We start from the raw sequence: 72,089 nt of genomic DNA on the forward strand, positions 1-72,089 counted from the left end.
TCCGATATCAGATCGGATAATGTGAAAACGCACTAAGGTTTTAACTAGCGGGGTAACGTTCTATAATAAAATAGAATGGGCTAAAATTATACGAAACTTTGACAAAAAAGTTGTACTAAAACGTTTGAGCCCTATAGGGAGACTTACAAGGTAATACATTTTTTTTCAATTGATTTTCTTATGTTTTTTTTTATTTAGTCTTATAAATATTAGACGCGCTCATTTCCTACATCTTTTAAGACACTTCTCAAGCTTCACATTTTATCTGATCAATGATACCTTGATAGACTCATGTCCCCTATACCTGGCATGTATTTGTTATAATACCTATATATATATACGTATTTGTATGTTTATGTATTGTATTTTATTTTTATGTGTGTAGTATATTGTTTTGCGTAGTATAGTTTGGGCTAAATTTCCTCTAAGTCTACATTTAGTACACCTACTTTAGGGTGTTTCATTTTTCCAAAATTTTGATTTATCTTTGACTTCGCTTTTCTTCTTGTTTCTACACCTATACAGAGCCCATATACCAAAAATCAGGGAAATCGGACAATATTTAGAGGTCGCACACTGTGGCAACTTTTGTCTGAAGAAGTTAGTATGGGCGCAGGAAAGGCTAGAAACAAAACTTAATATGTAACTTTTTGTAGTAGGTGGTTTAAAAGTGATTTTAATGAAAAGTTTTTATATTGAAGCAAGTTCTTTTAATTACTACTTAAAAATTACTAGTTGACGTGGCATTTAGTTTCTAGGCAAGGTTCCTTATGGTATTTTTTTGGACGCTCGACTTCCTTCTAAGGGACACGTTTTTTTGGTTTTTTGTCATGAAGCAGTGGTCTCTCGGCCCTCTCGGGGCACTGATAACAGGATAGGTGGATGATATCAAGCGGCACATTGGCTATCGCCAGGTCCGCCATGGACCGGCTCGGCAAAATATGGAGAATCTTCATCACAAATGCCACTAAAATGCGACTTGTCAGGGCATTAGTATCTCCCAATTTTCCCATATTTCTTTACGGTGCTGAGACGTGGACTTCAAGGGAAAAGAAGATAGATTTCCTAGAAATGTGGTGCTGCAGAAGAAAGCTAAGAGTATCCTGGACAAGGTTCAGACGCGATGGACCAGCCAAGTCAAGGCTGCACTTAGTGGCCCACTCTACGAATGCGTAAGGAATATCGATGCATTGTTAAGCTTGCTACCACCCCTGATGTGACGACCACGACCACTCTGCCAAGAGTGTGACGACAAAGAAGAAAACAAGATCGTTCTTTGACTTAAGTATATTGACCGGGATATAGACCCTACTTACCTTTTTGATTTTTGTCTTCGAACTATTTAATGTCCAGGATGTTAGCGATTATTGTAGCCCTAACACCAGACTTGGTCGATAGTCTAACAATAGTCTATCATACCGCAAAGAAGAGTAAGTATACCTTATTATAGTAAGTATATATTTAATAATAAAAATTAACGCTCCAGTCAAAGATGAAGAGCAAAACGGTTCTCGCTGAAAGTCGTCGAACATCACAGAAAATGCGTTACTACTTGCGAGCAAAAGATAAGGTTGCGGCTTACACATGTAAGCTAAATGATGATGATGACTTATTTTATCAAGAATGGATGTTACAACTGTTGTATTTTAAGTTTAATAAGTTTACTTTTACTTTCAAATAAGTTACAACTACTCTATTGTTTTATTTGAAAATAAAATTGAGTAACATTACTTTTTAGCGACTTTTGTTTCAAACTGTTCATCCAGTGCGACCTCTAAACAACGTCCAAATCACTTGAAATTTGGTATATAGGCGTTTAAAATAAGCTAGAACCGAAAGCCGAGCGAAGTCAGAAAAAATATCACAATTTTATTTTTCCCATACAAATATGAAACACCCTAACCTACTTACAAGGTTATATTTATTATTCTCCGCTACCTAGGTTATTTGGAAGAGATCGCTCTTTAGCGATAAGACCGCCTCTTGTTTTACCTCTTAAGTTGTTGTTTATACTTACTATGTTGTTTCCTGTATTGAGATGTGCAATAAAGAGTATTTGTATTGTATTGTATCCAAAATTCTGAATATCTCATAATTACCCCCACTGACCCTATTAACTATTATTATACTTTTTTGCACATAAATATGTTTAGGTGATTATTACATCAATATTTTGATCAGCCTCATTCTGTAAATACAAGCATAACGTTTTGGAAACAAAGTTATTAGTAAAGATTATGAATGAATTCATTGATAAATTCACCATGCACTTTTGCAGCTGATAGTACATACATTATTTGGCCGTAAAATACTATTAATAAGTTGTTTGTATTCGTTACTGCGAATTAGTAAATAAACTGAGAACCTTGGACATCAATTTGTGACATACTTTTTATGATATAAAATACTGTATACCTGTGAACCTATTTATGCCATACGATTAAATAAATAAATAAACTATGCGCTCATTTCATGAGCCATTATTATTAATAACAAAGTATCAAAACTCTCCGAGTGAGTATGTTGATTAATAATTCAAGAATGGCATTCCTATTCCGAGTAACCAAACGAATAATTGAAGAGCGAATGAATAACTAGTGGTTTCAATTTAATTATGTACTTGCGCTTTAATTGTATCTATAAAAAAAATCTACTCGTCGACTTTAATCTGTCAATTAGGACACCACAGTTTGACACTTGTCAAGTATAAAATTTCATTACCATTGTCCGTCCATTGATGATGAAGATATGACTTATAGAAAAAGTATTGGTTTACAATAGTGATATAATTAAGCTTTTCACTCTCGTACCGTATGTACTATTAGGCCACTCAGTAAGCTACGTGGCCTAAACAGTAGGTACCATGTTTAGGCCACAACTGAAAAGCTCTGTATTATAACACGTTTTTATCAAATATATAATAATCAATAGACTTTCAAAACGAAGTTCAGTATATACAGATATATTTATAAACTACATGATAGGCGTAACCCATAATAACTAAGGTTGCCATCATCGAAATTGATGAGGACTATATTTATAATTACTGATAACAAAAATACCAAATAGTGTATGAAAGTAAGTGAAGCGAAAGTCGTTTTTCAGGATTGTAGAAAATATAAATCCGCGATAACTGCGAGCAACATGCAATAAGTGCATTTTATATGCTCTAATTAATAAACATTTAAATTCAGGCAAATACACAGTGTAACATAACGAAACCGAATCATTTTAACAGCGTATTCCTCATCGTATTACATTAGATGAGTAAAAGGTTATATAAACTTTTATGGATTTCGCCTACTTTCAGAGTTATAAGTATTTAAAAGAACAACAATTACTTATTATTTCTTAGAGCAAAACGCTGTTTTGATATAACTATCCTGGTTGATAAATGTCAAAAAGTAACATTGCAAGAACGTATTTTTTTAGAAAAAAATGAAATTATTTTATGAATAACTTCTACTTTTAATGTGAAAACACATAAAAAAAAAATTACACAATTTTTTTTGCCGAAATTTGTTTGACCTCATATAACATAATTTTATAATTAAACGAGACTTAATCGCGTAAACACTTACATTTATATTTGTCTCGATTGATTTTAAAATTATAAGTGCAAATCGTGTTCGTTTAAATCACTACCTATATCTCATATAACATCTTATTTTTATTTTGCCCTCAAAAATGCGTAGTTAAAATCTTTCGGTTTTCTCATGTTACACCGTGTATGTAAAAAAATAACCCTCTCCTCCCATATTACGCACTCAACAGTGTTAGAAATACATTTTAGTTGGCTGCGTTAATTCTGGAATATTCGAAATTATGTGTAACTATAATAATAATAATGGCTCCCGCTGCCGGTGGTGTAGTGCGTCGCATGACATGGACTCGAGAAATAAACGAGAATGTCATGCGCGCCTATTACGGGGCCACAGAGGGGGGAACCCGGCTATCCGCGTACCGTTCTAGAATGCTGCCTCTGTTTCAGGCACTCGAGCCATCCACCACCGTATCGGAGCAGCGTCTATCGGATCAGGTGCGCGTCATTCAACGGTCAAAGCGGTTGGATGACGCCACACTTGATCGGCTTCGCCAGGAGGCTCTCGCTGCTCGCGCGGACCCCGCCTCGGGGCGGGATTTGCCCGCCATGTCGCCGGACCCGGTGCCCGAACCCGACCTAGCACCGGAGGCGCCGCGGGTTGATTCCGGTAACGACGGCGGGGACTTCGCGAGTCAGAGCGTGAGTGAGCCTGCTAATGAGCAACTGAGGAGGTCTTTGGAAGAGGCGATTACGCAGTATCGCTCCACAAACAATCCTAGGCCACGATTACCACGTCTGCCTATGAATAGACGCAATCTAGCGTTAATGGGAGCCTTAAACGCTTTACTAGAGCCATTTATACGGACTAGTAAAGATCTAGATGATACACACTCGATCATGTACTGCGGAGCCATCGCGGCGTGCCGTGTTGCTCGAGTCAAGTTTCCGGACGCTGACCGTGCAACTAGGACCGTCGGAGGTGTCCCTGCATGGCAAGTACGGATCGAGCGTCGTATCAACTCGTTTAGGACTCTCATTGCAAAGCTGATCTGCTTCAGAGGGGGTAATAATCGCCCCCGAGTAATGCGCTTTGTGAACCAGGCGTTCGCGGGGACGGACATCAGGCCCCGCGACTATTTAGCCAATGTCACAGAGCGCATCGACTTCCTGAAGCAGAAAGTCTATGCATGGGCAAGCCGTATTCGCCGCTACAGAAAGCGTGTGGACCGATTCCAGCAGAATCGTCTTTTTCAAAGCGACCAAAGGAAAGTATACCGAAGGTGGGAGGAAACCGACCCTCGTGTGTCTGACGTGCGGCTGCCGGATGCTACTGCCATGTCTAATTTCTGGCGTAGCATCTGGTCGGTGCCCGTCGAACACACGGAGGGTGAGTGGATGACCGTTGTCGAACGCGAGTGCGAGAACATCGAACCTATGGAGGCTATCACCATCAGCCCCGACGACGTAAGTTGTGCTACCCGTACGGCCCAGAACTGGAAAAGTCCTGGACCGGACGGATTGCACAACTTCTGGCTAAAATGGTTTCGATGCTCGCACTCGCGTTTGGCAACGCAATTTCAACAAATCCTCGATCTTGGTTCTCTCCCACCTTCCCTAACAACTGGTGTTACTTTCCTGCTCTATAAGTCCGGTAGTACCACGGAAGCAAAAAACTACAGACCCATTACGTGCTTGCCTACACTTTACAAGCTCCTTACATCCATTTTGAGAACAAAAATTAACGCGCATATTGTCGCTAACAACATTCTGGCTCCCGCTCAAAATGGATGTAGGGTTGGGTCCCGTGGTACTAAAGAGCTCCTCCTCATAGACATGACCATCTGCCAACAAGTTCGGCGGAACAGGGGGCCATCTCGGCCGCTTGGATTGACTATAAGAAGGCCTATGATTCGGTGCCTCATTCATGGCTGAGAAGGGTATTGGAGCTGTATAAACTTGATGCAGCTTTAATATCCTTCCTGGCTGCATGTATGAGGCAGTGGACCACAGTCCTTCGTCAACCAGGAGGCAGGGATGACCCCCTGGCCCGCAGGACTTCATAAGGATTGAGCGAGGAATATTCCAGGGTGACAGTTTGAGTCCATTATGGTTCTGCCTAGCTCTGAATCCCCTCAGCACGCTGCTGAAGGATTCTGGGCTAGGTTGCCGGCTTCGGAGAGAGGGTGAAGTCATCTCTCACCTTCTGTACATGGACGATCTCAAACTATTTGCACCGAACACCCAAGACCTGATGGTGCTATTGAAAACCACAGAAGTTTTCAGTACCGCCATCAGAATGGAGTTTGGTGTCGATAAGTGTTCGGTCATGCATGTACAGCGGGGGAGGTTGTAAATTCAGAAAATTTACAACTTTCTGAGACGATGTCGTTCAGATCTATCTCTGAATCAGAAACCTATAAGTACCTTGGTATGTCACAGTCGTTGGGTATTGAGGATGTTGGCATTAGACGGTCGGTGAAGGAGCGCTTTTTCAGTCGGCTCACAAAAGTCCTTAACAGTCTTTTGTCAGGAGGCAACAAAGTGCGCGCCTTTAACGCCTGGGTAATGCCTCTACTCACATACTCCTTTGGCATACTAAGGTGGACCCAGACTGAACTGGACGCCCTGGATCGGAGGGTCCGCTCACTGCTTACCACACACCGTATGTTACACCCGCGCTCGTCTGTTATGAGATTGTACATCCCACGGAAGTGCGGAGGTCGAGGCTTCCTAAACGCCAAAGATCTTCACAACCGTGAGGTGTACAATCTCAGGAATTACTTCCTTAACAACGAGTGTGGGATGCATCGTGATGTGGTGGCAGTGGACGGAAACCTCACGCCGCTCTCCTTGGCGAAACAGAACTGGCGCAAACCTGTGGTACTAAGTACTGCGGACCGCAAGGCGGTATGGGAGAACAAGCAGCTACACGGGCGGTTCTACAAGGCCCTCACGGGACCCGATGTAGATCTGCTCGCATCGGTGAACTGGTTACGATTCGGGGACCTCTTCGGAGAAACCGAGGGTTTTGCCTGTGCAATTGCGGACGAAGTTATAATGACGAACAACTACCGGAAATATATCCTGAAGGACGGTACGGTCGACATTTGTCGGGCATGCCGCCGTCCCGGAGAGTCACTCAGGCATATCATTTCCGGTTGTTCTCATCTAGCTAACGGCGAGTACTTGCACAGACATAATCTCGTAGCCAGGATCATTCACCAGCAACTTGCTCTTCAATACGGCCTTGTGGACCGCGAAGTACCGTACTACAAGTACTTACCTGCGCCAGTTCTCGAAAATGGTCGTGCCACGCTCTATTGGGATCGATCTATTATCACTGACAGGACTATTGTAGCCAATAAGCCTGACATTGTGATAATAGATCGACTGCAACGCCGGGCAGTGCTCGTTGACATCACCATCCCCCATGATGAGAATCTCGTGAAAGCCGAGAAGGACAAGTCCAGTAAGTACCTAGACTTGGCTCACGAGATAACCGCCATGTGGGATGTTGAATCAACGATCATTGTTCCGATAGTCGTTTCAGCGAACGGTCTCATAGCGAAGAGTCTCGACCAACATCTTAAGAGACTCTCGCTAGGTGGCTGGATCAAGGGCCAGATGCAGAAGGCGGTGATCTTGGACACAGCGCGGATAGTCCGACGGTTCCTCTCTCTGCAGCCCTAACCACCGGCAGCTTGGGCCCTGCCCCGCTGCTGGCGGCACCCTAGGTTAGGTTTTTTATAATGTGTTTATATATTTTGTATTGTTTTGTATGTGGTTTTGTATTTTACTTTTATAATCATATTATAAAACCTAGCCTAAGAATTAAAATGAATAAAGTTAATAATAATAATAATTTATTGTCTTGAAACCTAATACAATGAAAACTAAACTTATACTAAGTTACATTACTTGTTATTACTGTTATTAGGTTTGTATCAGCTTTACTACTTAGGAGTCTCTGTTTCCTGAACTAGGTCTAAGCCTGTGACTCAGGATGCAGTGAATCCCCCGAGGAAAGTGAAAGAAAAAAAAAAAAAAAAACACAGAGTATATCTTATTAGGTATGGATAAAGAATGATGAGAAAAAAATAAATATGTGATACTATATGTATGAACAAAAGGAAAAAACAGAAAATAAAAACGTATTTAGATAAATGCCAAGTGAAATGATCCGAATCAGAAACGCGCAAGCGTGTGTGACTCGTGAATGAATGCGAGTGTGTGTGTGTGTGTGTGTGTGTGTGTGTGTGTGTGTGTGTGTGTGTGTGTGTGTGTGTGTGTGTGTGTGTGTGTGTGTGTGTGTGTGTGTGTGTGTGTGTGTGTGTGTGTGTGTGTGTGTGTGAGTGTGTTTGGAGAAACTTTCGGAGCTAAAGGAAAAGGAGAAGGGATACATTTAACAACTAACACTATGCCACAACAATGAGGTCGGGGCTGAACCCAATCATGTGCCAATATTGCAGGTAAACTGTGGGTATTTGTGTGGAACACATAGAGGGCTACCATAGATCACTATTTAGATGGTAATTCAGGTTTCAGGTTTAAGATCATTTAATCTCATAAGAATTACATACAATTCACTTAACGAGATTAGTATACAACAATATATAAATTTAGTTTAGAGCGCACAAAGAAACTTAATGACTTAATTTAACTTAACTAAAAGAGGTAGTTATACAAAATAATGCTTATTCTAACAGGCCGCGCGCAAAGCGGGCGGCGCCGGTGATGAGTCGATAACGCGCAAGTCGCTATGCAAAACCAGTTTACAATTTGGTTCACGGAAAGGCTACTACTAGATGCGGCATGCGTACGCTGAGGGTCTCTATTGGTTCCCATAATTTTTTTAGTCCGATTTTTACAATCCATAACGTTGTTAGTCATAATTTTTAATAGTTATATTATCATTAGTCATAAAGTTGAATGTCAGAAATTGGAGGTCAGATTTTTGCAAGTCATCATTATTGTTAGTCATAAACATTGTTTGGCATAATAATCAAATTGCATTTTGTATTATGGACATAATGTTGAAAGCAATAAACATGTTTGTCATAATTGTCGTAAAGTATATTTTCGCAAGTAATAATGATTACTGTCCACATTAACTTTAATCATAACATTCAATGGGATCTATATTATTTTTCATTATAAGGAACACAAGGTAACTAACGAACCTACCCGAGAAATGAAAATTTTCTCGTTGGGCTCACTGATTTTCCCGCCATTTCGTCTTTTACATGTTATGTGTTTAATTTTTTCATGTTGCTTTTAAGAATATTAGGCCCGGCCAGCGATTCGACGGAGCCCCGCTATGCGGGGCTCCTATTTCTGCTCTGAATGACACAAGGTAAAATTTTCTCGTTGGGCTCACTGATTTTCCCGCCATTTCGTCTTTTACATGTTATGTGTTTTATTTTTTCATGTTGCTTTTAAAAGTATTAGGCCCCGCCAGCGATTCGACGAGCCTCGCTATGCGGGGCTCCTATTTTTGCTCTGAATGACACAAGGTAACTAGCGAACCTAGCTGAGAAATGAGGATTAAAATACTCAATGAGCTCACTGATTTTCCCGCCATTTCTTCCTTTGCATGCTGATTTTTGTAGTATTCGGCTTCGTCAACGAGTAGAAGGGGGGCAGGGGTCCTATTTCCGTTCTAATGGACGCGAGGTAAATGCGGACTACCAATAAAGTAGATATTCAATTTCTCGTCTTGTTATATTTCTTGCACCTATTAGCTCTTATTGATCTCTGTTTGGCCCAAAGGTTAGCTGGTAGAGAATGCCTTTTGGTATTAAGTTCGCCTTTTGTACATTTTTTTTTACTGTGCAATAAAGTTTAAATAAATAAATAAATAAATAAAGTCATAAGGTATAATGTATTGATTGTCCACATTTTCGTTAGTCATAATTTGGTTTTTCTCAAAAACGCGTAACTTTTCAGGATTGCCATAAAACAAACCTAACCTAACCTATCTATAGGTGACCCTAATGAAACCGTTTCAGAATTATGACTAATGATAATCTGGCTAACAAAGGGATCCGTTTTAAATGTTATATTCATCAACTTTCTTGATTCTAAGATTATAGTATTCTATAATATGGGTTGTTAACGTTAGAACTATTAAACGTTATTCGTAACAAAGATTATGACATGAGGTTTATGCCTTAAAACTGTATGCAGAACAATCAGTAGGGCTTCAAAAATTATGCCTAGTAATATTTCTGGATAATTATTGTTATGCCTTTCAATTTTATACTCATCAACTTTATGACTTTTAAGGTTATGGCATCCAATATTATGGGTTGTTAATGTTAGTACCATTAAGCATTATTCGTAACAAAAATTATGACTAGTGATGTTTATGACCACAAAATATATGAATAACAACTTATGACTAACGAAATTCTGACCAAAAAGTTTATGGGAAAGAAGGGGTCCCGTACGCTGAGCGTAGTTGGATTTTATATTCATATATTAAGAACAATATTGTTTAAATCATATTTTTGAGTAGCAGTATAGGTATTTTAATTGTGTTAATTACGTTAAAGGCACGTATTAAATATTTTTACGTAAACGGTATTATAATTATATAAACTAACCATCTAGACATGTTTTAAAATATGAATTTTAAGTAAGGATTTGAAATGTGGCATTGATTTTGCTTCTTTAATATTTTTTGGCAGTTTATTGAATTTACTTTCGATAAATATATTGGACTACAATATAAGATTTTGAAATTCCGTAACATTTTGAACTATTTTTAGGGTTCCGTATCTCGAAAGAAAAGAACGGAACCCTTATAGGATCACTTTTTGTCTTTTCATTCTTCTACCTGTCTGTAAAAATCCTTTTTCTCAGGAACGCGTGGAGGAGCGCTCAGGCCTATTGTATTTACAGTAAGCTACAGAGAGAAGTATACCCCCCTACATAGAAATTTGTATGCAAGGGGGAATCCTTTACTCTGCAGCTGACTTTGGAGTAGTAGCCGTGAAAAAAAATCAAACTTCTAATGCAACGCTACGCGCGTTAGCATGACACGGCCTGAATCACAGAACTTAATTTAGATAGAAGAAACAAATTCATATATTTGTATAGGGGCCGAGCGTGTCAAATTTTGTACTGAAGTTGATTCTTGCCTGTAATTTTAAATATGTCTCAGGCTCTTGATTGTTCATAATTTTTGTGTTGTTGCAATTGAATATCACGTAACGAGGCATTTTTTATGTTTTGGTTGACTTCAACTTACAAAAATTGACGCCCGAAAGCTGCAAGCTGCGAGTAAAGACGGACAACTCAGTGGATTTCACTGAGTTCATTTGACACGCTAAGTAGATACGTTTGCTTGATCTATGGTATATATGACATCTGTGGCCTGAATATAAACTTATGTAGGTAGTTGTAAACGCGCATTGAACGCTTGTCATCTGAACCTGCCCTAAGTTTTTAGTTACATACAACGTGTCTCACAACGTAACGATAAGCCGGCACCAGAGGATGGAGCTGCTTATGATTGAAAATAAGAAAAAGAAATATATCTTTTTAGATAATTTTATTTTACACTGGATATGCTCCCAGCGTCTTCAGTACTATGCCACAGGGGCCGATTTTAGATTTATTTCGTTTTATTTTTATTTTACATTTATTTCGTTTAATTTTGTTGTAGAAAACATTTTTCAACAACAAAATTCCTTTTCTCAAACATGCAATGAAATATTGTCTTTACGTTCCTTAAAATGGGCTGGGAAGTATCGCTTTTTGGGCGCAACTACTCGAGAGGACTGTAAAGGGATTTCATATTATTTTTCAGGCCTAGGCCTGCAAAGTAACTTTTTTTTTATAAAATATTGTCCTTTAGAGCATTTTTTTTTTATTTCATTGTATGTTTGAGAAAAGCACTATACATGCCTCGGCGTGAAAACGGATTCCCGGCCTCGTCTCCCTATCCGGCCTCGCTCGCACGCTCGCTCGGCCGTATATACCCACTTGGCCGGAAATCCTCATTTTCCCGGCCTCTGATGTAATGTACTATTTTTGTTAGATTCTTGTTTTAAAAATTCATTGATTTTTGTTGTTGTGAAAGGTTCCTATAAGTACTATTTTGAAATCTTGGTTAGTTGCGTCAACTTTTCAAACAAAAAAAAAAACAAAATATATTTGAATATTTGTAGACATGGTCGTTAAAAATAGGGACGTCGATTTTTTAACTTCATTTTTTTCTTCAATTTCTAAAATAATTGAGATATTTTTTTTTAATTCTATTGTTATAAAAAGTTTTAAAAATATTTATTCTTCATTTCGCTGAGTCTAAAGGACATGATCTACAAGGACTACAAGCTTCAAATAATGGACGCTTAGGTCGCTTAGTTATTTGTATGCTGAATATGACCACCGATAAATAGGGTTGTGTACATTTTAATGGCTTATTTCATTAACCGACGATTTAGGTAATTCACTACATCATCATCATCATTTCAGCCATTAATCGGCCACTGCTGAGCATAGGCCTCCCTTCGTGTACGCCACTTATCCTGGGCTAATCTTAAGTAGGCCTCGGTCTCTTTAAACGTAGAGTGAATAGGCTATTACTGAATCGGTGAGCTCCATCTTAGACTCTGTCTTCACTTCCCATCAGGTGTGATTAAGGTCAATCGCCGATCAGTCCATAATAAAAAAAAAACTATTTATACAGTTGAATTTACAGAACATAGTTGATCTTTGGCAATAAAACAATAGGAATCCCAGTAAGAAGAGCATTCATTTCTTGAGGAGCACAGACATTTGTTCCAGAGTGGGTGTTTTCTGTGTATATACCTATGTATTTGGATATTATCTTTGAGTTTATCGTCGGATTTAGTCAAACTTGTGAAAGAATTGCCCTGTAAGAATATTTATAGGTATTTATCATATTGATTTGTTTAATTTAATTCTTTGGAATTTCCTTTTAAGTTTCAGTTTATTTTTCTAACAAGAAGATTGACTAGGTACATACCTACTAGGTATGTGAAAAATATAATAAGAAGGTTTTCTCTTTTCTTCCAGTGGGTGCCGTAGGTATCGTGTGCGGCTGGCGCAACGTTTGGAAATGAAAGCGTACATTTTACGTGTCTATCTATACACCGTGTTTTTTTGTTTTCTGTTAAATTCGACACGCAGTTAGGTTCATCATCAGGAACCTGACCACCCTGCATATCACTTTTTGTTAAATTCGAAAAAAAACATTTTTTTTCGTTTCCATAAATGAATAAATTAGTGTGAATGGACCTTAATCATAACATTAAAGTCATTGTCAAGTGTTTGACGGCAAATGTCAAAACAAATAATATTAGAAAGTGGTAAGGGATGCCACACACGTGTTCAGTATTTTTTTTTTAATAATTCGATAACCGTAAGAGTTAAGAGGCTAGTTTCTTAGAGAAATTGATTGGATTTTAACTAAAGAATCTTCCCTTAAAGTTAACGGAATTCAATAAAAACAGTGTGTATGTAGGTTTTGAAAATCGTACGTTGCGGAACCGGGTTTCGTAGAACACCCGTGAAATAAAACCGTGTCATATAAAGCTTAAACGCATGTTAATTATTTGGAATTAATAGGCTACTTGACCCTTTTTTAAAGTTTGTCTTATAATTATTACTTACTATCCAAACCCAAAAAAAAAAAATATCACCATATTTTATTATGACTTAGCACCGCAAAAAATATTTTTAAAGAATACTTTTAGGTAATCAGGCAAAAACAACATCAACCATGTCATCTATAGATTTTCTTCGAATGAAGTCATTCAGCGCGAAAACAACACTTTCTGACACTTTAAGTACGAGGCATAAAGGTCATTATGTCAGTGATTTATTTGACATGAATTCTATGACGTCACTACACGGCCGACAGCGCTTTGGCGGCCAAAATTAAAAAAAATACTCACATTTTTTAATTTTTTTTTATATACGTAGTTATCGTACACATTTAATACCCAAAACCATTAAATATTGGTTTTTTATGTCAAATATTACAGAATACAATCATTTATTGTGCCAAATTAGACAGTAGCCTATTACATTCCGTAAACACATGTGATGGTATGTGAAATTCTGTAAGGAATGTTAATTAATTATTTGAAATATTTGTAAATACAAAAACTCTGAATACAGTTGTCTGAATACAACGGAAATTTTCGATATGTATATATTTTATAGACTTATATTGACCGGGATATAGACCGTGATTACCTTTTTGATTTTTGTTGAGCTCCCGATATTTCGACGCAGTTGCATGCATCATGATCACGGTTTTCCGTGATAAGGGCGTCGAAATATCGGGATCTCGACAAAAATCAAAAAGGTAATCACGGTCTATATCCCGGTCAATATAAGTCTAATGAAAATAACCGTGAATCATTCAAAACTCTTATATTTTATAGAGAAAAAAATGTGTGTGTGTGTGAAATTTAAGCTTCATTGTTCATGTTTTTCCTTTAACTGTAAAATGTGAAGTAATATTATAAATATACATTGTCATGCTTTGTTCCCGTTCTTGGAACCTGATGCCATTATTTCCATTTGCTATCGATTAAGTAATTACAAAGCCCGAAATAAATCATGTAGGAAAATGTGAAGTACAATAAACTACAGACACTGGTGTTTGCTTCGTTAATTATTTAACTTGCTTATAATTGTTTCCTCCGATCCTCAGGTAAAGGTTAATTTGCAGAATATTGGTTTAGTATCTGTGATAGTGATAGAATTTTAGGGTGGAATATTCTCGTAATATTATACGGTCAGTTGTCCCACGTTGAACTAATTGGACACGATGAGACTTTGCGATATCTCGGAAACAGGGGCTTCCCAGAAACTGCCGACTATAAAGGAAGTACAAGGTCAGGGAACCCTCGGCTCCCCAAGACACGATCCCGTCTCGGAGAAGGACGAGTAAATTGATGCGAGCATTATTGTGAATTCGTAGGGCAAATATTAGTTTTTTTTTTATTAACGTTCCGTGATTTTTAAAATAATCAAAACATACCTTTAAAAATACCACACATAGGAAATTTGGGTGTTTCATTGTTCGACAATGTGTGATTTACTCGTATTGTATACATGTCACCGTAAAATTGTAAAAACCGTTAGTTTATAATTTCACTAGCGAGATCATGAACTAACGAAATATTGTGAACCGTAACGTACAGTAAAGTTCACAATTTGACGGATTATTTTTACGTTAGATTATAATCTAACGAAGCGAAACCGTGAAATTGTAAACTGTCATGGCGTCGGAACGAAGCTAGCGCTCTGATTGGTAGGTTTTATAGTAGATCGTTCTGTGGCCATAGAGTGACTGACACAAATAGACACTACAATCACAGATGTCAATCAAAAACCTCATTAAACTTTTATCATCAAAATTCGATATATTGTTTAAGGAAACGGTCGAAGTTGCCAGAGAAACAAAATTGACAGTTACTTTGCTTGTTATGTGGCGGCTTAATTCGTATATTTCTTGTGATTTAATATTCAGTTTTCGAAAAAAAACCCGTTCCGACGCCATGACAGTTTACAATTTGACGGTTTCGCTTCGTTAGATTATAATCTAACGTAAAAATAATCCGTCAAATTGTGAACTGTACGTTACAGTTCAAAATATTTCGTTAGTTCATAATTATATTTTTTCTCAGTCTTACATCAATGTCAAGTCATTACATCAATGAGCGAAATGGTTTATTTTGCACATTCATTTGTAAATAACATGTGTTAATTATATGCTTTTTCCGTATACGTATATTACGTAGTGTGTATAAACTGTGCAGATAAAGTTTTCAGTGTTTTATTTACCGTTGGCGGCCCGATCACCTACACACGGTAAGCTCAAAAATATACACACATTTATATGCAGCAGTCTAGATCTTACACTCCGTGAAACTCGGGAATCGAATAGGAAACCCTAGCGACATTTTTTATTTCTGTCTACATAAAACAGCGGTCTACAGTACTTTTTGTACAGCGGAATTAACATAGCAGTTCACATATTTCTGTGCCGTACATGCGAGGAATTCGGCCATACTGAAGTTTCATTCCAATAGAATATGGAGCTTGCCCGTTCTTAAATTAAATATTTATATGCACTAAATAAAGCAATAATCATAAGAAAAACATAAACTGTGGTTATTTCTTAATCCAATTTCTATTTAGTAAGTCGGAGTAAACGAATTGACCGTGACGTCACTCAATTAGATTTTATATTAATTCCTTATTAGCAAATATTTAAAATTGTTTTGACAGTTCTTATAAAGAACCTTATTTGCCTAGAAGCCGAGTAGCTTATAAGTAGTTGCTACTAAGTTAGTGTTAAAACAACGCATTGGTACATTTTGACGGTCCACCTGAATGTCTCAACAATTACAAGACTATTATAACCTGTACTAAACTTTTAGGTATTAAAAAGAACCGTTTTTAGGGTTCCGTAGTCAACTAGGAACCCTTATAGTTTCGCCATGTCTGTCTGTCTGTCCGTCCGTCCGTCCGTCCGTCCGTCCGTCCGTCCGTCCGTCCGTCCGTCCGTCCGTCCGTCCGTCCGTCCGTCTATATCGATACCTTTGGGTTCAATTGGCGTAAAGGACAAAATGCAGGTTTTCAGGAGAAGCAAAAAACAACTTTTTTTTTAGAAAAATGTTTATATCTTTTTTGTTTTTTGACCTATATTTGTGACGTATATAGAAAAATATGTAGATTTTTAGTATCCTTAACCTAGTGTAGCAACCGTAGTGATAATCTAAACGGTTTAGAAGTTAGATGGTTGTAAAGGACACGTCAAAATGCTATGAACGTCCTTTACACCCACGATTTTTTTGAACAATTAGAGTTGATAGGGTCGTAAATGACGGTCTTAGATGATTTTTATACAAATTCGGGGCGTAAATGTAACCGGAATGGTACAAATGGCAACTGTTTTTAGCTTAGTTTACAATTGAGAAACTTGAAAAATGTATCAAAACGTAGTTAATATGGCATAGAATAGCCACAATAGTGTTACAGTGTATATTTATCTAAATATTTAGCAAAGACAAAGAAAAAGACTATTTTATATCCAGTTTTGCAATAAAGAAACAACATTTGCTTAAAAACTATCTAATATTTTGGAAAGTTATTATTTTAGTACTCGCCGCTGTCTCAATAAGTTACGCATTCAGTATTTAATTCTAGCAGGGAAACGCTTTCGTAGTTTAAGTAAATATAAAAACACTAATGGTAATCACGTAAACTTTAATCAGCAACTGTGAACAGTAGACTATATTAATACGACAGTAATTTTAAGTCTAAAGTAGAAAGAAGTTCTAAGAATAACTAAAGAGTTAAGTACCTATTTATAAACGCAAGTTAGGACGCGTATACAAACTGTGACCAACTAATAAATAATAGTAACTGTAGTCAAGACTACCTACTATGTTGATTCATATTTTTGATAATTTTAAAACAGAAGATTGTTATTTAGTCTAAAACCTGTTAAATAAGAATAATCTTAATTATGAGTTCAATCCTAGAAATATTATAGTCAATGCTTTAAGTACCTGGGTACATAGCCAAGTCACCAAACGCTAACGCTCATTCGCTAGCGAAACGCACCTGTTATTGTCGCACTAAATGTTAGTATAGTCTACTGTTAAAGTTTACTGCCGGCGTAGCTGAATGGCAATCGTCGACGCCAGACGCCGACAAAAATGCAGTCTGGTGCAATACGCAAGAGCGATAAAGATATATAGCTACGAAATAGATATTATCGTGAGCGTTTGTGCATTTGGGTATGTACCCTGATTACCATAGTGTTTTTTTTATTACCTACATCTCGCCGCAGTATAATAATACTACGAAAGCGTTTCCCTGCTAGAATTAAAGGCTGAATGCGTAACCTACTGACTATTCAGACAATGGCGAATACTAAAAAAATTACTTTAAATTTGTTGCCAAAGTACCTATTAGATAGTTTTTAAGCAAATATTGTTTCTTTATTACAAAACTGGATATAAAATAGTCTTGTTCTTTTTTGTTGCTAAGATAGCTTAGATAAATAATACACTGCATTAAACTAATGTAGCTATTCTATGCCATATTAAGTACGTTTTGATACATTTTTCCAGTTTTTAATTTTAAACTTAGCACAACATTTGTAGTACCATTTCGGTTACAATTACGCCCCGACTTTGTATAAAAATCATCTAAGACTGTCATTTACGACCCTATCAAATCATGGATGTAAAGGACGTTATAGCATTTTGACGTGTCCTTTACAACCATCTATCTTCTAAATCGTTTAGTTTATCACTACGGTTGCTACACTAGGTTAAAGATACTCGTAATCTGCATATTTTTCTTATACACGTCACAAATATAGGTCAAAAAACAAAGCAAGTGGGTTTATCTTTCTCTTGGAAACCTGCATTATATGTCCTTTACGACAATTGAACCCAAAGATATCGATTACAGTTGCGGATAAAATATTTTTAGTGCTGGTCGTAAAGGACGAAGAACAAAAAAACTTGTCCTTTACGCCCAACTTTACCACACTACTATAGAAAGTGATCCTTAAAAAGTAAGGGCTTAAAGGGCAACAATATATATCAAGGTGACTTACGACTATATTTTTATTTGTAGATTTCCTTTACGACACAAATAATAATTTATAATTAATGACTTGATATTTACGCCCCTTCAGAAAAGCTATTTTTGCAAGTCCATAGTAGAAAATCTTGGTCGTAAAGGCAACTTTTTAAGAGATATCGAAATTTTAACTACACAGATCGATAGCGCTTGAAATTCTGAACAAAACTGTATATATAACTCATTTTCGCCAAAATGTCCTTTACGCCAATTGAACCCAGAGGTATCGATATAAAAAAAATCACAGATAAATGAGACATATGAAGACGCCGCTTACCTACGCTTCGGTAAGCTAAAAGCTTGCGTACGCAAGAGCGATTTCTCATACATTTCCACCTTTAGGGATCTACAATTTGTACAATACTGACTGTCTAATTTAAATGTGAGGGTAAAAATTAAAGACTGGTTTGATTGCGAAGTCGACTCTTCCATTTTCAAGCAAGAAATATGAATTCCCGGCCTGTATGAAGTCACGCGATTTGCAATTAGTACTTGTTTTCTGCCTGTGCATTGGGTCGGTCGACGCGATTGTAAGGAAGTCTTGAAAAAACGTCGGCCAATTAAAATCAGTTGATATGAACAGGAAAGTAATTATTTTCCTTTACGAAGTGTTAAAGCAATTATCCATACTAATATTATAAATGGGAAAATGTGCGTGTCTGTTTGTTTGTCCGTCTTTCACGGCAAAACGGAGCGACGAATTGTCGTGATTTTTTAAGTGGAGATACTTGAAGGGACGGAGAGTGACATAGGCTACTTTTTGTCTCTTTCTAACGCGAGCAAAGCCGCGAGCAAAAGCTAGAATTATAAATGGGAAAGTGTGTGTGTCTGTTTGTTTGTCCGTCTGTCACGGCAAAACGGAGCGACGAATTGACGTGATTTTTTAATTAAAGATAGTTGAAGGGATGGAGAGTGACATAGGCTACTTTTCGTCTCTTTCTAACGCGAGCGAAGCCACGGGCAAAAATTAGTAAGGAATAATTCACGTGGCGCATTAGTAGTAATAAATAAATAGTATAGAACATTTTTACATATTCAGTTTATACAGGGTGTAAAACTAATACGGGTGAATCTCTTAGCGGTGGTGAGTACAGGACATAAGAAATGCAATTAGATAACTACTACTTAAAATTGAAATATTTTTTATCCGTACAAAATATTTCGGCCCGCAATGTAATGTAAACCGACTCGCGCCAAACGTTCGTCATCGCAACCACGTTTACAGTACATTGCTGCGGGGAAAATTTACAAAAAATCGTTATGGGGTGAAAATTAAGAGTACAAACGCCTCTAAATTAATTATAGCACTAATACATTCTATGTTGGTTTCATTTATCGCCCATATTAAGTCTATACGATGTATCTCTTCTTCTTCTTTGTCGTATCCTCATGGCTGAGGGACGTGACGAATGTGGACACTCTTCACCAGTTGTCTCCACGCCACTCGATCCTGGGCCCGGTGCATGCTAGCCTGCAAAGTGGTCTTTATCACAGACGTTATTCTGTCTGCCCAACGTGTGCTCATGCTTCCACTTCTTCGCTTCCTTGCCATGCGCCCCGTGATTGTGAGATTTTCTAGACTATCTGGTGCGGTCCTGCTCAGATGGCCGAAAAAACCCAGCACACGTTGTGTGCAAAACGTTTTGATGCCGAGTTCCTCAAGAATAGAGACGTTTGTACGGCGTTCAGTCCATGAGATCCGGAGCATTCTTCGCCAGCACCACATCTCGAACGCATCTATTCTGCGGCGAGTTGTTGCTTTAATGGTCCAGGTTTTGGACGCGTATAAAAAGATCGAGAAAACTAAACGATGACCACATATCTATACGATGTATAGATATGTTTAAATGTGTGACCCAGTTGTAGCCGCTGAAGATAATATTATACCAATTCACACTCGTACATACACTTTGCTAGTAAAAGAAGACTGCAGCTTTGCAATGACTTTTTTTTAATACTACATCGGTGGCAAACAAGTATACGGGCCGCCTGAAACGAAAAATGCCTACACTATTTTTTTCCATTTCATCTTAATTTTAAAGCGATATGGATTGCTCCTAATTCGGTTCAGATTAGCCTTCGGCTTTTTGAAGATACTTTACCGAACCTAACCCGCCTATATAAATTATAGACTGAAATAGATACCATACACTAAAGAAAAAGCGATCAAGCCCACTGGTGGCGAAGCCGGGAATCGAACCCGGGTCTCCACTGTCTCCAGCTAACGCGGCTGACGTGTTCGACCGCTACACCACCCCGACCGCCGAGGTACCCGTCGAAATTTCTCTAGTGTATGTTATCTCTGAGCAATTTGTGCTTGCACCTCCTATATGAATCCTTTTGCATCTCTCTCGCTATATCGTAATCCTGCAAAAGGATTTATATATAGGAGGTGCAAGCACAAATATTCTATTTCTATTTCAGACTTCTCGACAATTATTATTCGGAACAATAGTGAAAAGATGAATAAAATCGGTTAATGGCACTATAAGTCGAAGAATTGAGTGGGTTTGAGTGCCACTCAAGAGAGAAATTTTCAGAGAAATTCATAAAAATACACCTAGAGTCATTACACCTTGTTGTTAGTTCAAGAACTCTCTTGACTTTATAAATGGGTAGGTAATTTAGAAAAAAATATTGTAACATGCACCGGGACAATTTCGGCTGGCTTGCTCCGAATGTAGGTATTAAAATTAAATTTATATTTTGGATGAAAAAATATCTATAAATAGAATTTCCTCATTTGTTCGCTAGGAATTTTCTTTATAAATATATTTAATTGACTAGTAACAATTTAAGTCGACAGTGCAATTTTTCAATCGCACTTTTCACTATTCCTTCTAAACATTCTTTGTAAAAAAATCTTCAATTCAATTAATGCCAAGCGTAGTTACTACCTAATACTTTTCTTTCTCCAAGTATTTTTCTAAATAAATGTATTTTCTTCTCAATCAGTTCTTGCAATTTTAATCATCCCTTGCAATTTCCGGTCAACTTTGAATTAACTTATGCTCACTGTCCATCGCAACATTTTTGCTATTACAGTATGATGACATTTTAATGACATTCTGTACTCGAAATGCCAGTGACTTAAACATAGATGTCAGGTTGTAGGTACATATACTAAAGAAGGAGTGACGACACTGTAGTACCTACTCGAAACAAATACCCGAGTACATAAATAATAATAGATACACTTAGGACTTGTGAGTTACCTACTAGCAAGAGGGCTTTAAGGGAGCGTAATCTAACATAGGTACAGTGGAGCAAATCTCGACGAAAAGTATCATAATTATTTTTCCATTTTTCCTTTAATTTAAAAACCGGCCAAGAGCGTGTCGGGCCACGCTCAGTGTAGGGTTCCGTAGTTTTCCGTATTTTTCTCAATAACTACTGAACCTATCAAGTTCAAAACAATTTTCCTAGAAAGTGTTTATAAAGTTCTACTTTTGTGATTTTTTTCATATTTTTTAAACATATGGTTCAAAAGTTAGAGGGGGGGGGACGCACTTTTTTTTCCTTTAGGAGCGATTATTTCCGAAAATATTAATATTATCAAAAAACGATCTTAGTAAACCCTTATTCATTTTTTAATACCTATCCGACAATATATCACACGTTGGGGTTAGAATGAAATATCAGCCCCCACTTTACATGTAGGGGGGGTACCCTAATAAAACATTTTTTTCCATTTTTTATTTTTGCACTTGGCGTGATTGATATACATATTAGTACCAAATTTCAGCTTTCTAGCGCTTATGGTTACTGAGATTATCCGCGGACGGACGGACGGACGGACGGACGGACGGACGGACGGACGGACGGACGGACGGACGGACGGACGGACGGACGGACGGACGGACGGACGGACGGACAGACATGGCGAAACTATAAGGGTTCCTAGTTGACTACGGAACCCTAAAAATGACCGTGATAAAAGTTATTTCCAAATTCTATTTACTCCAACCAAAGGTATTTCGAATAATATTAACTTTTGTTTTCTTATTTTAGTGAGGTGCTGAAGCCGAAGGTAATAGTAGCAGTAGCATGCAACTAATTTGTCCCCCGGGGCAGTGACAAATTGTGGAAGGAGGGAGCAAGCATTAGGAAACATTATGAGACACTATTTCACAAACTGTTGGGAGACGTGCAATGCTATAAATGTTATATAACGCCGTGTCTTGCGTGGGCGACGGTCGCGCGACCGTCGCCGTCGCGTCTCATCGCATCGTCTACTTCCATATCGATAAGGTTTGATTTCGTATGCGTCGCATCGCCGTCGCGCGACCATCGCGCGACCGTCGCCCACGCAAGCCACGGCGTAACACGGTGCAACAGGCACAGCAGGCCTAGCACATGATGGCCGCGAGAGTATCTCGCCGCGAGATAGATGACACGTCTTCTTCTGTATTAATGACATAAGGACGGGTAGTTTATTTCGCTCGACATACTTTCGCGGCCATCATGTGCTAGGCCTACAGCGCGAAGGCAGTGACATTACGCTGTCCCTGTCACACCGTGTTAAATCCACAGTATCCACACTAATATTATAAATGGGAAAACATGTCCGTCCTTCACGTCAAAACGGGGCGACGAATTGTCGTGATTTTTAAGTTTAAATAGTTGAAGGGATGGAAAGTGACATAGGCTATTTTTGTCTCTTTCTAACCCCCCACTTCTCTAAGATTGGTGGAAGTTTGTATAGAGCATTCCGCAATTTTCAAATTTAACGTGGGCGAAGCCGCGGGCTAAAAAGCTAGTAATATTTATAACAGCCATTATGCGAATATTTATTTCGGGACCAGCCACCAGTATGTTACCAAAATCGCAAACTTTTTAGCTATTTATCAACTTTACTGTTGGTTTATCTCTTATTTAAGTTGCCGTGTAATTACTGTATTGAGGTGTGCAATGAAGAGTTAAGTATGTACCTATTTATATTAAATTTAATATTGGTGACATCTTACACAGGTTTGTTTACAATAATTCCGTTCAGCTAAAAATTGCCTTATATAAAATTTGAATCTAATTAATTTTACCCTCAGTGCATGGACAAATGGTGGCAGGGAGCAAGCATTATGAAACATTATAAGACACTATATCTCAACTCTCAAGCTGTTGGACGCGCGACGAATATTGTCACAGTTAAGGGGAGACTAGCTCGTTTTTGGATTTCTTTTCTTCGTTGTTAATTAAGAAAAAATAATAAGCTTTGAATGTGGGTATGTAAAGTTTAATGATTTACGAGAATAGCTCATTGACCCAAATATTATAAAACTTCTTACCCAAGACAGCGCCACCTATCCTGGACTTTCACTAGTTCCTTCCTGCTAAATTATTATTCGAGGTTTGCGCGGGTCCATGTTCCTCGTTTCACTCACCCACAGCTACACCACGTTGTACTTGTATTACGTTTAAAAATTACTGGCCGGCACTGACAAAATCTATCAGTGATTCACATAAAATCAACTAGAACATTACGGCAGTGGTACGACATTATTCATATCCAGCAAAACTGCTAAAAATTCACCAGTTTGAACTTCCCTTTAACGTACACAATTTAAAGCAAGGAATGGCGCACTTATTAGTCTCGGTGATTATCTGCACAACGTGCTAGCTGCGTTCCAACAACTAGAACCAGTCTAACTGTAACTCCGAGTGTCTTAGCATCCAGACCTAGCCGGAGATCTAACAACACTGGTTGTTGGTGACGATTAAAGTTACGCCCTTCGAAGCGATGGGGCGACAGATGCCGGGCGCATTAACACTATAGAGGTATTACCGAGTATAGGGAGTCTAACTGGAAAAGGATCATAATTAATTATTGTTGCATGCTTTTTGTTTTTTAAACGAGCACAAAAATGAATCTTCGTATTACTAAATGCAGTTCGTTGCAAAGATGCTTAACAGGGGATTATCTTCATGCTCACCAATGAGATGATGCCATATATTGACGGACACGTAAAAAAAAATCAAATCAATCTTGCATTTGCATTTAATTTATTAAGTATGCAGTATTTTAGTGTTTTTTATGGTCCAAAAGTGTTTGTAATAAAAAACAATGGATGTATATAAAGAATAAGATATAGCACCTAGGTGATGAATGATACACTACCTACTGGTAGCAACGCCGCCATTGAAGGTTTTGCCTTATGATTTTTTCCTGTGTTTTCCTCTGAAATAATATTGTGTTTAACAAAGGAAAATTCAATTTAAGAAAAAAAATTCATTCTATGATATTCTTATTTTTAAGACGCTCAAATATTTCCAAAATCGGCCTTATTGATTGTGGCGCAAAAAAAGGTGTGGTATTGAAAACTGAAAAATTTGAAAAAACAGTAAACAGCCCGACACAGATTATTTCATTGTTATTCAGATTCTCAAATTTCGTTACGATTGATTAAGTTTTGAAGGAGGAAACAGTTGAGAGCGGAATCTCGATTTTAAAGATTTTTTCACAAAAAAAAACCTGAGTTGTTCTGAATGGACATTTTTTTTCCGATAAATCTAGTTAATTACACTAGTATATTTAACAGAAATTCCCTCCTTTACTTTTTAGCATTTTCGCTCCTTTAGCATCTTAACCCTTAATTTGGCAAAGTCCGGTGGGACGGACAGGTGATAAAAAAAAATATTTCGCTTTTTAGGTAGAATTTTATTTAATTTAACATATGGAAAGAGACTCTTTTATGATACATGCTTTGTATAAAAATACTATTTGACCACTGTCAACACTCGTTTGACAGTTACTCGTCAAGATGGCACCGCATCAGAAGTCAACTGTTTTTACAAAATATTTATGCGTTTTTCTTTTGGTTTTTGTAAGAACAGGGTATTTCTGTTGTATAAATAATAAAATATATTACATAATAGTTGCAAGTGGTTATGTTTTCAATTTATTTCTCAATTTCTAATACTCATAATCATCATCTAAACAAGTTGTCCGCCGCACCGGACAGTGCCAAATATATACTAAATACGATTTGTCCGCCGTGGCGGACTATGCCAATGTTGCGGTGACACGTGTTGTAACAAATTATTATATTGTTTTGTTTATTATTTTGATTTTCTTGTTTTGGTGGCCTGCTTTCATGCTTAGATTTTTTATTTAATCCAACAGCGTGTGGTGCTGGACCAAGCAGTTAAAATTTTGGCACTTTTAGGTATACGTAGTGCGCGGATATTGTGAATGTTACATGTCGCGCGAGGGGCAATAAACATTAAAGAAAACCAGGTCGATCAAAATTTATAATTTCTTTGTCTGCCCCGAACATTGATATAATTAATTTCGGGTAGTTTTGTGTTGTTTACATCTTCGACGACATTTTGCTGGGACATCACTGTCACATCAGTCTGTCGTGATCACGGCCTGTGCAACCTGGCCAAAAAGTCGGAAAAAAGTTAAAATAATGATATTTGACTATAAATATGTGTCAGTTTGATTTTCATACAAAATTATTATATTTGTTAATTTTAAAAATAAATATATGTTAAGAAATACTTGTTTATTTTAAATGACCGTATGTTTGGCAGTGTCCGCCTCAGCGGACATATTAATTTATCCCAATATTTGGCAGAGTCCGCTGTGGCGGACATATTTTTTTTCCAAAACTAATAAATCTAGATTTTTTTAAATATTTTTCGGACGCTTTAAAAACACCTGTTATTCAATATATTAAGTAAAATCGGAAAATTTATGTCACCAGAGTCTCTGCCAAATTAAGGGTTAAATACATTTCATAGGTACCAGTCCATGTTCAAGATTTTTTAAAACTTTTATATCGATGTCAGTTTAGAAACAACTGGTTTACGAATTTACACTAATAAGAATCCTTCAAATAGTTTTAGTTACATATTCATCAATATACGAGTATTTTATGATTTCATTAAAATATATAATTTATTTACTACCTCTACTACTCTCGACACCAATTGAGATAATTTTGCAATATCGCTTAAAAGCTTTTTAACCCCCGACGCAAAAACGACGGGGTGTTATAAGTTTGACGTGTCTGTCTGTCTGTCCGTCTGTCTGTCTGTTTGTCTGTCTGTGTGTGTGTCTGTCTGTGGCATCGTAGCTCCTGAACGGATAAACCGATTTCGATTTAGTTTTTTTTTATTTGAAAGCTGTGTTAGTCGGGAGTGTTCTTAGCCATGTTTCATGAAAATCGGTCCACTAGGTCGCGGTCGGGGGTTTTTTCAAAATTTTAATTTTGTTCTGATAAAATTTGATCTCTTTTATTCGCTTTATGAACTGCAACGTACGAGTTCTCTTACTAACTGCACGTTATAAATACAAAAGTCTTTAGTAGTAGCTAACTGGTCGATTTGAAGCAAAGTAACCTAAAAGTTTTGGTGAATGACTTTCTGAATCGATGCGTATCGCAAAGTCGTAAATTCATTTGCCCAAACACGATTAAATTTTATCCTAAACTCATGCAGGCTTTACAATTTATGGTTAGGTATTGTGCGCAACTTTTTTCGTTATTTCATATTTATTGGCTGAGTTGTGGGTCGGCAGGGAAATTGAATACAGAGCGGGCATAGCAAACAAGTTGATAAACTTTATCGCATCGGTGCGTCTGCGTCCCTATCGCACTCACGACTGACGTTACATCGTTTATCACACGACCACGCTTGCCTACCAGGACGATTCATGAGACATGTGTAAGTTTAAGTGCGTTTTCACATTATCCGATCCGATATCGGAAGTAGGAATGATTTCAAAGGAAAAAAATAAAAGATGGCGGCGTAAATATATATGGGGTATCGCTCCGACCTCCGATATCGGATCTCATAATGTGAAAACGCACTAACTCTACACACTCAGTAAGTGATGATAGACCGTTCATCATATTTGAGTAAATTAAGACTTCCTGATTAAACAATGTAGGTAAATGTGGGTCTAACTAGTGATTTTGAAGAAATAGTACATTACGATACAAGTGCGTAAAAAAGGAAGTTCGAAACGAGTGGCGATAGATTAAAACACGGCCGAAGGGAGTGTTTTAAATCATGTCGATTTAAAACACTCCCTTCGGTCGTGTTTTAATTTATCGCCACTCGTTTCGAACTTCCTTTTTTACGCACTTGTATCGTAATGTACTATTACCTAATTACAATAACAAAAAAATTCAATTATTTTCTTGGAGAAGAGAGAAAACTTAGCAAATCTAGAGCAAAAGTGAATAACCAAGAACAAGTGCGGGTACCTAGTTCAAAAACTCGCGCGACAAGAAGATGTTGATGCAATTCCTCCCAGTCTACCCGTGACCACGAACATAATGTGATAATCGAAACGTCGGGCCAAATATAAATGTAATTGTTTACGCGACTAAGTCCCGTTTAGTCCCGTTAGTTAAATTACACATATGAAAGAAAAAGTGACCAAGTCCTCTGGTGCCAGTTCTAATATGCGTGCAAATCGTGTTAGTTTAAATCAATATATTAAAAACATAGCAGTTTCAAGTGCCTCGTTGGGGATACACCCACCGCTTCTGTTCAAGCGACAACTTAATAAATCCAGAATCCATGCATCGAGCAAACTTTGGACAACAGTTTAATCAACATACTCTACCAACATTAGGATACAGCTCCAACTTTGAATCATATTTAAAGACTTTAATCTGGACGTGGTTAGCTACTTCAGCCATTTAACATTCTAGCTTGTGTTGCGTTGATTAAGTTTTAAGAACTCTGTACACTGCAAGAAAATAAACACATTACTTGTATTAACATAAAAATTTCACATCATCTAACAACATCTCAACATCTCTGTTATTCACAATAACAAAAGACGACTTATATTCTCTCGTTATCTTTTTAGCTTACAATACACAGATCCGAAGCTTTATTTTGCCTCAACTTAACCCTTTAAACGCAATAATCCGATATTATAAGACAATATCCAGGCTATTTCTCCGATGTCTGATTTACTACAAAGTTGTACGAAGATTCGTTGTAGATATAAGTATTTATATCTTCGTATAAGTTCGTATTACCGGCGGCGACATGAGCACAGCTCGATGAAATATTCAAAGCGGTTAAAGGGTTTGAAGCTATGTAAGAAAATACGTATTCTCCAGTTACAGTGGTCTGTATCTACACTCGAAATACCCAAATGGCTTAAAATAGCATAATGTAGGGCAGACTGGCGTCATTCTGGCGTCGTAGGACCAATCCTATTTGATTCACTGAGCCCAAAAAAGTGGGTACTTATATAATCATTTATGGTTATTTAGTAGGTATTCCATTTCTCGAAATTGCGACATTTCCTGCACCTATTAAGCTCTTATAGATCTCTGTTTGGCCCAAAGGTTAGCTGGTAGAGAATGCTTTATGGCATTAAGTTCGCCTTTTGTACATTTTTTTTACTATGCAATAAAGTTTAAATAAATCCATACTTCCATACTAATATTATAAATGCGAAAGTAACTCTGTCTGTCTGTCTGTCTGTCTGTCTGTCTGTCTGTCTGTCTGTCTGTTACGCTTTCCCGCTTAAACCACGCAACCGATTTTGATGAAATTTGGAACAGACAATCTTTAGACCCTGAGACAGAACATAGGCTACTTTTTATTTCGAAAAAAAGGGATGAAGGGGTTGAAAAAGAGGTTGAAAGTTTGTATGGGATTTCTTATTTTTAAATGATAAAACCATGAAACTTTATATTTTAGCACTTGATAAGAAATCATCCATACTATCCATCCATATCCATACTAATATTATAAATGCGAAAGTAACTCTGTCTGTCTGTCTGTTACGCTTTCCCGCTTAAACCACGCAACCGATTTTGATGAAATTTGGAACAGACAATCTTTAGACCCTGAGACAGAACATAGGCTACTTTTTATTTCGAAAAAAAGGGATGATGGGGTTGAAAAAGAGGTTGAAAGTTTGTATGGTATTTCTTAATTTTAAAAGATAAAACCATGAAACTTTATATTTTAGCACTTGATAAGAAATCATTAAACATATATTTAAAGTCACATACAGGTCGAACGCGATTAATTAACATTATTTTTACCTTTAAAATAAACATGGTGGGAAATAAACATTAACTAAAAGCGGGTAGATTATATTTATTTGTCTACCCCGAACATTTATATAAATTAATATCGGGTAGTTTTGTGTTGTTTACATCTCCGGTGACATTTTGCTGGGACGTCAGTCTTCCGCGACCACGGCCAGTGCAACGTGGCCGAAACGTTGGGAAAAAAGGTAAAAATAATGTTAATTAATCGCGTTCGACCTGTATGTGACTTTAAATCGAAACGTTGGGAAATAATGTAAATTAATCGCGTTCGACCTGTATGTGACTTTAAATATGTGTACAAAGCGCGAGAACTTAAAGTGTTATATCATTAAACATCTTGATAAGGGATAGGGATAGGGATAGGAATAGGGATAGCGATAGGGATAGCTATAGGGATAGCGATAGCGTTAGCGATAGCGTTAGCGATAGCGTTAGCGATAGCGTTAGCGATAGCGTTAGCGATAGCGATAGTAATAGCGGTAGCGATAGCGGTAGCGATAGCGATAGCGATAGCGTTAGGGATACGGATACGGATATGGGTATCGTTAGAGGGATACGGATAATTGGTCGGCGGTCTCTTACAATCAATGTGCTCTAAGACGATCGTTGTTTGCTTGCTTGAAGATTACGTTTGCGATAAGTATAAGCAAAATGTAAAAAATTGTAAGGGATAATAGAAAAAAGTACTTTTTACCCACCGATCTGGCTATGTGGGATGTTTATAAAGGTTTCCCCAGCGTATATAGAATTACCTACGCTGTGGTCGATGTGTAATATTTCTACAATCATTGCAAGCAAAAGTATTACGTGCAATCGAAATAATCGCAGATAAATATACCTACAGAGAAACCTACGGTCCCTACGGATCCAAATGAAAATCTTAATGAATACTTTTATTACGCGGGCGAAGCCGCGGGTAAAAGCTAGTTAAACATATATTTAAAGTCACATACAGGTCGAACGCGATTAATTAACATTATTTTTACCTTTAAAATAAACATGGTGGGAAATAAACATTAACTAAAAGCGGGTAGATTATATTTATTTGTCTACCCCGAACATTTATATAAATTAATATCGGGTAGTTTTGTGTTGTTTACATCTCCGGTGACATTTTGCTGGGACGTCAGTCTTCCGCGACCACGGCCAGTGCAACCTGGCCGAAACGTTGGGAAAAAAGGTAAAAATAATGTTAATTAATCGCGTTCGACCTGTATGTGACTTTAAATATGTGTACAAAGCGCGAGAACTTAAAGTGTTATATCATTAAACATCTTTATAAGGGATAGGGATAGGGATAGGGATAGGGATATGGATAGCGATAGGGATAGCGATAGGGAAAGCGATAGGGATAGCGATAGGGATAGCGATAGGGATAGCGATAGGGATAGCGATAGCGATAGCGATAGCGATAGCGATAGCGATACGGATACGGATACGGATAATATGGGTATCGTTAGCGGGATACGGATAATCGGTCGGCGGTCTCTTACAATCAATGTGCTCTAACGGCCCAGCCACGACATTGGTCTAAGCGCGACAGCGGTGAGCGGCAGCCATACGTGCGAATGAAAAGTCCCATCGCTGTGTCTCGCTCCAATGTATGGCCGCCGCTCACCGCTGCCGCGCTTAGACCAATGTCGTGGCTGAGCCGTAAGACGATCGTTGTTTGCTTGCTTGAAGATTACGTTTGAGATAAGTATAAGCAAAATGTAAAAAATTGTAAGGGATAATAGAAAAAAGTACTTTTTACCCACCGATCATAGTCTCGAAATACGGGCTATGTGGGATGTTTATAAAGGTTTCCCCAGCGTATATAGAATTACCTACGCTGTGGTCGATGTGTAATATTTCTACAATCATTGCAAGCAAAAGTATTATGTGCAATCGAAATAATCGCAGATAAATATACCTACAGAGAAACCTACGGTCCCTACGGATCCAAATGAAAATCTTAACCCTTAATTTGGCAAAGTCCGGTGGGACGGACAGGTGATAAAAAAAAATATTTCGCTTTTTAGGTAGAATTTTATTTAATTTAACATATGGAAAGAGACTCTTTTATGATACATGCTTTGTATAAAAATACTATTTGACCACTGTCAACACTCGTTTGACAGTTACTCGTCAAGATGGCACCGCATCAGAAGTCAACTGTTTTTACAAAATATTTATGCGTTTTTCTTTTGGTTTTTGTAAGAACAGGGTATTTCTGTTGTATAAATAATAAAATATATTACATAATAGTTGCAAGTGGTTATGTTTTCAATTTATTTCTCAATTTCTAATACTCATAATCATCATCTAAACAAGTTGTCCGCCGCACCGGACAGTGCCAAATATATACTAAATACGATTTGTCCGCCGTGGCGGACTATGCCAATGTTGCGGTGACACGTGTTGTAACAAATTATTATATTGTTTTGTTTATTATTTTGATTTTCTTGTTTTGGTGGCCTGCTTTCATGCTTAGATTTTTTATTTAATCCAACAGCGTGTGGTGCTGGACCAAGCAGTTAAAATTTTGGCACTTTTAGGTATACGTAGTGCGCGGATATTGTGAATGTTACATGTCGCGCGAGGGGCAATAAACATTAAAGAAAACCAGGTCGATCAAAATTTATAATTTCTTTGTCTGCCCCGAACATTGATATAATTAATTTCGGGTAGTTTTGTGTTGTTTACATCTTCGACGACATTTTGCTGGGACATCACTGTCACATCAGTCTGTCGTGATCACGGCCTGTGCAACCTGGCCAAAAAGTCGGAAAAAAGTTAAAATAATGATATTTGACTATAAATATGTGTCAGTTTGATTTTCATACAAAATTATTATATTTGTTAATTTTAAAAATAAATATATGTTAAGAAATACTTGTTTATTTTAAATGACCGTATGTTTGGCAGTGTCCGCCTCAGCGGACATATTAATTTATCCCAATATTTGGCAGAGTCCGCTGTGGCGGACATATTTTTTTTCCAAAACTAATAAATCTAGATTTTTTTAAATATTTTTCGGACGCTTTAAAAACACCTGTTATTCAATATATTAAGTAAAATCGGAAAATTTATGTCACCAGAGTCTCTGCCAAATTAAGGGTTAATGAATACTTTTATTACGCGGGCGAAGCCGCGGGTAAAAGCTAGTAAATAAATAAATATGTTTACCAACTAAACATTTGCGACAATTTTGTACAAAAGATCCTTCTATAATGTGTTTTGCTATCGGGTGAATTTCCTAGATAAAAAAACCTAGTCTATATTTATTCATTCATTCATTCATTTATTTCGTTGTAAAGCCTTGTATTTATCATTCAGAATCAAATCGCTATTTACAAGTAGCCATCAGACACCACCAATCATCGGTTATATTATATCCCAAAGTCACAGGCGGTATTGAACCCTTAAGTCTAAGGAGAGACTTCGCCTGCTTATCACGTTCCCTGTGTAACCGACAACCAGAAATTTACTCCTCACGTGCATTTTTATTTTTTTGTAAATTAACTCGGAACTGTATTATATTGTTATATTTATATACAAATACATCTTTTATGACGACCGTTTTCCCTATTTCCCCATTTTTCCGAGTGACCCACATGTGATGCACACACGTATAGGCTTCTAAACTAGTGCCCACAATGTGATGCATGCACGTATTATCTCATTGCTGAGTGCATCACTCCTATATTAATATACATATTTTTAAGTAATTTGACGTTATTTTTGTTTTTATATGTGGCCTACGTTTGTTTATGCCATTTTTTTGAAGGAAGAAAGTTTCACATAACTTTGATTGGTATATGAATATGCCTAGTCAATTGTCAGAAGTATTTGGTAAGACGGATGTTAATCATGAAATACTCTTCAAAACTAAATGCGATCAGTTAATTTTTGCCATATACCTACTTATGAATAAATATAGATAATTTTAGAGGGAGTGATAGAAAAGATTATGGACGAATTGGAGCAAATTGATTTGAGCATTTCTGGTGATAGGACCTGTATCGTCCTTGGACTATTGATGACATAAATACTTTATCAATCGTGATTATCTTAAAGATTCCAGAATCAAAAAATTGAAGATTACGTGGCTTTGCAAAAACTTACTAATAAGACATAGCCTGAACCAGGTTTACCGCCTCCAGTTCAAAATGCAGAATGTGTACTGCCAGTACCAAATTTGACGTCTGACAACCGACAACCTGGAGCTTTATCTAGTTGAATCCTTGCATCACAGTTTACAAATTTATTTGATTAGTCTTTTGTTTTCAATATAACGTGACATTAATGCAAATAATTAATATTGTTTAGTTATTTAAAGTAAAAAACATTTTTTTTAAACAGCCATCACCTGGCAACATTATGAAAATGTCCTCCGGACGCACGTGTTTTCTGTCAAAGTTTTGGTACCCAATATGTGTACGCAAATAAAAAACATCTAGCTCACACGTGCAATTTTTGGCGATGCCTTATGTTCACGAGGGGTCGTGCATCACCCATGATGCATGCACGTATCATGTATACCCTAAAATGCTACACATATGATACATGCACAGGGAACGTGGTATGTTCTATCGCCTGTACAATGGGTTGTGTTCTGAAGAACTGTTTGAGCCAACGGCCACTTTTCATCATCGCACCGCTCACCATCGACAGGGCGCTCATCCACACACCTTGCAACCTAAATGGTCGCGCACAGTGCGCGCGTGCGGTTTCAGAGGAGTTTCCTCCCACGAACGCTCCGGCTGTGGAATGAGCTCCCTGGCGAGGTATTCCCGATGATCTACAGTATGGGGTTCTTCAAAAAGGAGTGTATAAGTTTCTAATGGGTCGGCAACGCGCATGTGACACCCCTTGAGTTGCAGGCGTCCATAGGTTACGGTGACCGCTTTCCATCAGGCAGGCCGTATACCTGTTTGCCACCGACGTGGTATTAAAAAAATATATCGGAGCGATCAAGGTCCTCAACTCCTCACATATATCAACATTATTTAGGCGCTGGAGAACGTCAAACTCTAGAAGATTTCTAGAATCAATTGTTATGTATTTGCTATATCTAGATTTGGTTTGACATGGATTTCCGCAAAGTAACTCCTGATTCCATCCATTCCATCGATTATTGGTTAGAGAGGCGTGTTCATAATTATTATAATTATATTAGTGAGCAAGCACCTTGGCTGCTCCGATTGTCACGTAGCGACACCTAGTGAGTATCTGTGTTACTAACGTGGTATGTAATTTTGTACTTTTATGATTTTATTTTTTCTAATAAATAAATAATATGTTCTAGTTAAATTAATAAAATTACATTCCTATACTTTCAGTCTATTTTATAGTTTCAACATAAAGGTTTTGTTCATCTAGTTTATTCAGAACTTTTTGGCTAGTTACCTCTATGGTGGGGAATTTTAATTTGGATAGAGAAAGAACAAATGAATGGGGAGATGGAAAATTCTGGACGTGAAGAAAAGGCGTTTTCTGACTAAATATGTACAGAAATTAATTTTATAAGATAATAATAATGTTCATTGGCATGGAATGCATAATATATGCATATCGAGGAAGTTTATAGATGCATAGTAAGGGAAAGTTTTAATTTGGTGTTTTGGAAATGTCTAGTTCCAACATCGAGGACAGGAACAATAGGTCCTCAGACTACGCACTGCAGCTGTTGCTGATATGCGTTGGCGTTTCGATGGTTGTGCCGATGCCTAATAATTTTAATGCTTGTCTGCTTGCTGAAGTATTTTCCGGGGAGGAGAATGTTCATACTTCACTAATGAATCCGGAGCCGGTGTTTCTTCGGGGACTTCAGAGATAGCAGGTACCTATTGTGTTGGTTTATTGGTTCTTTGTATATTTGGTTTTACCTTTTGGTTTGTTTCTTTTTACAGTTAAAATCTTAATTTAAATCCTTTCTATTCAAAAGTTAATCTTATACTTTTAAACGAGCAATTCTTGTATATTTATTTATTTATTTATTTATTTATTTATTTATTTATTTATTTATTTATTTATTTATTTATTTATACCGACGATCTCGGAAACCGCTCTAACGATTTCGCTGAAATTTGTTATGTGGGGGTTTTCGGAGGTGAAAAATCGATCTAACTTATCCTTAGGTCTCGGAAAACGCGAATTTTCGAGTTTTCATGCGTTTTGATCGATAATGAAATTGAGATCGATAATGAAAGTTTGGAACAAGTGAAAGAGTTTGTGTATTTGGGAACGTTGTTTACAAGGGACGGTAAACATGGAAAAGATATTGAAAGGAGAGTGAATGCTGGGAATAGAGTGAATGGAGCACTAAACGCTTTTATGGGCAGCCAGAAAGTGTCGCAAAAAGCACGTCTGGCAGTGCATAGAGGAGTTTTGGTGCCTACACTTATGTATGGTAGTGAAAGTTGGGTGTGGGAGAAAAGACTTCAAAGTCAAGTGAATGCCGTGGAAATGAGAGCGTTAAGAAGCATGGCTGGTGTAAAGTTGAGTGATAGGATCAGAAATAGCGTGATAAGAGAGAAGTGTGGAGTGGATGTAGATGTGGTGACAAAGATTGAGATGGGTATGTTAAGGTGGTTTGGGCATGTAGAGAGGATGGATGAGAGGAGATTAACGAAGAAAGTATATGGAAAAGGAGTGGAAGGGTCAGTTGGTAGTGGAAGACCTAGGCGAACTTTTCTTGATCAAATCGGGGAAATATTGCAAAAAGGCCAGGTCAGAAGTACTCGAAACCGACGAGCGTGTATGAGAAACGTTATGAAAGTGTGTGAAGCGAAAGTGGTTTGTCAGGATCGTACTAAATGGAAATCCGTGATCTCTGCCTACCCCTCTGGGAAACAGGCGTGATTGTATGTATGTATGTATGTCATGCGTTTTTCTTCGCGCGCCATCTCGTGTGCAGTAGATGTATTGTTAAGACAGAATTATTTCGGTCGATGTAAGTACTATTTATTATAAAGACTAGATGGCGACACAGATCAAGGCGTCGCATACGAAACAACAAACATTAGGTAACTTATAATTCGCGGGCGAGGTGTTATAATATTTTCAAGTCTTTTTATATTAATGAAAAGAATACTTAACACGAATAGAAAAATTCACTATTTGAGCTTTTGTGGTGTAACGCGCTCCATCTCGTGTAGAGTAGTTGTATTGTTAAGACAGAATTCTTTCGGTCGATGTAAGTACTATTTATGAGAAAACTAGATGGCGACACAGGTCAAGGATACAAAATAACAAACATTGACTAACTTATGAATTTTATGATTCGCGGGTGAAAACACTTACGTATTCATTAAGTGTTTTAATTATTATTACGAATTTTAAGCTTCTTGTATTATCTCAGTACTATTTTAAAACTCAATACTTCAAACAGGTGTGCTATTACATTCTAGAATTATCCGGAAATAATAGGCACATACCGCCATCTCTATTTGAGCTTTCGTGGCAAAACGCGCGCCATCTCGTGTGGAGTAGTTGAGTTGTTAAGACAGAATTGTTTCGCTCGATGTAAGTACTATTTATGATAGCACTAAACGCTTTTATGGGCAGCCAGAAAGTGTCGCAAAAAGCACGTCTGGCAGTGCATAGAGGAGTTTTGGTGCCTACACTTATGTATGGTAGTGAAAGTTGGGTGTGGGAGAAAAGACTTCAAAGTCAAGTGAATGCCGTGGAAATGAGAGCGTTAAGAAGCATGGCTGGTGTAAAGTTGAGTGATAGGATCAGAAATAGCGTGATAAGAGAGAAGTGTGGAGTGGATGTAGATGTGGTGACAAAGATTGAGATGGGTATGTTAAGGTGGTTTGGGCATGTAGAGAGGATGGATGAGAGGAGATTAACGAAGAAAGTATATGGAAAAGGAGTGGAAGGGTCAGTTGGTAGTGGAAGACCTAGGCGAACTTTTCTTGATCAAATCGGGGAAATATTGCAAAAAGGCCAGGTCAGAAGTACTCGAAACCGACGAGCGTGTATGAGAAACGTTATGAAAGTGTGTGAAGCGAAAGTGGTTTGTCAGGATCGTACTAAATGGAAATCCGTGATCTCTGCCTACCCCTCTGGGAAACAGGCGTGATTGTATGTATGTATGTATGTCATGCGTTTTTCTTCGCGCGCCATCTCGTGTGCAGTAGATGTATTGTTAAGACAGAATTATTTCGGTCGATGTAAGTACTATTTATTATAAAGACTAGATGGCGACACAGATCAAGGCGTCGCATACGAAACAACAAACATTAGGTAACTTATAATTCGCGGGCGAGGTGTTATAATATTTTCAAGTCTTTTTATATTAATGAAAAGAATACTTAACACGAATAGAAAAATTCACTATTTGAGCTTTTGTGGTGTAACGCGCTCCATCTCGTGTAGAGTAGTTGTATTGTTAAGACAGAATTCTTTCGGTCGATGTAAGTACTATTTATGAGAAAACTAGATGGCGACACAGGTCAAGGATACAAAATAACAAACATTGACTAACTTATGAATTTTATGATTCGCGGGTGAAAACACTTACGTATTCATTAAGTGTTTTAATTATTATTACGAATTTTAAGCTTCTTGTATTATCTCAGTACTATTTTAAAACTCAATACTTCAAACAGGTGTGCTATTACATTCTAGAATTATCCGGAAATAATAGGCACATACCGCCATCTCTATTTGAGCTTTCGTGGCAAAACGCGCGCCATCTCGTGTGGAGTAGTTGAGTTGTTAAGACAGAATTGTTTCGCTCGATGTAAGTACTATTTATGATAAAACTAGATGGCGACACAGGTCAAGGATACGAAACAACAAACATTGACTAACTTATCACTGTTACCCCCGCAAACTGGGTAATGATTGTTATCGTAAAATGTATAAGTATTTTTTGATGTCCAAAATTTTCGCTAGATGTCGCTGTACCACCCGCAAACTAGCGAACGGCATTCTATGGCCAATTACATGTATTAAATTGTAAATTTTGTTAATGTCCTGTTTTATTGGCAAATAAGTTAGCGTTCAAATATTTATTAATTAATGTGACTGGTAGATGAAGGACCCATTTAGAAATCTTGCCATAAATATGTGGCGTTCCACGTTTAAGAGGGTCCACATCAAAGAATATAATACTCACTAGGAGGTCCACATGCTTTATACTTTATGTTCTTAAATCCTTTAGGCATGGAAAGTCACATGAAAAGTTGTCGTAACTTAATAATAGATGGCGCTTCATTCGAAAATCTTGACTGATAACTCTATACCATACTATCACAGAATATATAATAGGACAAGTACAGAAGGCTCACTCCTTTGAAGTTCACAAAACGCCGCCATTCTAAATTATTACCTACATTAACAAACGGACCGCACGCGTGCAGACGACATTGAATTCTATTGCGCCGCGCGAAAGTCGTCGCCACTGAATGGGCCGCGAACTTGCGGCCGCCGGCATGTACTTGTAGCGCGGTGAAAGGATCGCGAAATGAGCCGCCCCTGATACTATTCAATATATTATGATTCTCGGGTGATAAAACTTACGTATTCATTAAGTGTTTTAATTTTTATTACGAATTTTAAGCTTCTTCCGTTATCTCAGTATTATTTATTTTAAAACTCAATACTTCAAACAGAAGTGCTATTATGCGTTATGTTGATTGTGTAAACTGTCAGATAATTATGTTTAAAGTAAAATAAAGTACCTATACAACTATAGTGTATCAATTATTTGTTTATTTAAGTGATTTACTGTTGATTTTTTCATACAAATTTGTTTGGAAGTGGTAAGTCTGTCATGTAAAAAACACAAGAAGTATAATAAAATAGAACACCGAGCGAAGCTCGGTCGCCCAGGTACTAACCATAAAATGAATACTTGAAAGCCTATCTCATGATTGCAACATTTGCCAGATCCAGTTTTAGTTTCAGTTCTAGTTATAGCATTAAGAGTCACACATTTTACTGAGTAATAATTTTTGTTTACAACAATTTGTTTGGTGGTGGTTTAATCTATTTTTTAGGTTTTTCTTAAAATAAGTTTGATCTATGGATGGTGTTACACATAGGATGTGTTTTTCCTAGGTTTTATGAACTGAACTTGATGTAAATAACAGTTTAACGAACCAAATCTTGCTCTACCAAGTTACTGAGTTAGGTTTTATTTAGGGTGTACATAATAAAGAATTTTGTATAAAATACCGGTGTTTCTTTATACTTTCCCAAACCCTAGGTATTATGTCAACAGCCGGGCATATCTCTTAGATAGGTTGGTGACACGATATTATCTGTAGTTATCTCGCCCCTACCCCATCGACTGTCAGCAATGTCAGTGTACAATTCTTAGAACAAATCAAATTATTCTCATTTGAAAATAATATTTTAATTTGTATTTTTAAGTAGTAACACTACTATAATAATAATTATACTAGACAGTACTCTCTACCTCTGGCTTGCCTTGGCTGGCCGTCCAGAGTGGAGTCGTTAGGGCTACATCTACATGCCCCAGGGGTGGAAGTGAAAATTTGCATAGGACGCGATTTGGTACAGTGGCTTAACAGCCACTGGGCAGAAAGCGGTGTACACCTCTCGATACCCTTGAGTTCTCACACCGGTCTTGCCCTTGAGCCATCTTGGATGTCGCTTTTTGTGGGGGCCCATTCTTGTGCCGGAAATAAAATTGGATACCGTTTTATTAGGCAGGCGTCCGGTTTTTTATCCATAGCCCAGTATTTAGTCCATCACTTTCATCAAAATAGACCAGTTCATTTTATATTCCATTAACTCTCAAATAGTCCTTACACCCTGGCGGGTGTTGCCTCTGCGTGTGTCCCATGATACGGGCAAGGGCAACATCCGCTCAAGGTACCCCTTACATTTCATGAAAGTGTCGAAAGGGCCTCTACACGTTGGCTTCGGCCCCGCGCACGCCTGCCAAAGGTCCGGAATACCATTGTTCCGTGATGGGAAAGACATAAAAAAAAATATACTATATTTCAAGTATATGACACAATTACCGAAAACTTATGGCGCCTCCTTTAAAAGAAGGCTTTTTCTTTGTATATGACATTTATTTAATGTTTTCAGTGTACAATGTCCCTAAATCTGAATAAACACTTGTGCGGCTAGCAGATAAACTACCGGAGTCCAGCCACTTTTCAGAATTTGCATTGCGCTCGAATGTACATGGATAAAACACATTAAATTTACAGATACGAAAGTATAAGTCTTTGGTATGTTATGTTTACTGAGATCTAATTAGATATGAACTTTTTATCAAACATGCAATGAAACGTTCGTATTAAATTATAGCCATAAGAGCGATAGAGATACTACACTGAGAGAAAATACAACCAGTTTTCATGTTCGTTCAACAAGTTTTTTGGTTAAAATAGCGCCTACGTGCTCTTTGGTTCAAACAGCAAGCTACTTGTCATTTGAATCGGCAATATATTTGAATCAACAAGTCGATTTTATAAAAACAACCTGACACATATTGTTTTAAACATACGTTTGGCTGATTCAAACGGATAAACCGCAACAAGTCGAACTTGTTAAATTCACAATGCAAATTTCTCTCAGTGTACGATAACTATATTATCGTAAAGCGTCTGTGCATTATTATAAAATATTTAAAAACTCAACCAAAAGTTACAACCACTCAGTTTGCATACAAAATATGTACATATATCAAATATGTGGCCGATTCTAAATTAAATAAACCCTAAACCATCTGGGTCACTTAAACCCGCTTGACAGCAATGTTCATAAAACACCCAACTTTTTCTAAACTAATATTATAAATGCAGGGAAGTTTGATCCACTTTTCATAGCACCACAGGTTGCTTATGCACTAGATGGAAGAAAATATTCCGGTCAAATGTAAAAACCGAATTGCTGTACGGGTGCGAGACGTGAAGCTCAAGACCGATCGAGGTGGCGGCGCACTGTGGACGCCCTCTGTCCCATCCTAGGGGACATAGGACATATAAGTCAAGTAAGTCAAGTATGTTAATCATCCCTGCCTATGTTATAAGTATTACCGAGATTAAGGAGACAACGCCATCCTTGAATCATCAGCGGTTTGTTAAAACTTAATTTACTTAATTATACGCGATTAAGTACCGTTTATTTATTTAAACTTTATTGCACGATTGAAAAAAAAATACAAATGGCGGACCTAATGCCTTAAGGCATTCTCTACCAGTCAACCATAGGGCAAAACAGAAAGTCGCGAATGAGGGTGCAGTGAGAAAAATTATTTAGAAAACATGACAACTATAAGCAATTTAAGACGACTATTAACAATATTATTTACAATCAATATAATACATAAATAATGTGTTTACAGTATTAGTAAGTGTAAAAATCGTGGAACTTTATCAGTTAAATTCTGCGTAGGTAAATAGGTATTATTTATTTATTTAATTTTTATTCAACGAAAGAAATACAGCGTAAAATATTACAATTAACAGGTTTTCCTGTTCACGACCACGGCGGCGCGGCGATAGAAAGAAAAGAAGTGAAGAACTGATGACGTATTGCAAATAAGTCTCGTTTAATTTTGCACCGCTTATACATGTACATTGTACCCGAAATAGTATTTTAGTGGTATTTTATTACAGACGTTTAAAGGAGGTCAAAAAAGATGAGTGACGTGGGTTTGTTATCCACGTCACTCGGCTTCGTTTGAGGCGAAGCCAAAAATTGTTAAAGACTCCAACCTAAAGTCTAAAGACGCCACGAGTATTTTTTGGCTCAGTTAAACACCGTTGCATACAATACTTTTTCTACGACCATGCAATTAGTTTTTAATAGTTTTCTTCTAGAATAACTTTCGTGAAATTCCCACTGTTTCCTGTATTTTGACACAAAGGTTTGAACTGTCAGCGCAGCAGCTGCCCAAAACCATTCCGCACACGCGCGCAGTATCGTTAATAACAATGCGTTGCCATAGTTACAGAGCCAAACAATATGTTTTCAATTTTTTCGTTACTGCGCGCATACGTGAAAAGCCGGCGGACGCTGGCTTAGGAGAATCGACTTTTATGTAGGATTTTAAAGATCTATGCACGACCCTGTAAATGACGAATAACAGTTCGGGAGTCGAAAAAACAGTTAACAATCTGCAAAAGTAACTGGGTCAACCGGGTCAACACATTAATTCAAAAAGTATTTTATTACCTACACAATTTTTCACTTTTGATTTTAAACACATTTCTACGAGTAGTATCAGTTTATAATACACCGTGTTTTATTGTTTTCCGTTAAATTCGACACGCAGTTCAGGAATCACCCTGTATAATGTGTGTTTTAATTTTAATATACCATATAATAACTATGTACCTAAATCAATTGTGACGTGTAATATGTAACAATATTATAAATAAATGAGTATGAGTACGAGTATGAGTATATCGCTTTTCTATTGTAATAAATGATGCGCTTATAATAAATGAATTAATTAGTGTGAGAGGACCTTAATCATAACATTAAAGTGAGTGTCAAGTGTCTGACGGCAAATGTCAAAACAAATAACATAAGGAAGAGGTAAGGGATGTTCAGTAATTAATTTTTTTTTTTTAATAATTCGATAACCGTAAGGCCGTTTTCACATTATCCGATCTGATATCGGATGTAGGAAGGATGTAATATGTAAGATTTATGCGCTTCCAGGTCTTCATTAATGTATTTAATAGATCATTATTACTAAAAAACGATATAAAACGCAAAAATTGCGGATTTAATGCCGATGGCACTCTCCTACAACAGTTTTTATCCGAGGCACCATCGAACTGCCGATATCGGCAGGACGCTTCCGACCATTTTTGGCATGCCGGACCCCCGCCAGTTGTCGGCCGATAATATTTGTCTGTGTGCGTATATAATGTAGGTATACGTTTGTAGTAGTGTGCGTGACAAAAATGGCGTCTATTAAACAACTGTTAATGATCGAAATTCAAATTAGTTGACAATTTCCATTCAAAAAAAAGGTTGTAATGCATCGGTCCGAATTGCGGATACTAGTTTTTTCATCTTTTAGTAGATATAGTTGAATGTAAAATTATTTATTTTGCCTGACACTCTAGTATTTTTAATGCTCGTTATTTTAATTTTACAATATAATATTTGGAATATAGTGCTTATAATTATTAAATATAATTTTTTTTTTAATATTTTTTGATACATAATCATACTTCATTGATTTGGAACAATGCGTTTTATCGGACCTACATCCGACACTATCGGAAGCTTTTATCGGATGTAGGATGTCGGTCCGACATCCGATATCGGATCGGATAATGTGAAAACGGCCTTAGAGTAAGGACGCTAGTTTCTTAGATAAATAAATTGTATTTGTCCTAAAGAACCTTCCCTTAAAGTTATCGGAATTCAATAAAAACAGGGTGTAGATTGTGTAGAATCGAGGTATTAGGTACATTTTTCTACCTCGTTCTTCGATCAAAATAATTAACATGCGTTGCGTAGTCTTCAGGAGGTAATCTACCTCGGCACACGTTGCCACAAAGTTGGTCTAATACCTAAAGTGGAACTTGTTCATAATGTTTTACACGTTAGCGATATGAACAACATGTTACAAACTGAAATAGATACCGTACACTAAAGAAAAAGCGATCAAGCCCACTGGTGGCGAAGCCGGGAATCGAACCCGGGTCTCTAGCTATCGCGGCTGACGTGCTCAAACCACTACACCGCCCCGACCGCCGATGTACCCGTCGAAATTTCAACATGTTACAGTTAAAGCTAGGTAGTACTGACTTCCGAAAATATTCAATTATTTTATCTATATTGGGCCCACTGCCACTGTTCTCAGAACTCTCGGAAGTAATAGTATAGATTACAAACATAATTTATAATCTGTATTTTCAGATATTTTCGGTCGTGTAATGTTTTTATTAACCCCATTTAGCCATTTGAGATAGATAAAATAATATAAATAAATAAATATTGGGGACACCTTACACAGATCAACTTAGCCCCAAACTAAGCAAAGCTTGTACTATTGGGAGCAGCTTAGCAAAGCGACGATATACATACTTAGGGCCGGTTGCACCAGCACACTTTGACGCCCCCTTCATCGTTAAAGATGGCTCCGACGACCGTTAAGTCCATATTTGCGTTGCACCATGCCATCCGTCAGTAAAAGGGTTACGATTCATTTAACCGGTGCCAGAGCACCGGTTAACGGCTCGTATTAGGTAAATCTAGGAACCAAAATGGCGGCCAATGTTTTGAATTTGTCCCGTATTTCACGAGTTTATGCTTATTTTAAAATAATTTGAGCTATTAGCAATGTAAAATACTTATAAAACGTTTAAAACAGTAAAAATGTGGAAGTAACTAAACATAAAAAAGTGACAGTGACACACCAGAGTGGTTTTAAGGTTATTTTAATTACGCGACGATTTGTGTTTGTAAACACCTTTAATTTAATTTATTTTGTTAATAAAAGTGTGTGTTTATATTTAGATCGAGTGCAGAATGAGCTTCAGTTGAATATATAATCGATCGATGCTGTAAGAAATTCACAAGTGCGTCCTATGCGATCAAAATTCGACAGCAAATAATGAAAACTATTTGTCGACAATACAGTCTTTAAAAGGGTCTTGGTATATTTGGAATCACGAATAAAATAATAAATATCCTGGAAAAAGTTGTGGATCCACTATGACATCCGAAATCAGGGCGAGAATAACGACAAACATTGTATAAAATCCGACCTTCAAAATCGTATCTCGCGACAGGAATCAACTTTCGTTTTAAACTATACACGTCCATGAGACATACGAAATGAAGTATTTTAGTGTGAAGCAAATGTGTTGGGACAATCTACACAACTTTTAGGCAACAGCATAATAAGATATCAGTGAAAAAAATGTAAAGAAAATGTTATTATCATACTTCTGTTCATACCTACTTATCTGTGTTTTATTTCTCCTTTTATAACTTTTTTATAAACCTATAATGCAAAAACTTTGCAGTAGTCAACTTAAATTATTTACATTTAACATGTTCAGTGCTGGCGTCACAAAGTTTGAGACCAAAATAATCTTCCTCCTATGTCGGTGACACAGCGGAGTTGACTTATGCCAGTGGCATAGGAATGAGAATTTATTTGTTTCTACCAGCATAGTGTAGGCTTTTTTTAGTAAAACAGTGGGATGAACGTGAATTCATACTATTCATAAATACTCCGGGCAGAGAGATGCAATCTTGAGTTTGACTAGTGCAAAGGCAAAGTTGACAATCAAGCATGTATTTCAGCTAATTAAATACATAAAGCTAACCAACATGAAAGCAATACAGATTTTATATCCTAAATAGTAATGCAAACATAGTAAGTATCTGCTTGAAATTCACTTTACTTATACCTAAATTTTTCATGTCGGTCAGGGATAAATTCTTGACACCAAAATGTTCTAACCATTTAAATAAACCAGAGTCTAAGATTTCATAAGTAGGCAGATATAGTTCTGTACTTATTTTTCAGCATACTGTTGAGGGTGGGCTTGTGAATATTGTGGCATGTCAGAGTGTTATCAGACTTTTCAGTAGCAGTATATATAGGCAAAATAATTTCTAGTTGTGTCATGCTAATTTAGAAACTTTACTTACTATTCTGGAAAGAAGAAATATACCTATGTGAAATTAAAACAACAGTAATTTCATGGGTAATTTATCTACACTTCAAAAAAAGGAAATTATAACTTGAACTAGCGACCCGCCCCGGCTTCGCACGGGTACTATACTATACATGTAAACCTTCCTCTAGAATCACTCTATCTATTTAAAAAAAACGCATCAAAATCCGTTGCATAGTTTTAAAGATTTAAGCATACATAGGGACATAGGGACAGAGAAAGCGACTTTGTTTTATACTATGTAGTGATAGTGATAAGCAGATAGTTATAATAAGAGTATAGTGGGAAACAATGACTATACAGGAAGGTAGATAAAATCCTGTATTGTTCATGAATAAAGTACTAATTATCATAAACTGTGACACTAGATATAAGTTAGAAAAAAAGAAATATTATAGGTAGGACTTTATTTTTACACAGATTGACTGAGTTCCATGATAGCTTAATAATGCTTGTGTTGTGGGTTACTCAGACAGTAATATAATTATGTAAACACTTGATTACATAGAAAACTTACATACTCTGGAAAAAATGTGTCTGCCGGCCACATTTAAACTATCGGTGCTGTTCTCTAACATGTGAATAAATGGATTGATCCCAATAGATGCCAGCCTCAAACATATTGCAGTGAAAATGTGGTCTTTAGAATAAGCATTCAATTTCAAATTTTATAACCACAATTTTCAATGGGTTGGGGCACAGTATAAGGAATATTCAGTAGTTAATCTCCGGCAGGTAGATGCGGGCGGTCTCTACTGCGCAAGGTCACGCAGGGTTGAACAAAATTACTATAAAGTTAATCAATCAACTTCGTACAAAGTAAGTTGTTGTTATCTAATAGGTACTATTAGGTAACTGTAAGTATTAGTATAACAATACCACACCAGTCAATATTGAATACACAATATTATTCATATATTAGTCTCATAAGCGCAATACTAGATTGTGTAACGATCCCGAGCAAAATGAGATATTCACGGGGACGGCTTTTCACATCACGTATGTGGTAATTTATATGTTATACTTAGATATTATTTAAAACAAAAACGCACTTTCTACTACGTACCATTCAAGTAGGTACGTGTTTTTTTCTTAAATACTGACGAAATAGTATTTACATAAAATGTCTGAATAGATGGTTCCACAATATTTAAGTAGGTACCAAACTTTCGAGATAAGATAGATCGCATCATCTACCTAAATAAAAAACAAGTATTTGGTTGCAAAGTAATTAATGTCGTTACGGGTAAATCCTTATTGATTTTAATGCATCACTATATCTCACTTTTACCTAACGCTGCAAAAATATAAGTATAAAAACCACTTACTTTTCTGGAAGTCTAGGAATTGTGAAGAATGTTATATCCGGATTTTTAGAACTGTTCTCCATACATCAATAAACACTACAGTAACGAAATGACCTCGGCACTGACGTCATTTTCACACACACATCAAAACAGCGCGCAAACGCGACCCCGACTGTCCAGCCCAATAATTACCAGTTTCGCATGTTTTCGCTGCATGCGAGGGGAGGGAGGGGGACACACCGCGCGGCGTGAAGTTTGTAAGAAGAGTTATTACTGGTTTATACTGTGGTTGGGGTCTATTAATGTGAGACTGTATAGTCATTTGGCCTTTACTCTCCCTACCTAAACAGGATATTAGTATGAAATGGCACATAAAGTAACAAAAATATATTTTATTAACAAAATTGAAATTCTGATGATAATAATTTATAAAACTTTATTTTCTACAAGTTTCTCCCAGACTTCCAGTTAATTTCATAGTATAATTTGTTGATTTCTAGAACAGATTCACTTGTAGAACTTTCATCTTGTAGTCCATGTCAAATGGTGTAAATCAACTCTGAAAAGAAAGCAACATGTAACTTATTATTATATTTAGTACTTAATAATCCTTTTCAAACACAACAAAATTTAAGTAACAGTACATAAATAAACTTAAATGTCTGCTACTACAAACAGTTTTGTCATGAATCTTATTGGAAATTTTGCCATAGGCTGTGTGCTGTGTATGACATTGAACTTACCTAGTACTGCACCAAAAGTATGCTAATTTGTTTTATAGCCAGTTCACGGAATAAAGGCTATGCATTTGGGTAAGAGGTCTGTAATAAGCTACCTATAATTATTATAATACTCATGAGAAAACTTGCCTGGTAATTGGTTCCTTCATTCCTTGTTACAAAGGCTTTTAGGTTGGAAATAGCCACTTGAAAGTCGTAGAGACGCGTCCTTTTCATGCGTCATGAATATACATTAAGATAACCACGAACACAAGTGTACATAAGTGGTGTAAATTGTTAAATATTTCGATAAGTGCTGCAAAGAAAGTTTAGTTCGCGCTAGTTTGCGCCTAAGTTTTTTTTTAAATAAAGATTTTGACATTCATATGATTGGGTTGCTATATAAAAAATCAATTCTACCATAAAAATGTTGGTAGGATTTCATTCACGACCTGGCATCACAGTTAGCGGTTACGTTCAGTAATTTTTGGGTTGGTGCAACGCAATTTATTAACAAATCGTTAAGTCCCCCACGTAATCGGTAAAATTTTACGAACAGAGCCTACATTTACAGGTGGTTTGGTGCAACTGGCCCTTAAATAGATAAATACATACTTATATACATAGAAAACATCCATGACTCAGGAACAAATATCTGTGCTCATCACACAAATAAACGCCCTTACCGGGATTCGAACCCAGGACCGCGGCTTAGCAGGCAGGGTCACTACCGACTGAGCCAGACAGGTCGTCAATTCGTCGGTCGGTTCGGTCGTTGATTTTGTTTGCATTTATTTAAAAACCTAAATATATATCTTAAGCTTAGTACCTAAAGTAAGAAAAGTCTCAGAACACGTGTGTAGGTTGAAGAAACGTAATCTGATCTGAGACTTTCTTATTTATTGGCCAATGTGTGGTAGCTATGTATAGTGTATATTATGTTCTGTTCGACGGAGACGGGAAGCAGTAACTTCGATTAGCGCAATGGCCTGGCCCCGTAGCCGAATGGCATTTCTCCGACGCCAAACGAAAGCGATACGCCGCTGGCTCTGTCGCGCCAATACGCAAGCGCGATAGAGATAGATATCTACTAGCGCTTCGTTTCGTGAGCGTTTCGTGAGCGATTGTGCCATTCGGCTAGCCACCCTGAAATTTGAAGTTTCCGGCAGGAGGAGAGAAAATGTATTTTGTACCACGACAACACACCCTTCGCAAGGTCTTACATTACGTAAGTAGCGCAACGGCCTAGAGTGCTTACAAAATGAAGGGGTTGGGTCTAAAGTGTCACATTACCGGTTATGGGCGGTTCAGGCCGGCCACGGAACCTTCAAGGTTTAAACTTTAATATTATTCCGAGCGAAGATGAGTCCAAAGGCCGAGGCGACCAGTTTGGGCTTAGTCAGATAATGGAATTTGGACAATCTTTAGAAACTACTTTGATAGCCCACAAACAGGACATGATGGCAGTTTCTTCAACGTAGTTGTGTTGCGCCACGGGCGACTTTTCGTCGCGACTTTTTTTGTCTCTTTGATGTGTTTCTATGAAAGGTTGTGTCGCTACGTGGGTGTATTCAACCAGTGTGAGAGACCATAAAGTTGTGGCGACAAAGTCGCCCGTAGGTGCATACCCTGAGTAAAAAACGGATCCATAACCGACGCTTAGGTGAGCTCTGATTTCCTAGGATGGCGGTTTAACGGAGCCATCGTAAATAGTATTTTCTCAAACATGCAATGAAATATTGTCTTTACGTTCCTTATAATGGGCTGGGAAGTATCGCTTTTTGGGCGCAACAACTCGAGAGGACTGTAAAGGGATTTTATATTATTTTTTAGGCCTAGGCCTGCAAAGTAACTTTTTTTTATAAAATATTGTCCTTTAGAGCATTTTTTTTTATTTCATTGTATGTTTGAGAAAAGCACTATACATGCCTCGGCGTGAAAACGGATTCCCGGCCTCGTATCCCTATCCGGTATATACCCACTTGGCCGGAAATCCTCATTTTCCCGGCCTCTGATGTAATGTACTATTGTACTAGCGAAAACTATGGAGTTAGACGCTATATTGTAACGGTATTACTTTTCCACGACACCCGAGCCTTTACGGTTGGTTTTACAAAATGGCTGCCACTCCTCAGTAGTGACGTGACACGGTCAGTGTTGCAGTCTTTTAGTAGCTTAAGGTCGGTTGCATCGAATGGACTGTGTGAGACATGAAATGGAACGAAAACAAGTTAACTATGAGATGACGAGTGAGAGATGAATGGAAGAGGAAGACATGCTGCGCCACAGAACTAAATCAAGATAGAAGGAAAATGCTCGGCGATTAACAGCGAAACCGAGCGTGTAACGTTTTGTGTCGAGCCTATGACGTCACGAGTGTACTTTAGTGATGGGAACGTTGTCGCCGCGTAACCCATTCGATCGATTGTGGAGGTTTCGTGCGGGATGCCCGCCGAAGTTAAAAATATCGGATGTTCATCTTCGTTGTGAAATGAAGTAAGTATATACCTGTATTCGTGTGATGACAAACAATTCACTAGTAGGTATATAATTTGCCTAAGGCCAGGAACAAAGATTTTAGTAGGTAGGTATTAATACTAGTTAATATTTCGTAATATTTTTAAGAAAATCGACCATGTACCTACTCACTTTATTATCCTCATATTATTTGTTACAACTTTTAGTAATGTATAAATATAATTAACCATTACCATTAACACATTTTTAGAGTTATTTTTATTCATAATAAATAAAGAGCGTATTATGTTTGTATTTGTTTTTCTGCCGACCACAAATTCAACGTTAATACCGTAACTGTAACCTATTTTAAAGTTAAATTTACTTTTCACTCGTACTTTATATGTATAGTTTCATAACAATATAAAAACTTAATTATAATTTCCACTGCTTCGCAAAATCGATTTAAATCGAATAAGGAAATCGCAGCATGACAGCAATCGGAGCTCGACAGTTTGAATAGCCTATTTTTATATCGCTTGTTTTAAACGCACGCCAAGTGGACTCGTCAAATTAAAGCCGCAATGGAAAACTAGTTTGACGGCCGTACGTCAGCTAATGTTTTGATGATAAAAATAGGAAAATTGTGTTTTTTATTTAATAAAAAATATTTTAGGACAAATGGTACTTACCGATGATAGGAAACACTCTGTTTAACACTCTTGCTTTTATTGGTGGTGTTTCAACAGTTAATTAACGAACACTGACCCATTTTGTATTTTTCACTGTATGTCACTCGCGGGCAGCGGTCGGGAGCAGACTGACTTGCGCGGCGAACAATGTAGCTCGCTATTTAACTTTTCCGCACGCGAAGTAGATACACTTTTTCCTTCTATCTTGATTTAGTTCTGTGTGCTGCGCCGACCCCAGTGACTGGGATAAGGGCAAGATAATGATGGTTGGTTGCATCAAACCGTCTGTTTCCGAATTTAGCATTCGCCAAATTTTTTGCCTCGGACATTTCCATTTTATGTGTCTGTTAATATGGTTGATGCAACTGCCCTTATTTCTCATTTTCCTGTACAGATTTTGCCATTATAGATAATAATTTCATATTTTAATAATGTATTTTCCTACCAACACCCTGCGTGTATGTACTTTATCATGATAAAAATTAAGACATAATAAAACAGATTGCATAGAAATTTTTAAAAGCTCCATTTTTAAATAAGAAATTCAAATTCGCAAATGTCCTTCACTTTTGCCTCTAAAGGATACTTACCAAAAAATGTTTGATTACGAGTATGTATGAACGAATTAGACTATTAATATTTTTGACGTTTAGAACTTTTATTTTCTTTATCTTCTAGAGATTATTGTGTATATTTGGTTCGACTAACAAAAACTCAGTAATATCCACGGCTAGCACGCAAACTTTAATACCCAACTTCAAAGTTTAATAAGCGTTGAATTTAATTTTCAACATGCTGAATAAAACGGCAACTTACTGGGTTGATCAAGATTGTAGGGTACCTACAGGTTGATATAGGAGTTTCACTCACTTTAAAATGAAGCTAATTTTTTTAAACAAAGTTTTTCCTAAAATTATTTCTTAAATAAAAGTACCGAACGGACACCGAATATGTGACGGCAACCGCGGAGTTGGCGGCACGATCTTGACGTTTTTCGATAAAATTGGCCAAACTTTGCCATAGACCGAGACGTGGAAATTGTGGACGAAAGAGAGGGAGGTCTTTTGAGCAGTGGGACACAAAAAATAAAATAAATAATAATTTAACTCTTTATACGCCTATGTCTTAAAAATACTATCTTGTAACATCATCACTTTTTTTCTTGTAGGTACATAATGTTTCGTAGGTACTAAAGAATAGCCTTGAAAGGGTTTTTTCTCAGTCTTTACTGTTTGGCAATGGACACTTCTTTCAGATTTCAAATAAGTCTTAGCAATTTAACATCAAATTACTCTCCCACGGAACCAACGGTTCAAAATGCTAAATAGACAAAGAATCATTAGGAGGTTTTTGAATAAAGTTACATATTTCGCCTTTAGCTACATTTACTAAAGGTTAAAAATAAATACCGTATCATTATCTGCTAATATTCAGTCGGTCAAAGGAAACATACTTAATCTGCGCCGTTTTTTCGGGTTTACCAGGAAAATTTATTTTAACTTAAATACTTCTTAATACTTAAAGTATCCGTTGTGTTCAGTGACATATTTCATCATGGATACAATGAAAAAGGAAATTACTCTTCTTTTTAATTTAAAGAATATTGTTACTGAACGCAGCCATAATATAAGTTGAATGAATATAGTTTTATATAATTCCATTCATCCACTCACTCTTTCTCTTCTCGTGCAACGTATTGCTCTGTAATTAATAATTCTAAACTACTTGAAAAATGCATTTTTTCTTTAAAAAGTGATTTTAATTCATCCACAAACATAATATTGTTTTTCTACTCGTCGACTTCAATCTGTCAATTAGGACACCACAGACTAAACTATAAGTGCTAACTTTTCAGTGTTGGATACTCTATGGCAGTTCCGACTCAACTATAATATCTCATTATAGTTGACTTTAGTTAACTGTAATAATTTCAAAAATAATAGAACTTCATACAATTTCTATACTAATTTGAGATACCTGGCAAATTTTTCTGCACCTGAAACACATTTTTTTTAATCTATCGCGTTATCGCCCAATCAGAGACGGTTATTATAAACAATTGGTTGCTAGGAAATTCGATGTTGATACAACGGTGAACGACGCTATTAACATTAATTTTAACTTGAATGATGATATTTTTCGTCCATTGATGATGAAAATGATGACTCATAGAAAAAGTATTGTATACAATAGTGATATAATTAAGCTTTTCACTCTCGTACGGTACTATTAGGCCACTCAGCAAGCTTCGTGGCCTAAACATGGTACTCGACTGAAAAGCTTTGTATTATATCACGATTGTATAAAATACTGTTTTAGATGAATTAAAATTCGGCTAGTCTGTGGCCAAGAGTAAGCCTATTTATCCATACTAATATTATAAATGGGAAAGTGTGTGTGTCTGTTTGTTTGTCCGTCTTTCACAGCAAAACGGAGCGACGAATTGACGTTATAGTTGAAGGGATGGAGAGTGACATAGGCTACTCTTTGTTTCTTTCTAACGCGAGCGAAGCAGCGGGCAAAGGCTAGTAATACATAAAAAAATAGTATTGGTCACCTAACGCTAATTTATACAAACATACCCATCCCATCAGGTGTGACTAGGGTCAATCGCCGATCAGTCCATAATAAAAAAAAAACATTTAAAAAAAATACAGTAGGAACAATTAGAGCCACTTGTATGTTCTTTAGTACAAACATCGATAACAAAATTAATTGTGTCTATCGATTTAGAATCTCCCTCTAATAGTACATTGTGCAACAAGGGGAGGAAGTTGAATATTACTAACGAGAGTAAATTAAATCGCGACGGCTTGCCGGAGCGATTTAAAGACTCGAGTTAGTAATATTCATACTCCCCGAGTTACACACAATGTTTTTCATCACACTCGCAATGTAAAAAATATGTAAATAGATGTAAAAAAGTTAAGTACGGTACAAGAAATTTCATTATTCCCTTGGGAGAACGATTTTTCTATAACTCACGCTCCGCCTGCGTGGAATAGCACATTTAAAGTGCGGGTGTGATGAAAAATTAAATTTATACCTACCTACTATTTTTATACTGTGTTATTGTAGAAAATATTGTTTATTCATACGAGTGTCAAGTTTCTTGTGTCGGAGTGTCAAGTGTCTTGTCTCGGAGGTCACATACATGTAATCACGCTTGCATTCCCATAAAGGGGTGGGCAGAGCACATGAAACTACTCAGGTTTCAGTGTCACTTTTGGCAATTAGGGGGTTGAAAAAAAAACTGCTTTATTTTAAGTACACAAGTACTTACTATTGTTGATGATTTTTTTCTAAATGTAAAGAAATACTATCCTTCTCTTTAATATTTACATTTTCTTCCGCTTATTTGCCTAAATTCATTTGTTTTGGTAAATGATACTTTCTTCTAGAAAAGAAATTCTTTAATTATTGAATAAGGGGAACGTTTTTCATTAAGGCTCGTTTACACTCCGTCTGTTTTGCAGCAAATACGCATTTAGAATTTAAATTGGTAAAAATATTCAGTTACTTAAGCAAGTTAATTTTGTTCAGGAAAGTTAATACATACTTAAAAAAGTTTGTAAACAGTACTGCAAAAAAACTGCTGTAAATAGGAATACAAAAGACAAAAAAACGTGTACCAGAAAAATAAATACGTATTTGAATAATAATGACATTAGTTTGATAATCTAGCGAGGAAATGTTGCCAGCTTTTTCGGTACTATGCCACGGTACCGGTTTTAGAATTATATTAGTTTCATTTTAGATTTATGTTATTTTAAGTTTAGTTTTTACTTAATCCATACTATTATTATAAATGGAAAAGTGTGTCTGTCTGTTTGTTTGTCCGTCTTTCATGGCAAAACGGAGCGACGAATTGACGTGATTTTTTAAGTGGAGATAGTTGAAGGGATTGAGAGTGACATAGGCTACTCTTTGTCTCTTTCTAACGCAAGCAAAGCCGCAGGCAAAAGCTAGTAACTAATATGACCCTTTATGGTAAACGTACGTTATATCATTAAAAAAACTACCTATGTACCTCGGATGTACACCGTGTTTTTATTGAATTCCGTTAACTTTAAGGGAAGGTTCTTTAGATCAAATATAATTAATTTGTCTAAGAAACTAGCTTCTTAACTCTCACGGTTATCGAGTTATTAACAAAATAAAATAAATAAATGAAATAATCTTTATTACCACATCTTAATACAAAACATTACATTATACAGTTTAAAAGTAAGAATAACATAAATAATTACTGAATGATAAAGATAATTACTGAACACGTGTGTGACAGCCTTTACCAATTCCTAATGTTATTTGTTTTGACATGTGCCGTCAATGACTTTTTTTTTATACCACGTCGGTGCCAAACGGGTATACGGCCCGCCTGACAGAAAGCGGTCACCGTAACCTATGGACGCCTGCAACTCAAGGGGTGTCACATGCGCATTGCCGACCCATTTGAAACTTGTACACTCCTTTTTTGAAGAACTTCATACTGTAGTTCATCGGGAATACCTCGACAGGGAGCTTATTCCATAGCCGGAGCGTTCGTGGGAGGAAATTCCTCTGAAACTTGATACTAACTGGAATGTTATTCGTAAGGGTCACACTAAGATTTGTTAGATCATTTTCCCGAACTCATTATTTCTAATGAATTCTAATGAACACAAGTTAAATCATCATTATTCATCATCATTCATTCGTGTCATTATTTCTTCGAAGTAAATTTTACGTTCGCATTTTTCCCCGAAAATTATTTTTTACAGTATTATAGTTTCCTGATTCTTTATTTTAACGCTTTCTTTTTTTTCTATGAGCATATTTACACTTTCGGGATTATATTAAAACGTTTTTTTTTTTTCAATGCTGCATATTTAGACAATTTAAATGATTGTAAATTTAATCCAAGTGACCAAAATGAGCACCACAGTGATCAGAAATATTATTCTGCGATAGATATTATTCAACGTCGAGTTTTATCAAAGTTTTATCCTCTAGATTATAGTATATTTTTTAAATCTTTTGGATAGACTACTTACGAAAAGTCATTGTCAAACTCAACAAACGTAGTGTCATTGACTCAATATAAAAATAATGACAGTACATCATAGTAATACGAAAATAAAGAGGTTTTTCGCTACACAACTGCAAACACTCGAATAAGTATACTTATAGGTACTTGATAATGAATCTAGCCCACCTAACTACTTGATGCAGCTAATCAATTCCTCATATCTGTTAAATATGAACTTGTCAAAAATATCGTTTATAAAATGTTATTTTGTAAGTTAAATATTTGGTTATGAGAATAATTTGTCAAAAATGTTTTTGTAAAGTGAAGACTTGCCAAAATATAATTTTGCCAGTAGTTGGTTGTCATGTGTCAATTTGCTAAACAAGTTTTGGTCAAACGATAGGACACCGCGTGTCGGACAATGCAAAATAGAGGGTTTCGTACCGTCATACGATAAGATAGATAAGTTTTTACACAAAGTTTCTTCGATGTTTAATGTTTATTTTTAGTGCTTGTTCAGATATTTTTGAGTACCTTGGCAGCTCATATATATATGATGGCGACTGTACATATCTCATATTACGTTATAACTATAGCCTGTCAACCAAATTTTGGCAGTAGCAATGTACATCAAACTAAAGTATGGTATCCCTATGAAACGAACAAAAACCAGCAATGTACGTCGAACAGCCACAGATTTTTTTTTTCAAGGGGCTCGTTGGAACTGCAACATGGAATGCCTCCCTAATAATAAAAAAACATATGAAACGCGTATACTCATCCTTTACTTCCTTACGAATTAGATAATGTATTGAAAAGGGGTGGATATATGCTAGTTATTTCTCTTTTTGGTAGGGTGGATGTTTCCACAGATAAGATACAAATGACACGTGAATTTCCACCGATTTTCAAAACTAGTGTTGCTAGCCCGTGATTTTTCAAATTTGCCGCCTTTTTTTAGTGACAAGATTTGGTTGACGGTCTATACACGGTGTTTCCGGTATCACTCAAAACCTCAGATACCCCAACTGATTTTTATTTTTTTAAACTCATCTAGAGTATTCATCTTTTAATCTGATCGTTACTTTTTTTTAAATCGAATTTTTAATTTTCTGTACAGCTCTACTTGACTTTTAGCTCTACACTCAATAAAATAATTGCTAACTACCATCATAAACCATAAGACTATTTATTTGTGTACGTTACTGCAACGACATAAGGTTTACCAATACACAGCTAAGATGTCACTGTAAAACACTTTAAAGCTTTGTCACAGTAAACTTCAAATTGGACAGGTAATCGCAGTAAGCAAATAAACTCAATATTCAAAATGACAAGGTTGTAATTAGGTACGAGTTCAATTTGTTATGACTTATGATAAACATTAAGATTAAACTGACAAACAACGTCAAACTAGTAGCGGAAAAAATAATCGTCCAAGTAACCGGCCAGTATTAATACCCCTAAATACTGAAAAAAGGTAAACAACCTCTAGCAATGCGATATACACAATGTTGTATTACGAGTATAATAGAATGAGCACGTAAAAAATAACTAATAATACTAATTTAAATAAAAATATTACCCCCATCAAGATATAGCTCAATCGATTCTACTCTCGATTCTGAACAAACTGTTTTCAGGTTTTTAGTGTTAAGTGAAACACGGTGTATAAGTATGAATTACGTTTAAGAAAAAACGCGAATCGAAAAAAATAAGAAAAATAAATTGTGGTAGGTATGAACTGTACCGATCGGGAAAAAATACGAACGGAAAGTGTACTTACTGACTAAAAAAACGAAAAATAAATTATGGTACATATGAATTTTACCAATCGGGGAAAAATACGAACGGAAAATTTACTTCGAAGAAATAATGAGTTCGGGAAAATGATCTAACAAATCAGGGTGGATTTGTTCCTGATAATGACCTAGCTGCGTGTAGAATTTAACGGAAAACAATAAAATAGATGTATATCAAGAAAAAATTAAAGTCATTCTGATAGCGCCACACCTTTGGTTGATGTTCAGTCAGATGGTGCTAATATTAATAGGGGACGGCGGGGTTCAACGTGCCGATTTTACTAAAACGCAAGATATCTTCTACACTATTCACGTAATAATTATATTTATTGTCAGTGTTCCGTGACCACGGCCAGTGCAAACGTCGAACATAATGTTAATTAATCGCGTTCGACCTGTATGTGACTTTAAATATATATGTAAGTAGGTACCTATCTAATAAGTACCAAACTATTCATTGCCCGACACGAAAAGTTCCTTAGAAACATTGATACTACTCTAAATATTTATAAAAGAAGAAACTGACTGACTGACTGACTGACATATCAACGCACAGCCGAAACCGCTGGTCCTAGAGATTCCAAAGGCACGTAGGTTTCTTATAAGGTGTAGAGGAGCACTAAGAAAGGATTTTTTAAAATTCACCTCCTAAGAGGGTGAAATGGGGGTCTTAAGTTTGTATGGGACATCAATATTAGATTAAATATTATGCGGATGAAGCCGAGGGAAAAAGCTGGTTTAAAAATGTATGTGGTGTACAAAGTCAAAAGCATCGAGAGAACAAATTTATTGGGTTGGTAAGAAAGTAATGAGCGAATCCTAACCAATATTGTAATTTTTATTTAATTTATTATTTTAATCATTTATCAAAAATATAACGGCCTTCGTTATCTACTACTTGTCTCCATCGTTCTGGTAAAGAATGAATAGCATCGGCGAAGAAGTTCTTAGGTTTAGATTCAAAAAACTCAGCTATGTACTGTCGTAGATGGGCTTGATCATCGAACTTTTTTTCATTCAAGGCATTGCTTAGCGATCTGAACAATGCGTAATCCGTAGGTGCCAAGTCTGGAGAGTACGGTGGATGAGGTATCACTTTCCAACCTAGCTCCAATAGCTTTAGCCGAGTCACTTTTGCAATGCGTGGGCGAGCATTGTCGTGTAAGAAAAAACTTTAGCATGCTGTGGACGATTCTGACAGATTTTTTGGTTTAAATTTTCAAGCTGATTACAGTATACTGATGCGGTAACAGTCATTCCACTTGGTAGGAGTTCCCAGTGAATAATACCATGAATATCCCACCAAACGGACAGCATAACTTTTTTCGGGTGAGGCTCTGTTTTTGGTGCCTCTATTCCTTTTTCGTTTGGAGCTAGCCACTGACGTTTGCGTGTGTGATTTATATATAAGACCCATTTTTCATCTCCAGTGATAAGATGGTCCAACCAGTTGAATGTGCGGCGAAAAGACAGAAGTTGTATGCAGATATCGGCACGGCGGTTTAGTTGATCTCTATCAAGTTCGTGCGGTATCCAAACACTGTATTTGTAGTTTTTTCCCAACACGTGTAAATGTGTTTCTATGGTGACATGAGAGCAGCCTAACTCGGTAGCAAGAGTACGACTCGTTAGCCTCGGATCTCCTTCAATTAAGGTTTTTAATTTGGCTACATCAATCTTCACCGGTCGACCAGACTTAGGTTGATCTGATAATGAAAAGTCGCCACTACGAAACCGCTGGAACCATCGTTTCGCCGTGGCCTCAGACACAACTTCAGGAGCAACACGCTGACATATATTACGCACTGCTTCGGCGGCTGAATGGCCAGACTGAAATTCATATAGTAAGCAATGCCTTACATGCACTTTTAATTCGTCCATTTTCTTCCTTATATTAGCTCGGCGACAGCTAGTGAATGACTGACGAGAAACTGTGCGACTCGTCCTTTATATACTTTCGACCATAGAAGATTCTAGAACTCTCTCAAAAATTTTATGTGGAATTCAATCGACCGCTCATTACTTTCTTACCAACCCAATAGTTTAGAACTTGAGACAAAAACGTTCTTTATTGCACTTTCTTAAGGATTTTTCTTTAGTGGAAAAACACAATACATAGAGGTATTATAATTAGGTTCTCCATCACGCAAATCAATCGCCGTAATAACCCTCTAGTTACACCCTGGGAATATTCCCAGCTGCTCACCAGCCGCCTGGTAATAACTAGGAATAAGTTACTAATCGCCAAGCGAAGCTACTTGGAGGTTATAATGTAAGGTAGCCAACCTGAAGCTATGATATACATGGTGTAATTTTTGTAACCGGCAATATTTGCTAACTCTGTAAAAAAATACAAGTGCCATAATTATGTCGTTCAATTTAACTACGCCTTTATCTTTTATTATTAGTTAATTAGCCCAACATTACATTTATATTAGGTATTTTGATTTCATAATGTGGGATTTTTAATTGATTCAAGGTATAAAGCAAACAAATAAAACTACTTAAAATTAAGTACAATTTAGAAATGAAAAAACTGGCCTAAATCGCCGTCAAGAAAGCAGCATTTCATAATTTAAATCACATCGCGCGTCTTGCTCACACTAGACCAGGTCATTTTCAGAATTTGGGTCCCCCAATTAGCGTAAGTTGTTAACAAAAATTAAATCGCTGTCAGTTTTGCACAGAATCTGTCTAAACATTTACTTTTTTCACATTCTGAATGTAGATTGTCGCTTAAAGTTCATGTAATTAACTCAAAAACAATAATTTTATTCAGATTTCATGCTTAATTAATTATCGCGACAAAACCGATAGTGAGTTAATTTTTGTTAACAACTTACGCAAATTGGAGGTCCCAAATTCTGAAAATGCCCAACACAAATACTAGCGAAACGCAAATCATCGGTATAACATCCTTTAGAATGTCTTAAAGATACCAAGATTACCAAGTGTAAGTTAGAATTAGCCTGTCAGCTATTGATAAAGGGAAGGGTGGCTTAAAATAGACCCAAGGGTTGAAAGGGACCTAGCCTTTGGAACTAGAGATTAACCACATATAATCATCTGATACTCGACACCGCATGTCCTATTTGAATAATTACGGATCTTAACACATACATATTTATAAATTGAATTGGCTTGACAGATGTTGAATATAAACTGAAGTAGATGTAGATACCATACACTAAAGAAAAAGCGATCAAGCCCACTGGTGGCAAAGCGGATCGTAAGAGCGGTACGGATCTTAAAATGTACAAATGGCGGACTGAATGCCAAAAGGGACACGCCGACAACACTGATTGTGCAATTATTGTTTACAACTTACGCTAATTGAGGGGGCCAAATTCTGAAAATGCCCATCTGCGCGAAATACGCGATATTGTCTCGCTCGAATCTAGAGCAGAGCCCAACTGGGGTAGTACCTCCGCCTTACAGAAGACCGCAGCCAAATAGCACTAGACCCTACTCATAGTGTTGTGTTCCTGCCGGTGAGTAAGGCTGCCAGAGCTCAATGAGGGTGCGGTGTGCTGATGACGGGAGGACTTACGGAACTAACTTGTTCCGTCTATTGTCCTTTGAGTTGTCGGCAACCCGAACCCTCCTTGGAACTTGTACACTCCTTTTTGCTGTGTACTTAACGCAGCAAAAGGGAATGTACAAATTTCTAATGGGGTGGCAACGCGCATGTTTGACACTGTTTGAGTTGCAGGCGTCCATAGGTTATGGTGACCGCTTTACATCAGGCGGGCCGTATGCTTGTTTGCCACCGACGTAGTATAAAAAAAAATACACTTTAGGCAACTCGAACTTTGGTTGATGTGAAGATAATTTTGATATTAGTTCTAGATTACCAATAGATAGGAAAATTATGTAAGTGTCAAAATTGCCGCGTAACAGATTCAAACACTTTTGACACTGTCGTATCGAAACAGCTTCAATATCCTTACCTCCTGATTTGCGACGAAAACACAGTGGAAAATCGACCAATTGACGATCGAATTGTGACATCGGTCCTTTTCGCACTTACAAATAGTGCGAAAAGGACGGGCTGACTTTATGTCGTTTATCACGCGACTATAATGAGGAGCCACACTCAAAGGTTATGAATCGGATTTTTATGCATCTCATCTCATACTAAAAGTCATTAAAATGACGTAAGTCACTAAGAATGCAAATCCGTCCGATCTCTGGTTATGACAGATGGCGCCAACCCTGTTAGTCCATTGCATAGCAGAAGAATTTCATACGTGAGAGCGAGAACATGATATGTTTTTTCTCTCTTTCACATATGAATGACAGTGACATAAGTGGCACTTGCACAGGCGCCGCCTGACGGGATAAAATGTCAGTGTGCCTCCTCATTGTCTGCGTCGCAAGTCGCAACGCCGCCGTTGAGGGTTGTGCATTATGGCTTATTCCTACCTACAGTGTTGGTTAAGCGTTGATTATTGGGACCGTGCGCGACGACAACGCCACGTGACAGTGACAATATTGTAACCGCTGTGAAGCGAGAAGTAAGTAAACATTGTGAAAAAATTAATGAAATCTTGTGCTATTTTACTATATTAGACAATTCTTGACGATGGTGGTTACAACATTATCGCCAATAACATTAAATCGTTGTTTTCAGTGAGAAATTAACAAACTGGTGACTAAAACGGGGTTTCGTGCCATCGCTCAAGAAAACATTTTCCAACCTGAGACGATGAATAAAGGCAATAAATTAGTGCTAGCTGGGCATTTTCTACAGATTGAAGACATTATTCCACCATTTATACCTATGTGCAATAAAGTATAAATAAATAAGTTGATCAGTTCACTGCTATCCTGTCATTTTCATAGGCTAACTACTTATAGGAATTATAAATATCATTGCAGGGTACAGGGTTTATTGTAAAATAAAAACAAACTTGCTATAATAACGTTTAATTACATTATACATTACACATTATACATTACAAAAACTTGTTTCATTTACTTGAAAATATTGGAGGTTTACCAGATCAAATACAATCACGAATGCGATGAAATAAGTTTCCAGGAATTTTATTTAAAATGTGATAAGCCTTCAGTGGATGGACTGCTTCTGCTTCTATTGTTATCGTGCTCCTTCTTCCCATTGAAACCTCGATATTTACGCATTTTCGTCAATCCGTTTCGATTTGTAAACAGGAGCACAGATGAGGAAACAAATAAAATGATTTTCGAACATAACTGGGATTGGCTTCCACGTCGGCTTTTCTACCTCCAATAAAATTTGCACTATAAATTCACCGTAAATTCAATTCAATACTTGTATCAAATGATTACGCACTATAAGTAAAACTTCAGAGATTGGACGACACTTTTCTTCTTACGGCAACTATTCACTTAAACGGTGGTTTCGTTTCCACCACGGTCTTGGAAATAGCTAGAATTTAGTCGCTACTTTTCTTGGAGTTATTACAATTCGCCATAACAAATTTTACTGGGCCCGTATTAAATTTATCTCAAAAACGACATGAAAATGTTTACTGCAATATGGATTTGACAGCGCAAGTCAGCGACTAAGATGTCAATTTTGCCCGTAGTGAGCGCTGTGATCGTTTTAGCTACCCCCTCCACCCGCTTTGCACCCTGCCAATAAACGTATATTTGTTGATTTGTTAGACCTGTACCCCAAAAGCATAAAATTGTTGTAGTAATTCACCGAATCGCATTTCACCTTGAATGAAAAAGATATCACTAGATTTTTTTACTTGACGCACTTTTTCGTGTAGCTTTTGACATTAGTAGAATTAAATTGTAGTATTACATTTTTTGTATAGTATGTTACCGTAGACGCATTTCGCCGTGATCGACTTTTTCGCGTAGCTTTTGACATTAGTATAATTAAATTGTAGAATTAAATTTTTTGTGTAGTATGTTACCGTAGACGCATTTCGCCGCGATCGATGTTTGTTTGGGACTCTAATTAAATTGATACGTTAATTTACGTTTAATACGTTTTCTGTTGTGTTTTAGTTTAAGTAGTAACAAAGCAGATTTGTATTAGTTTAAGAAGATAATTAGGTTTCTTTTAAGGAGTAATAAAGCAGCTTTGTGTCTTAGATCATTTGTTTTGCTTTCTTTAACGCCAAGTATCCGAAATTAAGAATTACACCCAAGTCTACAGAATCATCAATCTACTCAATCTTCATACTGTTGCGTTGAATCACGTCGCCAATACAATACACGATCGAGGTGAAATGCGACTAAAGTAATTAACGATTGAGTCATAACGCGAAAGTTAAATGCACGGTCGAGGTGAAATGCGACTAAAACTAATAACGACTAAAATAATAAACGATTGAGTCACAACGCGATATTTAAATGCACGATCGAGGTGAAATGCGACTAAAACTTACAGCCACTTGAAAAAAAAACTATTAAGACACAATGCGAAAATTAAATATGAGATCGAGGTGAAATGCGATTCGGTGAATTACTACAACAATTTTATGCTTTTGGGGTACAGGTCTAACAAATGTAGTCCGTCCGTCCGTCCGTCCGTCCGTCCGTCCGTCCGTCCGCGGATAATCTCAGTAACCGTTAGCACTAGAAAGCTGAAATTTGGTACTAATATGTATATTAATCACGCCAACAAAGTGCAAAAATAAAAAATGGAAAAAAATGTTTTATTAGGGTACCCCCCCTACATGTAAAGTGGGGGCTGATATTTTTTTTCATTCTAACCCCAACGTGTGATATATTGTTGGATAGGTATTTAAAAATGAATAAGGGTTTACTAAGATCGTTTTTCGATAATATTAATATTCTCGGAAATAATCTCTCCTAAAGAAAAAAAAAGTGCGTCCCCCCCCCTCTAACTTTTGAACCGTATGTTTAAAAAATATGAAAAAAATCACAAAAGTAGAACTTTATAAAGACTTTCTAGGAAAATTGTTTTGAACTTGATAAGTTCAGTAGTTTTTGAGAAAAATACGGAAAACTACGGAACCCTACACTGAGCGTGGCCCGACACGCTCTTGGCCGGTTTTTTACATGTTGTACAATGTTTGTATTATTAAATAGAGTTTCCACCGGTTATATAATGATAGGCTTGTTCAGTGGATAGGTACACGAAGAACTCAACATCATAGTGTAATAATGGTTTTTTTTTTTTTATACTACGTCGGTGGCAAACAAGTATACGGCCCGCCTGATGTAAAGCGGTCACCGTAACCTATGGACGCCTGCAACTCAAACAGTGTCACATGCGCGTTGCCACCCCATTAGAAACTTGTACATTCCCTTTTGCTGTGTTAAGTACACAGGGTTCGGGTTGCCGACGACTCAAAGGACAATAAACGGAACAAGTTAGTTCCGTAAGTCTTCCCGTCATCAGCACACCGCACCCTCGTTGAGCTCTGGCAGCCTTACTCACCGACAGGAACACAACACTATGAGTATGGGTCTAGTGCTATTTAAAGTGCTATAAAAAAAAAAATTTAAAAAATTTAAAAATTTAAAAAAAAATTTAAAAAAAAAAAAAAAAAAATTAAAAAATTTAAAAAATTTAAAAATTTAAAAATTTAAAATTTAAATTGCTATTAGTACTTATTATAAATTGTTATTTTAACTCCTATGAGCAGCTATTCAAATGTTAACGCGGGTTAGAAGTCATTATACCCCTGATAGCTAGCAATTCTTTTTTTTTCATACACTCAAAGAAATAGGTACGGGCTGAAAAACAGCGCTGTGCAGTCACTAGACTCGCGGCACAAGCTGAGTCTCGAGCCTATTGTCGCACCTAGTATTTAACTATTGGTAGTTACTTAGTTATTTTAGTCCTCAAAGTTGTGATCATAGCTAATATAGAACAAGACATGATTGTACTGTATCATAGCGTAGCTTACTCTGTTGCATGATAGAAATAAATACTTAAGTAATTGTACCTTAAAATTATTTGCGACAATAAATGACTTTTTATTTTTTATTTTATTTTTATTTTTATTTGGCTGCGGTCTTCTGTAAGGCGGAGGTACTACCCCAGTTGGGATCTGCTCTAGATTCGAGCGAGACGATATCCGCTGTGCTGTGCCCTACCACACAAAAATTGATTAATTACTTACAATTGCCCCAATCGAGGTTTAACCCGCTGTAGGTACCTTATTGCAATATTTTGATAACAATTGTGAAGGAGTTACAATTTACAACAGTTCATTTATAATTGACTACATTTAATTGTATGAAATATATTTATAAAATATTGACTGAAATCGAAAATTGTAGCATTATGTATTTTGAATTCTATCGTCACTATAGAATTTTGACTTGGTTAAATTTCATTTGTCTAAATTTTAATTGTATTTTATATCCGGCAGCAGGGGCGGCTCACTCCGCGATACTTTCGCCGCGCTACAAGTACATGCTGGCGGCCGCGAGTTCGCGGCCTCATCAGGGGTGGCGCGCGTTCTTACGGAACGCACGTTCCCACTTTCTATTGTTACTTTACGTCGCGAGTTTTTTTAAAGCTTTATATGCGATTTCCACGTGTAAATGGCTAATAGTGCATAGTTAAATAGACATCATGAATAAAATAGTACAATCTTACACAGATCTACTATTAATATTGATTAAGTCCTACGGAAAAGTTCAATAAGGCTTGTGATGTTGGGACTTGAACAAAAATATATTAATACTGTAGGTATATACATATAGGTACCTAGAAAGTACCCAAGACTGGAATATAATAGTATAACTTTTTATACATAGGTAACCCTATCGTCCGACGCTGCGCACGTGCGGCTCGTTTCTTTGTTAGAATTTTGTAGGCATTTAAAAGGCGGCATTTCGTGAACATCAAAGCAGTGGGCCTTCTGTACTTGTACTATTATATATTCTGTGCCGGCAGTACTATTTAATTAGTTTGTTATAATAATAATATATGTTGTCATTTTTTTACTTTGTGTGCGACAGAATTTTTGCACACCAATAAGGTTGAATGTAAATGGAAACTACCGAAACTACCTAATCATCTTAACATCTTGTAACTATGTACCTACATTCTTGCTCTTTTTTTCTTTCTTATTTTATTTCCTTCTCTCTCTCTCTCTCTCTCTTTCTTTTTTTTTCTTTATTTCTTTCGTCCATTCTTTCTTTCTTTATTTCATATACTTATGTACGATACAATACTCTTTATTGCACACCTCACATTGTAATGTAACATAGTTATGTAATAGTTATTTATGTAATTTTGCCTCTGTTTTGCATAAATAATTCCATTAATATAGACGTTTTTACACATTTGTGGACAGAAAATGGAAAGGCGCATATTCCTTTAAATAACATATTCATTATATTTATACATTATTGACTGCGCAATGAAACTGGCAACATAATTGCCTTTAACAATGAAGCAAGTAGACCGCAATTGCGAAGCGGCAATAGTATTTAGAACATAGTTGCGATTGTTAGGGCTCTGTGCGGTGTTTGTGACTTTTGTGAGTCGCTGCAACCTCTGACGAGCGGCCGCGGTGTAGGGATGGGCTGTACCTTTATCGATATATGGTGTAGATTTTTAGGTGATATAAGTACCTATTATCTTTTACCAAATAACTGGGTCCCACAAAATAGAAACCGGGGTCGCGGTAGACCTTGAGGACTTTGATAAGGACTAGTGAGAAAAGCTCAGGCTTGCTTGCAAATTACTTAGGATAGGTGATCTTGAAAGAAAGTGGATTACTGCGCCAAGTGACTCTGCTCTAGCCCCTAGATCTTTTATTCCGGGCCTGCAATACACACTTACATAATGAACATACGCCTGTTTTTCCAAAAGGTGTAGTCAGAGCTCAAACAACTCAAGTTTCAATTCCACTTTTAGCAGTTTATGGGTTGAAAACGAAACCGTGACAAGTTGCCAGCCCATCGCTCATATCATCATTAGGAACCCGAATAGTCTAATTTTATTGTTCTTTAATTTGGTGAGGAGCGTTTTGGAGTATGGTTCCTCTATATGGACCCCACATTACTCTGTACACATCAATGCCATAGAGGAGGTGCAGAGGCTGTTTTTGAAGGTTCTTGCGTTTAGATACAAGTTGGGACGTACATATAGATCGTATACCAGTCGAGTAATCAAGTTTAATATCTCTACTCTTGAAGCACGTCGTAAGATGTGCGACTTCTTAAATTTACACAAAATAGTTCACTCTAGAATTGACTCTGCACCACTATTATCATCCATTACTTTTAATACACTTAGATTTAGAGGTCGCAACACTAAACTTTTCGCTCTTAGAGTATATAAAAACAGTACTTCTTTCTATAATCCCATTACTAGAATGTGCCGCCAATATAACGAGTTAGCTTCTAATCATATTCATTTTGACATTTTTGACTCCAACATTGCTAGATTGAAGAGGCGCTTGGCTGTCGTCCTCTTCACCGGCTCCTCCTCATCCTCATCCTCATATTCATCTTCTTCTGTCACTGACTGCAAAATTTTCCTTCTACCGTTTAAATATGTTTACGTTTGTCTCACTCGTATAGTTTAAATGCGTATACCCTTAGCTTAAGTTAATAACTCCCTTATTTCATATTAGCTAAATTGTTACCCAATAGTTCTCTGATGTTTGCTATTGTAGTTTTACTTACTAGATAGTGCTAAAATATGTATTGTTTCCGCTGAATTGTAAAACATGCTGAGTACACTTGTTTTGGATCTCGTGCTAGTTTTAAGCCACTTAGCATAAGATTTAATTGTTATCAAGATTTTGTACGAAATCTGTTTGGTGTACCTAATAAAGTAAAAAAAAAAAGAACCCCTTTGTCGACTTCTACGACAGCCACGGGAGGAAAGGAAGTGGAGAAATTCTTAACCCGTCTCTACATGGCTCTGCAATGTCCTTATCAAACGACATTTATAATCGATAATATTAATTAAATAATACAAAACAGGTCCCATCACTACTCTGACCACATCTTCTATACATTAGTGCCGGCCGGCGCTGAAAGCACATTCACCAAAGACAGTGTGGCGATTGATTTATGAAACAGCCAGGACCGTCATTCATGGGGGATGATGAGGGTTGGCAATCACTAGTTTTGTATATCGTGGGGCTCAATAGTTACTTGTTTTACGTCGCAAAGTTGTTGTTTAGCGCACGTGCCAATATTGATAACCGGGCAAGCGAAAGAGTCCAATATTGAACCGCGAGCGTAGCGAGATGGAGCAGTCGTGTAAAAATTTGATTTAATTAAAGACAATAACATCATAAATACAAACCTATTGTTTCACATTTCATAATATTACTTCCATGTGATATTAAATAAGAACCTTAGTTACTTTGACACTGGCAAAACTTATAAAATATTACGAATTATAAAATGTTTTAAATAAAAATGTTTCTAAATTGTATAGGAATTAATATTAATTAATGTTTAAATTATAGAATTACAATCATTCACTTATTTATACAAACATTACAAAAAATAACTAATTGATAAATGAAAAATAAATCTAAATTAAACTATATCTTAATAGTACGAGAGCCCACGACCAAAATTTTTGTCTCATAGCAATACAGCCAAAACCGCATCAAATCGATAGATACGATTATCCTGAACTCGAAAATACCAATATCAGACATTTTCCGCGTAGCGTTTGATCTGACCGAATTTTCAAAATTGTCAAAGAATTTTACCGAACTGCATCATAGCAATATGTCTGATTTGCAGACTGTAGTTGAATGATAGTTCTGAGATACCGGAAACATATTTTTCAGACGTTAGTGGTGTAGCGCAAACCCGTAAAATCACTTAAAAAAATTAAAAATGAGACAAAAAAAATGTCTCATAGCAATACGTCTGAAAATCTTTTTTATTAGTAAATTTTGGTTATTTGATGCGAACAAAACAATTTTCAGACGGAAATGTGAACGCATTAAATTTTGAGACCGTTTTGAAAATGTTAACAAATTTTACCGATCGGTATCATAGCAATATGTCTGAAAATTGTTGGACATGATAAAATAAGTTGTCCACATGTGCAAAAAAATTATATCAGACAAATTAAGTGTAGCACCTTCTCTATCAGACAACTTTTCGATACTCAGATATCATTTAAAAATCGTATTGAGGCATCTTGAATTCTCTGTTACAAACCAATGAATACGTTGCGACCCTGAATTTATTAGATGATAATTAACAAAGAATTTACCCGAAACCGTAACATTGAAGTTGAAGGACTGAAATAAATCGTTTATGCTATATATCTATATCGTCGAGTATATGCTACACTTAAAGTGTCTGAAAACAGGTTTTTGGTAATCATGGCAGCAATACGAAAAGTTAAAAAAAATAATTATCCGTATTGCTATGATACAGGTCGGCTAAATTTGTTGACATTTTCAAAAATGCGCTCAGGCTATGTGCTACGCGCAAAATGTCTGAAAACAAACTTTTTCGTAATACAATTATAAAATCTATGTACATTTTCACTATCAGACGTATTGCTATAATACCGACTGCCTTTTTTTTTTGACACAGCAGAAATGGCCTCCCACGCAGTTGCTACACTTTCGACCGTTACTACACACCTAGTCGGGTTCAGAATCATACAATCTAACGATTTTATAGGGTTTTTGCCGTATTGCTATGAGACATGGTTTTGGTCGTGGGCTCTAGTACTAAAAACTAACAAAACAGAAAAAAAATATTATAATCAATGATTATTAATATTGTCTTCGGTTACCGCGATAGTTACTCATGAAATCACCATGGTGTCACCTGTTGACCACGAACGCTGTAAAGTGTTCGAAGCGTCGGGATGAATTTTAAATTCATTATACGCGATTTAATCCGTTTCCATAGTTTTATTTCAATCATTATTAAATAATCAGTATCATTTTGTTTTATACAGCCCTAGACTCTCCATCATATATCAATCTGGCGGACGAGTGTTCAAACGCTGAAGATAGAGCACACAACAGAATGCATGCATGCACTACACCAATGCACATAATATTGACAAATAGAGGATGCAAGTTATATGTTTATCGCCCGTGGTCCGATTTCAAAAATTATTTTTAGGAGTTGAAATGAAATGAAATGAAATGAAATATTTATTTTCCAAGTAGGCATATTACTATGCGCTTATGAACGTCAAATAAAACTACGCCGGCTCTAACCCTACGCCTCAGCCTCGAGAAGATTTCAGTCCCCCCTCAGTTGGAGGAGGGTATCCACTATGGGACCGGCAAGAAACTCGGCGGGCCACTTCTTTTCAAAACATTACATCTTATAATTAACATGCATTAAAAAAACAAGATACAATTTAATAAGCAAAAGTATTCATAAAAAAAAAATATTAACACAAGAAATTATACAAAGTACGAAAAATGAAAATGAAAATGAAATATTTGAAAATGAAATATTTATTTTTCAAGTAGGCATATTACAATGCGCATATGAACGTCAAATAAAGCTACGCCGGCTCTAACCCTACGCCTCAGCCTCGAGAAGATTTCAGTCCCCCCTCAGTTGGGAGGGGGGTATCCACTATGGGACCGGCAAGAAACTCGGCGGGCAACTTCTTTTCAAAACATTACATCTTATAACTAACATGCATTAAATAACAAGATACAATTTAACATGCAAAAGTATTCATCAAAGAATATGAACAGACTAGGTACTCTATGGAAATTAATTTCAATAAATTATATTATTGCTTAATAATACGTCGTTCTTCTTCAGAGAAAACATATCAAATTGTCACAGAAGAAAAAGATAATATGAATCTCAATATCATTAAATATGTAATTTACCTACACAACATAAAATATAAAATATTTGATGTGCTTTCTTATCTGAACTGTGTCCTCTATACATAATACAATTATTTTAATTGCTATTCGTTTTTTGTAGTTTCTGGTTCGGGCCATGCATGTTTGTCTGTCAAATAGTCCTCGACTCTGTAATAAGCCTTTAACATCAATGATTTTTTTAAGTAGTTCTTAAGAGCTGGGAGGGGTAATCTCAAAGCAGTGTCAGGTAACTTATTATAAAAATGAATGCATTGCTATTATGAATGCATTGCTAGTACAAAGCTATTATGATTATTAATAAGAGATGTTAGAGATGTATAGTCTCTAAGTGTCAAAGTACATCTAAAAAAATTATACATGAAGAAAAAAAAATGAATAACTAAAATAACTTTAGAGTTGTAAAAGACTCTTGTTGTCTTAAGCAAAGGAAAAAAAATATATATATATATTT

Source organism: Leguminivora glycinivorella, chromosome 17 (assembly GCF_023078275.1).
Source record: "Leguminivora glycinivorella isolate SPB_JAAS2020 chromosome 17, LegGlyc_1.1, whole genome shotgun sequence".
In the NCBI taxonomy this organism is placed as follows: domain Eukaryota; kingdom Metazoa; phylum Arthropoda; class Insecta; order Lepidoptera; family Tortricidae; genus Leguminivora; species Leguminivora glycinivorella.